We start from the raw sequence: 59,467 nt of genomic DNA, 5'->3' as shown, positions 1-59,467 counted from the left end.
TCTAATGCCACACCAACTTTTGCTAACAATACAATTCATATGTAAATCACCAAAGAATTGCACACATCTTGGAGTGGCGTTAGCAAAAGTAGGTGCAGCAATAGCAGCTCTAAAAAATTGATATGGGATCTCAAATATTGACCAAAACACCTACATGCCTTGGTGACATTGGTCGTCTTTAATATATTAAGACAAAATAACCACAATGCCGTGTTGTAGGGGCATTTTAAAAAGAGTCGTGCTAGAGTGACCTCAGTGGGGAAATATAAGACACCCTGATGTGATGTGGTGGTGCGTATTACTCGTATCTTGGAGAAAAATGAGTTTATAGGCATACATGCCACAACGTCAAAATGAGGTCACTCTAGCATTAATCTTTTAAAGCATTCATCCATGTGGGGGTTCCAAATACAAAAATATTGGAGGTGAGGTCTGTCATCAGGCACGTTATTGATTTGAAAGTCAAAGGGTGTTTCAAATATTCATCAAAAAATAGAGGGGGTTAATAAGTAATAAGGTCAAAATGGGTGATTGGAAAACACAGGTGTTATAATATTAACCAAATATAGAGGGGGTTCGAATAAATCCAAAAGAATTTGATTGGAGTGGGGGGTGGGGGTATGGTCCATGCATGTTGGTTGCCTTAATAAAAATGATAATTATTATCATACGAGTTGATTCACTTGAGTAAACTCGTGTTTGATTAGATGACATGAATTGTCTAACTCAATTTATAATTATTTTTTAATACATATTTATAGGGTTGGATTCTATTAACTTAAGAAATAAGATCTTGACTGTGTAAATATAAAATCTAACATTGTAAATTATCCTTGAGATAAGTATCATCGGGATATGTATTATTGAGATATCCATAAAATCTCAAATATTAGATTTTTTTGCTTACATGATCAAAAAGATTTGTCATTTCTTGAGTCATCGGAACCTGATTTATATTTATATTCAAATAATTATAATATTTTTTATAAAATTAGTTGGATTAAAAAATGATTAATCATAAGGTCATATTTTTATTTAGATGATAAATATTTAAATTATTAAAAATTTACTATTATTATAATAAAAAAATACAAAACCCAATCAATATTTTCAAAATATTGAATGCTCAAATGAGTCAATGCGAAGGATGATTCACATTGAAAATCCCACTTGTTCACGAATAATGCTGAGATGACTCGGGTGAGTCCTCTTGGTATAATACAATTTTCCTTTTTATTTACATATCTATAAAATTGGACTTCCATTATATTTTTTTTTGAATAGTGAAAATATAATCATTACTATAATAATGAAGCTGACAGTTAAGTATTGTTTGATACCATGCTAAGGGTATCAATGGGTAGCCCAATTACCTGATGTACCTAAAACCGATTAGTTGGTTTGAGGTCTACCATCATGGATCTGTTAAGTATCAGGTGTTCTTTGGGTATCGGATTAGTAAATTTATTTTATTTATAATATTTATTATAAAATAAATATTCTAATGAAATACTAACAAAGAAATATCATAAAGTAAATGTACTTAAACTAAATTAAAATATAAATAGAACGTGAATTCTTTAATTTATTTTTACTTTTTCTCTAGGTGAACGTCTATTCATTTAACATTTTTGGCAACAAATAAATAGTCCTTATCATAATTTTCTGCAATTTATTCTTAAAAGTTTGATTTGCTTGACGAATTCATTATTGATCTTTACTTTCATTAATGGGTGTTTGATGGGTATCGGGTATTTATAGGATCTGGTTTGGTTTGGTTGCAAGGATCTCACCCATAATAGAAATCGAGACTTAATTTAGGGTTCGTTTTGGGTATATGTAGAACCGACCATTGGCATCCCTAACCATACACATCACTTAATTTTTAAAATTACAAAAACGTCTTTGAACTATATTAATGACACTATATTAAAAACTAAACAATCTCTTTGAAAATTTTAAAATAAGATTTTAAACTGATTATAAAGATATTCAAACTGTATGTAACTCGTGCAGACGCACATGCCACCCACTAACATATATGCATATTGTGTGTAATTCTATGTGGTTGGGTAAAGCTGCTTGGGGGCATTAAATTTGTGCAAAATTGTGCCAAAAATATCATAAAAGGTGATGTGGGCATCATTTGGAGTCAATTGTACTGTCATGAAACCTTGTCCATCATAGTAGAACTTAACTTCATCTCTGTAAAATCCTTTAACATCACCCTTCCACGCCTTTGAACCTCCTCCACTTGTTAGAAATTGAATCGGACTGCATAGAAAACCCAAACCAAATCCATTAGAGAAGCTCATCAACCCATTTTAGAAGCAAAATAATTTTGTAATTTTGATGTGTTATGTACCTTGTAGTGCTACTGATGTGTTCCAAACAATGGTCATGCCCATTTATGTAAAAATCAACATTATTAGCCTGAAAAAAATCATAATGGGATGGGTTAAATCAGATTTTTTTTTTTTGTTTTTTTTGTAACAAGACTTCAATGATGATTATGAAGCTAAATAATAGCTTCTCCAGTAGTTTCTTCCTTTTTGTATTCATAAAGAGATGATATGTGAGAAATTAAATTTGCATTTGGTGAAGCTTCTGCGAGGTGGATTCTCAGCTTCTCCCCGTCAGAAGCGCTTTTGACGCAAAAGCCAATAGCTAAAATGGATCAAAATCCAAAACTGTCTGGAGTCCATAATCTCTTTTGGCTTCTTACTTTTCCTAAAGCGTCGTGATAAATTGACGTGCTGAAACATATGCGGTCTGTACGCGATTGACGTAGCAATTGCACATAACCATAGATCTTTTTCTTCGAGATACACAAGGAAAAAGACCTAAGAAAAACATCTACGCTTCCAAAAATATAGATAGAAACAGAAATGATAATGTCCCATTTTTTTTTTGTGTGAGAACAATGGAAACTCCCAATTGATTGTAATTATTTACTAAAATACTCCTCTCTCTCTTCACACATCTCTCCCAGGACATTATGGTCAATCAAACATAAACTAGGATGCATTTTCCACATGACACACAGAACTTCTAGAAAGGCTTCTAAGCTCAAAAATAAAAATAAAAAAAATCATTTTTTCGAAATACTATCTCCAAACATTTGATATCAAAATCGCAATTCTTGTAAAAGTGATTTAATTACCTCAAGAATTGGGAGAAGTTGATTTACGAGCTCATAGGTGTCACCATGATGACCAACGCTTCTTATTGTATGGTGACCAATTACAATCTTCCACTTGGCAGTTGACCCTCTCAACCCCAAGTCAAGATCCTATTTCCAAATCATTAAGTTGATGTACATATTATCATTGATATAAGGATTTAAAATCTTAACCCCCAAAAATAAAATGATAATAAAATTAAGTAGTTAGTTACCTTTAGAAGGTTCCAAATGTAATTATTTCGAGGAATCACACCACTCCAATCATAACTATGGTCCTTTGGGGATGTAAAATACTTGTGTACAAAAGGAGTAGTGTCCACGAAGAAAATCTCCACAATTTCTAGAAAACAAATAAAGAAGAACAACAACGATATTATAAACAACATAAGTTCTTTTACCAAATAAATGAAAGAGAAGTATAACTTGTGATAATTTTGAGGTACGTATATGGGCTTCGGAGAAAATTAGAGATACCCTTGACGAGGGCCTTTCACGATGGATTAACGAAAAAAGAACGAAATGCTCTAGAGGTTTATTTAGAAAATCCCAAATTCCCTCAACTCCTATACAATTGTTATGATTACTCATGAAAATTTTCAAGAAAATGATTTTTCTTAGAAAATGCAAATTTCAAATGTGTGATTGCACATTTTTCATGAAAAACCATTCCCTACCCACAACCAAAGTGATTTTGTCCTTGGGAGGAAAATTTATGCTCCACCTACTAGGAAAATGATTTTCCATCTTCTTAATGTTATTTTCTTACGATTGACTGTACCTTCAAAACCAAAAATCAATATTTTCGTAGGTGCGCTCAAGGACCGGAGTTCATTTTCTCACGATTGTTTTGAAAAAAGTATTCATTTCTTCTTGAAAATAAATTCCTTGCAATCATATAGACCCATAATTTATTTATTATTATTATTTTTTTTCCGTTTGTCACCATTTTTATTTAAAAACTTAGGAGCAGAATTAAATCACCAGCGTTAACAACGAAGGATCTCATGCAAAGCCATCTGTTATCGATTTTCCTGAGGATAGGACTCAGTTGTGCTTCGACATCACCCCTATAGTCATGGTTCCCCAATACTGCAACAAATTCAATATTTTAAATAAATTAATTTCTAATTCAAAGTATTTATAGAAATATATTCTATTAGGCCTTTGGAAATTATAGTAATTTACCATTGTACCATTGCTTTTGCAGTCCTTTAGCTGTGTATATTTTGGTGAATGATTCCTCAAATGCTGGATCGTCAACACCCGTCAATCCGTCGTCGTAGAAATTATCTCCAGTTGAGACAATAAAATTTATGTCTAGCTTCTCTCCAATATTTCCCATCTACAACAATTTAGATGTTTTAAAAAAAAAATACATCCATCATCCAAAAGGATATAAAGATTGAGGAAGATGGGGCCTAGTTAGAAATCTTGGTAGTTAAAAGTGGATATGTGCTTCTAAAGTGCTATGTGACATACAGATATCAATCAAATTAAAAGAAAAATTCAATAAAATAAGATCAAGGGAAAATTATTTATAAAAGACTTGGGGGAGGGATTTCTTTCTAATTAGTCCCTAAGATTTAGACTTCTCTTAATAGTTCATTTAGTAAATTTTTTTTCCCTAATCAGTTCATGAGCCTTCCCCACATTTCTCATGATTGAAATGTCAAATGTGTCTTGACCTTTTAAAAAATTGAATTTTCGACATCCTGATCGAGTTTTGTAGACTCCATTCGAATATAAAGGATTTGAGAAGGAAGAAAAAAATCATTTTCATGCATTTTGAAGACATATGTGAAAAAATGAATATTTTTTCCATTTTGGTGCTTCATTTTTTGATGAAAATCGATCAAGGATGATTTTTTTGGTTGAAATCATCTAGACAAGTCGTTATGTCAAGTTTTTAGTCAATCTTTCCATTAATTTTAGTAAAACAAATCGAAAAACAAAAATAGGTAGGTTTTACCAATGTCGAACTCATCAATTTTTATTGTCGAGTTTATAATAAAAAAATGTCAAGCTCGACAATAAATAAAAAGCTAAGAGCTCGACAATAATGAGGGACCATTAAGACATAAAAAGTTTACTAAATGGACCATCACACTATAGTCCAAAATTCAAGGACTATTTAGAAAAAAAATTCCTCCATTAAGGTCCTTTAAGTAATTTTCCCTAAGATCAACCATGCTTTCTAGAGTTGAATGTTAGGCGGTCAAGATTCATCATCTTAATAAATTAAGTATAAGAAAGATGAATTAAATATTTTAATTGGACTCGCCTAAATTTTTGAGTTGACTTGATGAGTTGATTATTTTGATTTTTAAGATCGATTCACCTTGAAATCCATTCAAGCCGACTTGATGAGTTTTAAAGATATGGTTTAAATTGCAAAAATGTTATTTTTATCTTCGTTATTATACTAATATTTTTTATTTATTTTTTTATTGGTAGGCCTGATTTTATTGAGTTCATTAACTCGGTTTTGGTAGGATTTGATCCAAGGTCTCTGGTATCATCACCCAAAAGACTTTATCAACTAAGTTAGCTAACACCAACGTTCTAATGAAAAGTTAATTTAATGAGATTACAATAAATATTATAATGAGATAAGGATATGATTTAAATTTGAAATCACCTAATTAATTTCTCAGATTACAAACACACACACACACACAACTGAATTAACATCCCTCTGAATCATGGTTTCAAAATCAAAACTTAAAAGAATAATTAGAAAAGATAATAAAAATTAAACAATAATAATTTAAAACATTATGTACAAGAAAAAAAATGGAGAAAGAGAGAGACAGAGAGAGATCAACCTGGAGAGCAACTTGGGATTGATTGTAAGTTCCTCTTCTTCCCCAATCTCCCATAACCAAAAAGCTAAGAGACCCATCACCTTTTATGGGGTGTTCCAACCTCTGAAGCTCGGCACAAGTATTACTAAACACATAAATAACTGTGAAGAGAAGACACATAACCATAGATTTTTCATGGAAACCAGCCATGGTTCTCAACAGTCTCAAACTTAAAAGAGTCATGGAAGAAAGAAGAATTCTCTTTATTATTTCCCCCACATTAGGCTTTTGATTGATGAAGATCTTTTGTAGGCTATATTAGTTGTTGTAAAGCAACTGCCAACATAATGGATATTCTCGAGATGCACTTTGTAATTCCCGAGGATCATCTAACAGACTAAACATAAGGAGGAACGTAATAATATCAACAATAGGTCTTAAGAAAGCTCATAATTGGGGTTGCATTTTTGGATACACGTGGCAGATAACTAATGGATGACAGGTTCCATCATCACCTAATTGATTGTTTGCATGTTTATAATGCGAATACTTTCCAACTGATTAGATTCCACATCCAAAGTACAATTCTACAAATAGTTTTAGAACTCCAATGTCTAACGAGTCAACTCAATTTGATTACTTGGGAGTACATTTAAACGAGTCCCATAAAAATTTATACATATATTTTACTATTTAAAGTAAATAATACGACTTTTTTTTTTTTCATCAAAATATTAAATATTATATCGGGAGTAACCTTCACCCTTTCTTTATGAAATCTCCAATTTATGTTCCCACCTAGGAATTGTGAATATAACACGATACTCTACAAGTCAGTAAATAATTCTTTTGTTGAGCTTTTACTTAAAGACTTCCTCCAAATATCATGTTCAATCTTGACTTTCCAATCTGAATTGATCTTTGTTTAGAAATTTTCTATCAATAATCATCTTCCTTACTGTTTGAGATTTGGAGTCACCATCAAGCCATGTGGATAAATAGCTAATTAAAAATGTTTCAAGGCATTCAAAAGATATCATCCTTGATTTTTGTAAGTTCAATGTGTTCGCCTAAATAAGGGTTAGGCTCAGGAGTTTGCACTCGGGAGCATATTGCATTAAAATAGGAATTGAAGGTCAAACCAATACAAGATACCCAACAACCATCTCTACGGGATTATTTAGTGACAGGTTATTGTAACACAACATGTTAATATGTGGAGCATAGTAATTTTTTTACTAAACCCTTACAAAATCTCATGATTTGGTAGTGTTTCTAATAATATTACTCCGTCCCTACATTTTCAATTCAACTCAGTTAATTCATGAGTTGATTTGGCAAATTAGTTCCATTGACTTGAGATCAAGTCATGTTGAAATACTAACAACCACATGATTTGATTGAGTCTCGAGTCGACTCAATGCTACTTTTCCTCTCTAAAAGAAAGGCATATAACAGAGTCAATGGGTTGGTTCCTAAGGTACTTAGAAAAAGGAATCACTGTATTTTTTTCGATTTCGACTCTTGTAATTTCTAGTTCCATTTCTACTTCTAAAATAATTGGAATAATCGAAACCACCAAGATCATGTATGCCCATTAGTTTTGACTATTAAGGATTGGACGAGACAAAAAAAATGTCAAATACACATGCAAGTTTTTTTTTTTATATCACAAATATAAGAAATTTGAAACTTTTCCCTATAAAGTTGGAAAATAATACAATATTTACAAAAGAAACATAATTACAATTTCTTCTATCAACCATATAATTTAATTATTTTTTCAAAATTAAAATTCATTTTCTTTATGAGTATTAAACTTTTAGAAGAGATGGCCCATTTTAAGTTTGAATGTATGGTTTATATAAAAATCAAAGAAGTATCTACCAATTTTATGTGATAGAAAAATTTATATTCTTTTACGATAAAAAAAATGTTGAAATTAATAGATTTCATATACGCGTGGATACTCGCTAGATAGAATTGAATCGATTTTGATGCCTATATGTCCGGTTGTGGATAACCCATGGACCAATGCATTTTGACTTGGTCCATCACTTACCCAAGGATCAAACAATTAGGCTTTGATAATTGAAATTTGTACACCTGAGTGCTTCAAATTTGCTTAAAGGGATTTTAGTTTTAAACTCCTCCTAATCTTCTATTTTTCAAGAGAGCTCGAGATGTTTTTCCATCTCTACCCTCACATTCATGTATGCTTAGCATTTCTTATTTGATTTTCATGTAATTATGCAATTCTTACACTTTTGACCCTTAACCATCGATCCTCTCAAATGATAATTAACTTCTTATCATTTCAAGAGAGCTAGAGATGATTTTTCATCCCTACCCTCACATTAATGTATACTTAGCATTTTCTATTGGAAAATTATGCAACTCTTACACTTTTGACTCTTAACCCTCAACCCTCTCAAATGATAATTATCTTCTTATCCTTAGTTTGTTGAAATTTAATCTAAGGTAATTGACCATTAAGACCACCCTCTTATATTTAATTCAATGTCATTCTTCAAGAGTTCTTTACAATTTGACCAAATTCAATTGACAAAAACCATTTTGCTCATCAAAGAGAACTCTTTAGAATTAAAAAAGTAATTACCCTTCTATCATCAAGTTTGTTGGGATTCTATTCAAAACAATTTACTACAAAGACCCCTGCATTTTTAGATTAATTTCATATCATAGCTCTAATTCATTAAAGTTTGACCATCTTCAAAGGATATGGACATTTTTGCCACTAAAAAGAATTCTTTAGAATCTTATAAGTATTTATAATTCTATCATTTGATCATCATGATTAGTAAGATCTATTGAGAGAAAAAAAGTCATCAAAGTCACTTTGATTGAGAATAAATAAGATCTTTTATTGAGGTTTATTTGAAATTAATTGAACTCGTTGAGTTTGAACATTTATATCCCTAAATGCCTATAAATAGAGGACCCATTTAAGAAAAAAAAATATAAACAATTTACTTTCCCTAAATTCTATCAAATTCATTTTTTGATATCTCCCTAAACCTCAATACTTTGTCCAAATATACTCTTCTACACCCTTAAGGTCTAGTTTTGAAGATTTAAGAAGAAGAAAAGAAGGAAGATGACCAATAAGAGATTACATTTGTTTTTTCTATTTTAGCTTACTTGCATACCCCTAATCTCTCTATGTGAGGTATAAGTTCCTTAAGGAACCTTTACATGCATCCACCTTTGCACATACTCACTCATGCATCATGTAAGGTGAAGGTTCTAAAAATGCTTTCCAATTAATGGAAATATTCTTACAACCTCACCAACAAAGAATAAGCACTTTTATGGATTAACATCATGCAAGAATTAAAAGAGTTTTATCATTATGGATTAGCACTCACAGCTCAAAGCAAACAAAAACAAACCCATTAATGGGCACATTTGATATAACACACACACACACACACACACACACACACATTATTCATCATGCATTCATGCATACATTTATCATTAGTATTCTAACTCAAAAATCATAAAAACAGTTATAATTTTCACACTTGGCCAATACCATTGTTACCATCAACTTGGTGAGTAACAACGGGTGCCTAACACCTTCCTCTTCTTGCAACCAAATCTCCTTATTTGAACCTCTAAGTTAAGATCAGATTTAAGTCACCACCTCTTTGGAAATTGAATTTCAAAATTATTTTTATAGTGTCTATTCACACCTTAAACTCTTTGAATGGTGATGACTTCCAAACCCACGTAGATAAGATTTAGACCACTAAACTCTCATTATATATCTACGATACTTAAAAATAGAATCGCCAATTTTTTTTTAATCTTTTTTTTTATTTCAACTCTTCTAATTTTTGGTTCCATTTTTTGTTCTAAAATAATTGGAATCGGAACCACTAAGATCACATGTGTCCATTAGTTTCAACTATTAAGGATTGTATGATAAATAAAAAATGTCAAATACAAGCATGTATAATCCCATCCTACTTACATGCATATCTTTTTCTAACACAAAATATAAGAGATTGAAAAAAAAGAAAAAAATATTAAGAGCATCTCCAATAGACTCTTTAAAGACTGTTGTTTCTTTATTTCAAAGAGGGAAAGGAGAAAAAATTGGCTTCAAGAGATTCTTTAGAAGTAAATATTAAAATAAAGAGCGGGATTCCACTCCACTCTCTACATGAAGAGAGCCTCCAAGACTAGTTATTTTAATATTATAAAAAAAAAAACACACTTTTCTTACTAGATTACATGGAAAATATTTATTTCTTTCTAGATTTCATGGGAAAAATTCATATCTAAAATTTTGTTAAAAAAATATATATATATTTTGAACTTGATCCAAGGTGTTGGAAATGGATGGCATGTGAAATATTTTCCAATGAAGTTAGAAACTAATAATATTTACAACGACATAATTACAATTTCTCTAATAAAGGTATAATTTAATTATTTTCTCAAAATTCAAATTCATTTTCTTTGCATGTACTGAGTTTGAATATTTATATAAAAACTTGAAGAAATATTTACTAATTTTATATGATTTAAAAAATTACAGTCAAATACAATATAATAAAAAAAAATTGCAAAATAAATGGATTTCAGATATTTGTGGATACTCGCTAGATAGAACCAATTCAATAGGGATTCCTATCGATTCAATTCCTTTTAGAATCGACTATTATTAGGTATTAAAAGAAAGTTACTATTGGCACCCCAATTATTTTTGTTTATTACATCCTAATTTCTTAAATTATTTATCACACCCAAAAATAAAAATCTAAACAAAAATAGAGTAAGCTTCCATTGGCACCCCAACTTTTACATATTGTCTACTATTCATTTATTTTCTTTGTTTTTAATTGGGGTGTAATAAGTAAAAAGTTGGAGTCTCAATAGCAATTCTTAAAAAAAAATGGAAGTTAAGGATTTTGATGGCGATTCAATTCGGATCAAGTGGATACGGCCCATTGAAACACTAGTATTTGAGAGTCAAGGAAAACGTACAATGAATGAAGATGATTTGGATGATACGTGGAGAATATCAGGTGGAGGACATCAATAATGACAGGTTTAGACGTTTTGTTTGTCAGTTTTATGCTGAAAAAGAAAAGAAAAACAAATAAAGTAGGAATGAGATCGTATTCAGATCATGGAAGAAAACTTATAATAATAAATCAAGTATTGAGATGAGCCCACATTGAAAGTGAAGTAATGACGTTCCCTTCTGTTGCAAACCACCTTTTCAAGTGACCTTCTCATGAACTTCTTTACAACACCACTGGCTCACCTATCTGCAAAACACAACGATTTCATCTCTCTCTCTCTCTCTCCAATTATGCTTCTAAAATTAGGTCTTGGAGAAAGACAACGAATAAGACTAAAGTTAGGTGTGGGAGAAAGTCACTTTGGATAGGATTTTACAGAGCCCTAATCCAATTCTAAAGAGGCAAATTGTTTATTAGACCATCCTAGGCCCTATTGGATATAAGTTAGGCTCAATCTCGAATGTAGAGGTCTCATGTTCATTTTTAAATTTGATAAAAAATATTAAATTCATGTTCATTTCGAGATTGTTTGATATATCATTTTTTCATTGAAATTGGAATTCAACCTCCATATATCACTTGGAGGATTTATCGATTTTACTATGCAAATAAACTTATAATATTATTAAAACCATACAATTAACTATATCTTTATTATCATACTAAGAGAAGGCCAAGTAAGTGTGGTTCGGCACTAAAATTTGAAAGATCATAATGCCCCCCACCTTTTCCTTTAAACTTGATATAATCAAGAAAATATTACTTAAAGGATCCCGATGAAGGGATTTTTTTTCTAAATAGTCCCAAGTTTTGGGCAAACTCTTAATAATTCATTTAGTAAAATTTTCTTTTCTTAATAGTTCTTGGACTTCATCTCATGTTTATAATGTCTTTGAAATACCCAAACTACCCTTGTCTCGTGAATGGATCATGATCAATGAATGGAAAACAATATTCTTTTAATTTTGATCTTCTTCAAGTACATACCTTATTTCAAGCATTGTTACCCTTCCTGCATGGTTGAAGGAGGGGAAGAGTTATCTTGGTTCCAAATTTATAATTCGCACCCTGGGTTGTGCTGCTGTCTTTGGTGCTCTTGGTATCAGTCGTACCACCCTTTGTTCTTATGACTAAACCTCTGTTTGTGACTCCAAGTGTGCCGTAAAGAAGGCATTGTCTTGTTGAAGTCCAAACATTTAGTCTCCTTGCTTAGTGAGGTTATGTTCCAACTTCGCAAGCTGAGTGCAAAGGTTATGGAGTGTAAATGCTTCGATGGAAGCTGATTGCTCGGCTAAATTCACTAAAATGTATTGAGGGACTCTTGAGGTGTGAGGTGTGTAATCCATAGGGTTGTTGAAGGGATTGGGTGGTGTGAAGATGAAGTGGGATAGGTTGCATTTGAGTTTGGCTCGAGGAAAAAAACAGGGAAAGTTTCTCACAAACAATGTCAAAAGTGTGAAAGCTTTTTATAACTTCCACTCCTCGAGATTAGATTGGTACCTTGATGATAATGATGTTGGCAATAATCTTGATCGATAAATGTATTCTTCAAATGCTTTAGTGGATCAGAATGGTTGAAGGAGCGAAGAAGAAAGAAATGGCCTAGGTGGTGTGTCTACCAAACATTCTTCGAATATTTAGTTAGTAAATTGATGATTGATAAAAAAAAAAAAAAAAAAAAGGTAAATGTTTAGATGAAGAAGAAGATAAACAGTTGAAACACAATAAGATATATTTAAGAGAATGAATAAAAGTGATTTTTTCAACCCATTTTCATTTTTTGAAAGGGGATTTTATAGTCCAAATCTTGGGATATGCGTTACCATATAATTGGTCCAAGTGTAGTGTCAAATGGGGCATGAGTTAGATGAGAACTGCTGACTTTGCCCTTTGCATTTGTGTCAATCCTTTATTAATATTGATACTAGAGTTTGATTAGTATTATCTCTAAGAAATTAATGTTGAGTGGGTATGATTTACTCTTTGGAGGTTGGCAAGTAAGAAAATGTCACACCCACCCAGATTTGATAAGTATTTTTTGAAATATAGTATTAAATAGGGAGATTTTGTGCATAGGAGGGTTCAGATCACATTTAATTCTTTGTCTTATTCAAATGTTCATATTCAACCCAATCTGTTATTTTATCGACTTGATAGACTATTTTAGTCTATTTATGCACGAAACCGAGTTTTAGCTTGCGCCTTCATTCTAGCCATCTCAATTTTTAGCCTTAGAATTTTTTTTCATCAAGTGTTTCCTTTGGATAATATTGAGGTAATTTGGTAATGGTGATATCATTGTACTTATTGTTTTTCACTCGATTTAAGATGTTGAGTCGCACTTCACTGAATGCCATTTCAGAAAGTGTCAATTTTGCATCCCCATTGATTCCAAGTTGATTTTTTTCGACTAATATTGATTTTTGAGACCAGGTCAGTGTTTAAACTTAGGGATCTCCTGATACTTAAGGACATGTGTCATCTCAATAATGTGACAAAATGGTCTCCACAAGTATGGTCCTCAAGGGCTATGAAAGACTTGTTTACAAAAGGAGTTGTGTCAACAAAGAAAAACTTCACAATTTTTATATAACAAATAATGAAGAAGAACAAGGATATTAAAAATAACATAAGATCCTTTAGCAAATAAATAAAAAGAGAAAAAAAACACTTGGCGTAAGTTTGAGGTACCCATCTGGGTTTTTGTTAAAAATTAGGGATACCCCTTCACTAGGGTTTTCTGTAAGGGATTGGCAAAAAATGATCGAAATGCATTGGATGTCAATCTCTTGTAAAAAGCCTTTAAATTACTTTTTTTTTTCCTTTTAAAAGAAAATCCCAATTTCCCTCAACCTATAGTTGATTGCTCATGAAAAAATGTTGGGAAATACTAAATTTAGGTGTGTGATTGCACATTTTCCATGGAAAACCATTCCCCCACCCCAAAACAATTTTTTTTTCCTTGGGAAGAATTTTTTAATTCCACCTCAATTCTTAGAGAAAATGATTTCCCACCCACTTAATGTTATTGTCTTATGGTCTACTCTACCCATGGTTTTAAATCTTGTCCGAGTCATCATAGTGTCATCCATGAACGGGATGATGGATAGACATGACATCTCAAATGTGCAAAATCTCGAGAGACAAACAAGATGACTCTGACAATATTTTGAAAATCTCGAACCAGTTAGGAAAACTCATCCTAGTCAACCAGGATTTTGTATATTTTAATCAAAGTAATTATTATTTTTTAAATTCAAATACTTATAATCTAAATAAAATATATTAAATAATTATAAAATGAGTTAAATGATTATCTCGTTCGATACGAGTTGACTCATCCTAGACAACTCGGTCTTGTCTGTGAAAGAGACGAAATGTCAAACCAAGTTTTAAAACCATGACTCTACCTCCAAAACTAAAAATCAATTATCTTTTTAATATCATCCTAGGTGCACAAGCACTAAAATTCTTTTTCTCATATTATCTTCAAGAAATTCATTTTTCTTGTAAACTAATTCTTTACTACCACACAAACCCATGGTTTAAAATTTTTTACCCTCTTCCCCATTTTTGAGAAGGGTTTTTAAGAAGACTAATCAAAGGTTTTTGACAAGAGATTAAAGATTAGTCTACAACAATATAATAAGGTACGAAAAAAATTACCCTTGAAATTGACTACAATGGTCAATTTTATTTGGTAGAGGGATGAACTGGGGAAGGGATTGATAATAAGGGCATTTGGGTCATTTTGTATTAGGCTCACATGGAAGACTATGGTCAAAAGGGAAAGCCATCATTATTAACCAAAAGTAGGAGAGGCACTTAAAAGTAAGAGAAATTTATCAAAACGGTATAGTTTTCATAATTAATTACCAAAACATAAATCTCAAGCAAAGCCATCTTTTACCTAAAAGTAAATCTCAAGCAAAACCATCTTTTGTCTATCTGCGTCAGTTGTGCTTTTATGGTCATGGTTCCCAAAAGTGCAACAAATTACTTCAAATTATTTAAGACCTAATCACACAAAATCCAACTGAGCCGAGTTGATTGGGCCAAGTTTTAGGTAGACTTGATGAGCTTTAAAACTATGATTAAAATTAAAAAAATACTAATTATTTTATCCTTTTTTTTTTTTTTTTGTTAGCGTAGGGAGTATCCCCACCATAGGTGAGACTAATCTACCTAGGGCCGCACACACCATCCCACCCTGTCACGTGTTATGACATTTAAGTAGCCACATTTCTATGAAGAGACATATAGATATTCGAAGTCAATACTTAGGAAGCAAACCCAATCACTTCTTTTGTTTTATCTTCAATATTATAACAATAAAAAGATATAATGCAAAGTTAATCTAATTAAATTATATTAAAGCCTTTTTAAATCTTTAATATTATAATGATATGTTTTACATTCAAAATCACCCTAACTAATATCTTAAATTACAAAAATATCTCCTAATATGTTAAATTATGATATATATTAAATTATTTATTTAAATTACTCAAATAATTATAAAAAATTTTACTTTTACATTATCCCTAATTTTTGTATAAATGTGTATGTATGCACATGCGACCGACTACTTGAGATGATTTTAAGGAATGATTGTAAGCCTTCCTAGAATAAGTTGAGATGATATATATGTATAATGGGTCAGGTTCAAGTCAGATAGGAGGATATCTATATCCGAATCCAAATTCGACTAGGATATTGTTAGTTAAAACTATATCTGAACAACATTTCTTTCACTAAATTCGGATCTGGATCCAACCTCGATCGAATTACTTGATTCAGGTCACTCGGGCCAGACAATTTCATATTGTTCAACATTTTTTTGCTATATTTATTTTCTAATTGTTACATTATTCTATTTGTTATTATAATTAATTTATATTATAAGAATTCATGCTATATTAAAGTAGAAGAAAAAATATATCTTTAAAAAACTTAATAGTACAAACCCTAAGGGGTTGGCTCAAAGGCAATGTTGAATCGATAAGTGGTGAAAGTTCGTTGATCGTAAGTTCGATACCCAGTATGAGTATTAATTTTAAGGCCACCCGTTAGGGTGCACTATCACTTACCTGATGCATGTGATGAGCGAGCATCGCACGTTCCCCAGGACTAGTCCTTGGCCAAAACCATGGTCTATGGATTAGGCAAAACCCAGATACAAGCCTGGTCCTACTATAAGGATACTTGATTATTTATATAAAAAAAAAAGACATAAAAGTACAAATTTTAAAATAATATATCATTTGGATCTAGACGAATGTAGGAATGGATTCGTATTCGATCCAAATCCAACTTAGGTCAAGGGACATCAACCCATATTTTTTATTCAAATCTAATCAAATGATCCAAATTCGCTAAATTCGGATCTGGATTTCGAATAAAATCTGACCCATTTCATGCCCCAAGTAGAAATGTTATCTCTTGGAAGTGAGTCACATCAAGGTGAGATCATGTCCCATTTTTATTGGGGCCGCTGGTCTAGATTATTTTAACTTTAAGGAAAAGCCAACATGATTTTCACATTAGTTTATTATTACATTTCATAATTTTTCTAAGAGTTGTTATTATTTAACGGTCTTTTTTTAGATGTTCTTTGTACGTTTCCTTTATAGAACTGTAGATCATTCGCTTTGATATACACACGGACAAAAATTTATAATTCTATGAAGTGTCAGGTCAGAGAGTGTAAAAAAGAGCATCAGATTATCACAATTCTTTTTCTAAAAATACTATTTTTCAAAACAGTTATTTAGAAATAGAAAACTTGATTAACCCACGAATCCCTCTCTAAGTGTGATAAAATTAAGAAAAAATAATTAAAAGAAATGAAGTTAGAAATATAAAATAAATTAAAACTGTCAACAAAGATTATAACTTCACAAAATTTTGTATTTTCAAGTTAAGTCTAGTTCGCAAAGTTAGTGGTCCACTCAAATGAGTTTTGACTTTTGGGACAAGCTATCCTTTAAATCCATCATGTTTATGTTATTTATTTATTCATTTTTTTTTTTTTTTTCATTATCGGGTTGTACACTTTGATCAAATTTCTAAATTGACAAAAAAAAAAAAAATCAATAATTAATAAATAAATAACTGAATTGAGTCCCATTAAGTCATGGTTTTAAATTTTGGTTTCCATTTAGGCTCTATCGAGATGACTCATATGAATCAAAAATCAACTAAGAATTGCCATTGATTAGACTTATGCAACAATCATTTGATTCTCTAAGAAAAGGTGTTGGACCGTACAAAAACGGAAGAAATTTCTTGAGATCTCTCTTCCTCGTATCTCTGGTAAGTCTCCTAAGTAATCTCTGAGTTTGTATTTCATCCCCTGTGGCTAAGGTGAGGAAACTTTTTAATGGCTCTAGAAATCTGGATAGATGATTTGATCTCCTGGACTATAAAAATTAAATTATAATATGTTAAATTATAGATTATGATATAAAATTAAATTATTTAATTAAATTAATTACATTTTTTTAAAATATTATTCTTAATTTTGGTCAAATAGATTACCACATCAGAAATCCAACACCACCACCTTCTAAGTTTCATCGAAAAACTCAAAATGGACGGTTATCGTACTTCCACATAACTCTTGAACTTAAAAATGAAATTCAACGATGAAAAATAAATTTTTTGATTTTTCAAAATTCTTAGAATTCCATCCTTTATAACCCTGAAGCATCGGATCATGCTCTTAGATGACAAGAGGTGAGCCCAAGGACAATTAATAAGGGTGAAATCCTTACTTAGTAAGGTCAGGCGAACTCTAGTCGAGATGCTCTCTATTGGACGTGAGAGTCACATGAGTAACATTGTGTCCCATTTTTATTGGGTAGCTGGTCCTCATTATTTTGACTTTAAGAAAGAGCCTAAATGTGTTTTCTCGATATGTTACTTTAATAATCTTTCTAACAATGCTATTTTCCAAGAAAGTTATTTAGAGTTGGAAACTTGATTAGACCACAAATTCTTCTGAAACTGTTGGCATAATTAAGAAAATTAATTGATATTAGGAAATAATAAATAACTTAAAACTGTCAATAAAGATTAACTTGGCAAAGAAAAATCAATTTTTTGTATTTTCAAGTTGAGTCAACTTGGATGAGTTTGAGATGTCCTTTATATTATTAATACTTTTATTTGGATATTTTAGTAAGACCGTGTGGAATGCAAGATTAGGTTTGCCTCTTGGACTTTCATTGACCCATTCTATCTATACCAAAGTTTATTTTGATGACATCATATTTTTTAAATATTGAAAATACCTTCATAATTGTGATTTTACGAAAATACCATTTATTACACTTTTCCTTTAAAAAAGGGAACTATCTTTGTCGTTAGATAGAATTAACAACGTTTATTTTGATGACATCATATTTTTAAGTACTAAAAATAGCCTTATAATTGTGATTTAAAAAAAAATGTCATTCATTACACTTTCCTTTTAAAAAAAAATGGAATTATCTGTGTTGTTAGATTGAATTTTTATAAATCATAGGATTAAACTCAAAATCCTAAATTCATCTTCTTTAAGAGGATGAAGATGAACTAGGATTTCCTATCATCTGACCGTACTTAATCTAATGTTTCGATGAATTTAATATTGAGAAAATGATTTTTCATCTTTGTTTGGAAGCTCTACCATTTAAGAAGAGGGTTTACCATTAACGAATCATGTTTTCATTTGATATTCTTTAAGATATGACTTTTGATGCAATGGGTCAAGGTGAGAAGGCTCAAATGAGTTATTTCAACCTTTTCAAGTCCACTAACTTTATTTTATTTAAAAAAATGATGAAAATAACTTACTATTTTGCATAGGGGAGTAACACTAACAAATATATTTATAGAAGGGGGATTTTACTAAGTTCTAATTTTCTTAATTTAACCAATGGCTTGAGTGTTTTGCATGTGGAGATCTGAAGCATTGAGTTACTATCCAGTTGAAAACGATAAAAAAAAAACAAAAGAGCTACTATTGGCACCCCAATTTTTTTATTTATTACATTCTAATTTCTTAAATTATTTATCACTCTCCAAATAAAGATTAAAACACACAATTCAAACATTATTGTCACAATATTACAAAACATTATAATACTCTTTCAAATAATTTTCATAGTTGTTTGTAATTAAGATTAGGCTTATATAAAATCCTAAGCTTCAAAAAAAGAAGTTTAAAAAAAAACTAAAAAAAAGTGCTATCATTGGCACACCAACTTTTACTTATTGTCTAATATTCACTATTTTCCTTTATTTTTAATGGATCTTGTTAAAGTGTGCTCTAAGGGTACACGTTAAAATACAATAAATACACTTTGAAAATTGGATTTTGTCCCGAAAATGCCTTTAAAAAATTATTTTTTATCAAAATACCTTTAGATTCTTTTTTATTTTACAGATTCCTAAGAGTAGATTCATCATTTTAACTTAATTTTAACTATGTTATCTGATCCGGTCATTTGATTCGCACTTCAACCAACACACAAGATGAGATTTTACCACTGTAGAGTGGTTATTGTGCTAAGTTAGATGCCTTTTTATTTAGTCTATTGCGCTAATCTCTGCTGGCTGACATGATCTAAACCCTGGAGCTTCTGTATTTATTGTTAACAAAATCCATTTTTAATTAGGATGTAATTAATAAAAGCTGGGGTGCCAATAGTAACTCTCTGAAAGGGGGCAAAAAAAAAAAAAAGGATCCAAAACATTCAATAAGTGGATGCGAACCATTGAACCAAGGAAAACGTTCCCGAGCCCTCCCAAAAATTTCCCGTGTCTTTTGCCCACTGTTAACCTAAGGAAAGTTCTGGTATCTAAACGTACAGCTAAGATGATTGATACGTGGCGAATGTCAAGTGGAGGACATCAATTAATGATTGTTTGTCAGTTTCATTAAAAAAAAAAAAAACCAAATAGAGTACGAAATAGATCGAATTCGTATCATGGTTATAATAATAATAATAATAATAATAATAAAGAGATGGGCCCACCATGAAATTGAAGTAACGTTCCTTTGTATCACACACGGACTTTCCAAGTACCAACCCATGTACTTATTACAATGTCTTGGGTATATTTTCAAATTATTACTAAAGTTTATATATATATTTTCAATGATAATTTAATAATATTTTATCAACATTAGGTGATCATTATGTCAACATTAATAAAATTTTAAAAATACAAAAAAATTTTATAATTAATTAAAAATTTACCATTATATCTTTTACTAATACAAAGAGTAGAGGCAGAGTAAGTATTTCTAAATGGGTCCCATTCCCCACCCTAAGCTTTACCCTACACTTTAACAAATATGTTTTGTCCTACATGTGTTAGAAGTTTTGGAATGGGCTGATTTTTAGTGAGGATGATCTCTATGGTGAGGAGATCATCCTCACCAAAAATCAGTTCATTCCAAAACTTCTAACCCCATAAAAAATGGTTTGCAAAAAATGGACGGTCCACGATTTTTCAACATGTAAACATGGGACTAAAAATTTCGGAATGGGCTGGTTTTTGGTGAGGATGATCTTCTAATCATAGAGATCATCCTCACCAAAAATCAGTCTATTCCAAAACTTTTAACCCATGTAGGACAAAACACATTTGTTAAAGTGTAGGGTAAAGCTTAGGGTGCCGAACATTTCCCTTTCTAAATACCCTCATTTTCCTTCAAACTTGATATAATTAAAATTATTTTTCAAAAATTAAATAAATTACAATTCCACATCCTTATAATCAGGTTAGATAGTTTTCTACATAACAAAAAATATCCCTGTTTTATGCTATTTTTAAAATCCTTTTAGTTAATATTTTAAATTTAAAAAAAAAAAAAAAAAAATTCCTTATAATACATGTGCATTTACCTCCTAATATGATATAAGTTATATATAAGAACTGGTCGGATCAAGGGTTATTAAACCCTAGTCTGTCTGTATTTAAAGAGATGAAAATTTTTAGCTTAATTTACATTTGTAGAGTCAAGATCAAGGCTCGAACCCACAATTTTCTAGCCAAGCCAAGCAAGGATAGAGGGTCAATAAGGTCCAATTGATAGCCCTAGCAGTGAATTACCACCCCCTTCAATTACATATCGTCTTTCCTCTTCTATCCTCTTTTCAATAATTCTCTTCTAATTTTATTATTTTTTCTCTTTTATAGTCTAATCCAAAACGGGGATGCCTACTATGGGCAAACTCTTGCACTTTATAAAAGTGAAGTATCTAAAACTTATAAAATAGGCTTTTATATTAATTATAAAGATCCATCTAACCTTACATAACTTCCGATTTTGTAACTAATGTGCAACCCCACACCACATGCTACCCACTAACATATATAGATATTGTGTGTACTTCTCTACATGGTTAAGTACATCTGTTTGATGGCATTAAATTTGTGTAAAATTGTGCCAAAAATATCGTAGTAGGTGATGTGGGCATCATTTGGAGTCAATTGTACTGTCATGAAACCTTGACCATCATAATAGAACTTAACTTCATCTCTGTCAAATCCTTTAATTTCACCCTTCCAAGCCTTTGAACCTCCTCCACTTGTTAGAAATTGGATCGGACTTCATAAGAAAACCAAAAACCATTAGAAAGGCCTACCAACCCATTTTTAGAAGAAAAAAAGAATTTATTGAATTTGATGTATTATGTACCTTGTAGTGCTACTGATGTGTTCTAGGCAATGGTCATGCCCATTTATGTAAAAATCAACATTATTAGCCTGGAAAAAAAAAATCATAATGACAAGGGTGTCAAAAAAGAATTTTGAAATGTTAAAGTAACATTAAAATGTACATCGATTTTCACATCGCTGACAAGGATGTATATGCGAAACCATAGATGTTTTTCATAGAGATACGAGTGAAAAAAACGTCGATGAAAAGCATCTATAATTATCTGTGTACCTCCAAATCAGTAATGTGAGAATCGATGTACATTTCAATGTTACTCCAACATGACTCAAGATTTTTTTTTAACGGTTTTGGATAAGTTGTTTAAATAATATTTGACCTTAATAAGGCGTGGATGATAATTATGAGATTTATTAAATAGAGTCGTGCTGGAGTGACAACATCTATGGTTATGCACGAACGTCCACATCAGAAATGTAAAAACAGCTGTCCTACTAATCATATTCTCTTTTTGGCTTCTAGCTTTTGTGAAAGTAGGGACAGAAAAAGAAATGGAAATGACCCAATTCATCATAATACTTAGTTACTAAAATGCCCCTTATTCTCTTTCTTCGAAGTTCAAACATCTCTCCTAAGGACATTATGGTCAATTAAGCATAAACTAAGGACACACGACTTTTGGAAGTGCTTCTAAGCTTGAAAAAACACTTTTGAAAAACTGTCATCAAAATCAAAAACACAATTCTTATAGAAATGATTTAATTACCTCCAGAATTGGAAGAAGTTGGTTTACGAGCTCTTGAGTGTCTCCATGAGTACCCACGCTTCTCATTGTATGGTGACCAAGTACAATCTTCCACTTGGCAGTTGACTCTCTCAACCCCGAATCAAGATCCTATTTCCACATCATTAAGTTAATCCATTCTCATTGATATAAGGGTTTGGTTCTTAAAATTAATTTTAATCCCATAAATAATATGATAATATTAAATAGTTAATTACCTGTAGAAGGTTACGAATGTATTTATTTCGAGGAAGCACACCACTCCAGTCATATGTATCGTCCTTCGGGTTTGTAAAATACTTGTCTACAAAAGGAGTTGTGTCCACGAAGAAAAACTCCACAATTTCTAAAAAAAACAAATATAGAACAAGTATATTAAAAGAGTTGTGTTGGAGTGACCTCAAGATTGGACCTCATATCACACATCTTGATCTGAAAGTATATAGAAGTCATAGATGCTTTTCCACATGTATCTCGAGGAAAAGCATCTATGGTTCCCATACACTTTCATGTCAGAATGTACGATGTGACGTCCAATCTAGAAGTCACTTCAGCAGTATAATATTAAAAACGCATAAGAAAAGAAATGAAAAAGAGAAACGGTTGTGGCACAAAAATGATCCAAATGCATTTGTAGGTCCTCTTGCCATTTTGTTTTTACACAAAATCCCAAATTTTCCTCAACCTATAGGTCTTTATGATTGCATGTGAAAAATAGTCAGGAAAATGGATTTTCTTAGAAAATGCAAATTTCGTGTGTGATTGCACATTTTCAATGGAAAACCATTCCTACCAACCCCCAAGGAAAATGATTTTCCTCCCTCTTAATGTTATTCTCCCACTATAAACTTGACCTCCAAAACTAAAAATCAACTCTCTTTTAGACATTTTCCTAGTTACAATCAAGCGCTTAAATTCTTTTTCTCGTGACTATTTTTACAAGAAATTCTTTGTTTTCTTTTCCTTGAAAACAAATTCCTTGTACCCGAAAAAAAGCCTCTAGTTTAAAAAATTTAGTTGCCATTCTTGAGAAGAATTTTTTAGAAAACTAATCAAAGGTTTTTGACAAGAGATTGATGCTAGGCTGAAGAGAATAACTCGAAAAAATATTTACCCTTCAAGTTTTAAGACAAATAGGCATTTTGGGCATTTTATGTTAAGCTCTCATGGAAGACTCTGGTCAAAAGAGGGGAACCTAAAAATTATCTAAAAACTTAAGAGGAGAATTAAATCACCAGCGTTAACAACGAAAGATCTCATGCAAAGCCATCTGTTATCGATTTTCCTAAGGATAGGACTCAGTTGTGCTTCGACATCACCCCTATAGTCATGGTTCCCCAATACTGCAACAAATTCATATATTTCAAATAAATTATTTTCTAATTCAAAGTATTTAGATAAATATATTCTATTAGGCCTTTGGAAATTATAGTAATTTACCATTGTACCATTGCTTTTGCAAGCCTTTAGCTGTGTATATTTTGGTGAATGATTCCTCAAATGCTGGATCATCAACACCCGTCAATCCATCGTCGTAGAAATTATCTCCAGTTGAGACAATAAAATTTATGTCTAACTTCTCTCCAATATTTCCCATCTACAACAATTTAGATGTTTAAAAAAAATACATCCATCATCCAAAAGGATATAAAGATTGAGGAAGATATATGTTGACCATATCATCAAATCTTGATGGTTAAAGTGGATGTATACTTCTGAAGTGCCTTGTAACAGATATATATCATTTAAATTAAAAGAAAAAGTTTAGTAAAACAAGAACAAAAATCAACATCTAAATAAATTGGGTGTAAAAAAGATGAGACGTTGAGATGGATGAGTGAGAAGATTAGAAAATGTAAGATTAAAAAGAATGAAACAATGTAGGAATAGCTAAAATAGGTGTTTAAGAAAAATTAGAGTATGATGGTTTGGGGCATGTTCAATGAAAGGATGATTACAATCCTCATTAGAAGAAATATTCAAGTTGAAGATTCTAAAAATACAAGTTCTAATCTCAAAAGAACGTAAATTGAGATAATGAAAACAAATATAAACACTCTTTCAATAACAATAGATGTGGTTATTACGGACTAAGTAGAATTATGGAACATGATTCGTTTAGAAAACCCTAATTCCTTAGATAAGGATGACAATGATCCGGATCTGGATCCGGTCACCTGTGAAAGATGAATCATGGAAAAACACATGACCCAGACAATTCAAACAGGAAATTCAATGGTTGGAAGGTTTTTCTTTTAGAGTGAATTACCATTTTGTGAGCTGAAATAAGTTATTTACGATTCCGACTAATTGTTCATTTTAATTACCAAAACTGAATGATTACTTTTTCGTAAATATCCCTTTTTTTTAAATATTTTTGAACATTAATGATTGAAAGTTTTTATATTCTCGCAATAAATATTTTGAGAATACATATGCGAATGCACATGCCACCTAAGGGTAGGGAGATGATTGTAAGCATTCCTAGAAAAAGTTGAGATGATTTTTTTTTTTTTCTGTAAATCAAAAAGCTGAGTAGAAATGCACTCTCTCCGAAGAGAGAGTCACATCAAGAGTTACACATTGTTCCATTTTGATTGGGATGGGTTGTTATAGCTGGTCCACATTGTTTTGATGTCAAGGAAAAGCAAAATGAGTTTTCTATAATAATACTATTTTCAAAAGAATAATGCTGAAGTGACCTCAAGATTATACCTCATATCCCACATCCTGACGTGAAAGTGTGCAGGAACCCTATATGCTTTTCGATGTGAGGTACAATCTTGAGGTCACTCCGGCACGACTCTTCCAAAAATACTATTTTCGAACACAGTATTTTAAAATTGGAAAAGTTGATTAACCCACAAATCCCTCTTTAACTATTGGTAAAATTAACAAAAATAATTAAAAAAAAAAAATGAAATTAATCAATAATAAATAAATTAAAACTATCAACAAAGATTTCCAAGTTGAATCAACTAGGGACAGTTAGGGGGTCAGCTCAGATGGGTTTTGAGACATCCTCTTGTTTAGCTACCCTTTTATATCGATCAAATTTATATAAATATTTTTTTTTTCTTTTTTGGGTTGTGTAGTTTGATCAAACTCCCAAGATCCAAGTGGAGCATATATCAATAAATCAAGCAAATAAGCTGAATTGATAACATTAAAAAAATCAATTACAAAAAAAAAAACTGACCTATGGTCTCAAGACATCATTATTTTTAAATCCTGATTTTACATTTTATCTCGCTTACAAATGATATCGAGATGACTTAAGCAAATGATCATCAAATAAGAGTTGTTGTTGAACTAGGACTATGCAACGATCAATTCATCTTCTACAAAAGAGGTTGAGTCCCATTAAACAGATACAAAAAATCGCTTGAATTCTCTGAGTTTGCTAGGCATTCTTTGGGTCTCCATCTAATTTCCTATGTTGAAAGTGTTGAAATTTTGTGATCGTTCTAGAAACATTGGCATGATAGATTATTTGATCTTTTTCTAGGCTAGTGACGATGTGACATGATGATTCCACTATGTCTAAGAGGCATGCACTGATGCACCAAAGTCTAACACTAACACCATGACTTCAAATGACAAGTAGAAAAGACATTAAAAAATGTAAAAAAAAAAAAAAACAATAATTTAAAGTCATATATATTAAAAGGAAGGCAATTGAAGAAGAGTTTTTATGTGAGAAATCTAAACCTGAAGAGCTACTTGGGATTGGTTATAAGTTCCTCTTCTTCCCCAATCTCCAACCACCATAAAGCTAAGAGACCCATCACCTTTGATAGGGTGTTCCAACCTCTGAAGCTTGGCACAAGTACTAGACACCAAACAAAGACACAAAATAGCTATCAAGACAAGGCACATAACCATGGATTTCTTATAAAAACCAGCCATGGTTCTCTGATCACTCTCAAGCCTCCAGAGTTCTCCCCAGTTTGGGCTTTTAATGTTAGAGCATTTTATAGGCTATATTTAGTTGTTGCAAACCACTGGAGAGAACGTCTTCTCTAGGGATAAACACTACAAGATCTTCTCGAGATTCGTATTCCTAATTCCCGAGGATAATCTAACAGACTAAACTTAAGGAAGAGGGTAAGGACAACAATAATTCTTAAAAGTAAGCTCATAAGGCCTTTCCTCACCAGATACCACCTATTTCGGTCTAGTTTAACCTGAAAGCTTTGTCCTTGTCAGTTGATTAATTAATATTTTAGATACACGTGGCACATATTTAGTGGATGATAAGTTCCATCACTCAATCGATAGGTTTGATTGTTTGTTCATAATAATGGGAATATTTTACAAGCGTATTAGATTCCATATAGAAGGTACAAGCATCAGAATATTCTCTATCGATAAATCTCAACTGAGTCGACTCAATTTGTTGATTTGAGAGTCGATTTAAGCGACTCAAATAAAATATACACATATTTAAAAATACATTTTATTATTTAACATAAATAACGATGTTTTTCTTAAATCTTTACCAAAATATTAAACATAGCTACATGACTCGGTGGTATTTCTACTAGCTCAGTTCAACACGTAAAAGTGATTATATTTAACTACTGAACACGTGTTAGGGTAGTTGGTACTTGCGGCACGCACAAGCAAAAGAATAAAAAATAGAAAATTCGATACATGAATTAATTGGGCATGTTGGTTCCACTGAGTCTCAAGAGGAAGTCGTCTTAAAATGCAATCAAACAATGTCAATTTGACTGAGTTTTGGATCAATTCGACAAATTTCAAGACTACTGTATCGATTACTTTTCTATTTTTTTAATCTCTAAAACGGCTTATTTAATGTAGGGGTGGCAATTGGTCGATGTGCTGGGTTCTTAGAAACAAAATCACCATATTCTTCTAATTCTGATTCTTTGTCGATTTTGATTTTGAACCAACCAACAAAAATCACAGGTATACCCATTGATTTCGTGTCATGGGGAGTCGTTTTTTCCGTGTTAAATTAAAACAAATCTCATTAAGTACAAAAGCATAAGTTGTTTGTTTGCGAGTTTCATGCAAAACGTAAAACAAATAAAGTTTATATATGTGACATGAGATGGCCCACCCTTAAAGGGGTCATATTCCTAGTGCAAACGAATTTTCCAAGCACCTTCCTATATTTACTTTTACGATACCACCGGCCCATCTAAACTCCAAAACACGTCAATTTTATTTTTCTCTCCACCCACCACTCCTCTTCATTCCTCTCTCTCTCTCTCTCTCTCACAGAAAGTTACTGTGACCGACAGTGCCCGGATTAGAGTAAAATTTTATTGAGTCCTAACCCAATTCTATAGACTGATTGTATGTTAGATCAGTCTTAAACCTCCTTCGGTCAGCCAACCCAAACTCCACCCTAATGGACTTAAATTCAATTTTTTTTTTTTAACTTTATAAAAATTAAGTTAGTGTAGTTTTTATATTTGTTTGATATTATTTTTATTTTATTAAAATAGAAGTCCAATCTCCATCATAGTAGAAAGGAAGATTTTATTAAAATTATACACCTAAATATATATATATATATATATATATATATATATATATATATATAATGTTGGGCACCCTACTATTTACCCTACATTTTGCCTTATATGTTATGTGCTACATGGGTTAGAAGGTTTTGAAATGGACTGATTTTTTGTGAGGATAATCTCTATGATGAGAAGATCATCCTCTCAAAAAATCAGTCAATTCCGTAACTTCTTGCCCCATGTTTACAAGTTGAAGAATCGTGGACCGTCTATTTTTTGTAAACCACTTTTGATGGGGTTAGAAGTTTTGGAATGAGCTGATTTTTGGTGAGGATGGTCTTCTCACTATAGAGATCATCCTCATCAAAAATCAGCCCATTCCAAAACTTCTAACCCATGTAGAACAAAACACATAGGGCAAAACATAGGGTAAATAGTAGGGTGCCAAACATGCCGAAGATCTCATGGAGACATTAGCATTCTGCAACACTTTTTTTTTTCAATAATACACCTATTCATTTTATCATTTAATGAAAAAGACAAAGGTATTTTAGTTTTTTTTACATAATAAATGATTATTTATGTAATTAATACTTATCTCTTTTATAATAATTGTTAAGGGCATTTAATCTTTAAAATTAAATGTCTTGTTATAATAAATGATTTGATAATCAATGCAAACAAACATTTATTGTGTAAAAGATCAATATAATTCTATTTGTTTTCACTAATAAACAAAATGAATAGGGGTATTGTTGAAAAGGGAAAGAGTTGGAGAATGCAACGTCCCCACAAGGTCTTAAACGTTAACATTCCCCTATATATATATTCGAAGGCCCTAAAGAGAGCCTAACATTGTGCCAAACATTTTTTTAATGTATAGGTTAGAACTTTCAGAATGGGCTGATTTTTTGTGAGGATGATCTCTATGACGAGGAGATCATCCTCATAAAAAATCAGCCCATTCCAAAACTTCTAACCTCATCAAAAGTGGTTTATAAAAATTGGACGGTCCACAATTCTTGAACTTGTAACCTAAGGTTAGAAGTTTTGGAATGAGTTGAATTTTGGTAAGGATGATCTCTTCACCATAGAGACCATCCTCACAAAAAATCAGCCTATATTGAAACCTTTAACCCCTATTTTCAAAAATGTTTGGCACAATGTTTGATTCTCTTTAGGGCCTCCGAACACTTCCCACACACACACACACACACACACACACACACACACACATATATATGTGTGTGTGTAATATAGTAACAGAGTACAATTAAACACTATTAGGCCCTAGTCTAGATCTGATTTTATGGGCTAAATTTAACCCTTCTTTTGCGGACTCAAGATCAAGGCCCTAGCCCATTTGACAACCTTGTAGTGAATCACCTTATCACATCGACTAATTTAAGATCTAACATGACGTTAGACAAATATTTTAAAAATCTCGAGTTTGAAACCTTTTGAAATAAAATAATTAATTTTGAATTTTAGATATATTCTTGTTTTTTGATCGACAAGCCTAGTTTTAATGAGTTAAGTAATTGGGTATTGGAGGATTTGTTTCGCGTATTGTCACCCAAAGTTCTTACCAACTAAGTTAGCTGACACCTACAAATTTAGATATTTGTAATCTATTTAAACTGTGATTTTATTATTGAGCATCTACTAAGCCACTTTATAACAAAAAATTATAATTGTGAAATTGATCTTTTGCCATTGCTTTCTACCTCGAAATAATTAATGTGTAGGCTTTGATTTGTTAAAGATGGGTGTTTTCCTTATTTGTTGCTCTCGAGACATCAATGTGATACTTGTTAAAGAATCTTTAAAAAAAGATTATTTACCCTTATCCATCTTCGACCATTTATAGCGTCTATTTCCTTAAATCTTAGTTTAGTAGTTTCCTCAAAATACAATTCCGCCCTAATCATTAAAGGATTTAAAACTTTCTTGATCCATGTAATCTCAGTTGACAGTTTCTCTACCCCTACTTGTCACAAATCTCGAGGTGGCGATTTTATTTGTGAATATGGTATTTTTTTCCAATAAATACCTCTCCTTGTTTTGTCTTTTAGTAAAAAAAATAAGGGTGTATTGATCTTTTACACAATACATGCTTGTTTACATAATAAATACTATCAACATTTAAGAATTTTGAATTAAATATATTTTGTAGTAAATGTTTTGGCAATCAATACCAACATAATAAATGCATTTATTAATGGCATAATAAATATATTTATTATGTAAAAGACTAACATGACATTGTCTTTTTTCACCAAAAGAGAAAACGAGGAGGGGTATTATTAAAAAAAAAAAAATTGTTGGACAACGCTAACGTCCCCATAAGGTCTTAGACGTTAGCATTTCCCATATATATAAAAAGAAGGTGATGAAGGTGGTTAGGTTTAATATCCATTACTTTAGGTAACTTTCATTTTAACTTGAGCATTGGAAGGTATTTGGCAAGTGTCACATTGGTGCCCCAACTTAGTAAAAGAATACAGTTTTACCATTAAATCTAGTGTTGAGGTGTAGATACATGATGTTCAAATGGTTTTGACCTCATTTACGTGAGTTTAAAAGTGGTCACCATTCAAAGAGTTAATGTGTGAATGGATAACATAAAAGATATTTTGAAATTTATTTTTTCAAGCAAATAGTGATTCAAAACTGATCTTCACGTAGAGGTAAAGGGTAAAGAGGTTTGGTTGTAGGATGAGTAAGGTATTAGGCACCTTGTCTCATCGATCCAAGAGTTAGCCAAAGTGAAATAGAAAATTATTTGTTGGGGATTTTTGGAAGTTAAAGGAGATAATAGAAGTTAAGAATTAAACGTACTATAGTTCGACCTATAAAATTGGCAAAAATGGTCAATAAGTAAGCCATATACGAAAGTACATACTTGTTGAAAAATTTGTAGATTTGAGACTTTAGTGCAAATCCACTTGGATTTTTCGGCCTCCAAGCACTCACCTAACACTTATAGATTCACTAAGGAGTATATTTTTGTTAGTTTGGTCCTTGGAACATGTCCATAGGTTGAATATATCCTTGATAGGACTAGTAATGATCCAAAATATACCCAATTTCCAAACCAATCTGATCTAGAAAACCATGAAAAAGTGGATTTTCGGATCAGATTCGAATTGAAATATGAAATCTGATATGATTTCGGATCGGATTTGGATGTACCCTAATCCACCCCAAAAAAGATCCAATCCAAAACTTATTTTAGTATTTTTTATTTATTATTAATATAAATACATATAGAAAAAGAAAACACATTTTGCTTTTTAATTTTCCCTCTCATGCTACCTATTATCATATGGGCTACATCTGTCTAACTTCTCTTCCAAAGTTCTCCATCATTCTTCACTAATTGACTCTTTCCTCTTATGCATGCCACCACCAATACGTCGGAAAAGAAATCGACAAAAGACGATCAATCAGGCCAATTTCTCTCTTTCTCTCTCTCTGAACTTATGTGATAAAGAGAAATAAAAGAATAGATGAAAATCTTACATATAGATTTCTTGTTGGTGAATAATGAAACTAAGGACAAAAAGAAAGAAGACTAATAAGAAATTTTGTCTGATCACAAAAAATGCATATTCCCTTCCACACAACACCTACTAATCAAACCTCTTCTCCAAAACCCGTCTCTTATTTTTCTCTCATTCATCACCTCTCCAACCATCTCTTACATAAGTAAATCAATTAAATTAGTATGTCTTCTAATAATATTCTAAGTAAAAAAGGAGATTAATCCAACATACCTAACTATTGCATTTTTGTTACAAAGACTCCCTTGGAATTCTATGACTCTAAGGGAACTATGAAGGTTGTTTACCACCAAACCTTACTCTATCAAGAATGTTACCCAGTAAACCTTGGAGTGAGGATCCACTTCATAAAAATTCAAATGATGTAGTTAACTTTTTATTTAACATGCCTTAGAGTGGATCCTAACTGAATCAAGTTGTGGCATCCAAAATATGATCTGATACCACAAGGTTGTAATTGAAAAAATTCTAAGAATTAAAAAAAAAAAGGTTAATTTACACCAATGAATTTTAGTTTTAAATTTGGGAGTTTGGTAGCCATCCATTTTCAATACAATCGATCAAACTCAAAAAGAATTTTTTTTTTTATAGAATTTTTTCTTTTGAATTTGATGTTTTCCATGAAAATCTAGAAGGCTATGGAGTTAGATTGCCAATTTAATAGTCCATGTAAGCCTAACAACCCTTAGTAAGATTTGAAATCATTCTAAGTTAGTCATGATAGCACGATTCCTAAAGTAAGTTTTGTCCAATAACAACTTTGATAAAGTAAGGGAGTTTTTGTAATAAAATTGCAACATATAGGTCTTTCTGGTAAATCTCTCTTGTAGAAATAATTGATCATTAGGATTTTAGTACTCTTCATATTATCTAAGAGTGAGTTATGTCAATTAGAATATCTCTCTGTATAAAGTCATTTTTGGGATTGTAATTACACGAAGATTATCGACACTTAATTGTTCTTTGTCATTTTATAAACATAAATTATATTAATTTGTCAAATTATTGAAACTAATAGATTTACTTACTTTTTGTAGGTAAAAATGACAAAATTCGGAGGCAAATATTTTTTTAACAATTTTTGTTACAATGTTCAAGTCAAGAGGGAACAACCAGTCAAATTTCGGAATCAAAATCCACCATGTCTGTGTGCGATGGTAGATCCCTAGTGGTCCATGGTAATCTCAAGGAATTATGCCTCGAGATTCAAGCTCAACATTCCAAAAGCTTTAGTCGTTGCAACTAAAGACCCTTCTAAAATCAACTCAAGCAAAAATCTGACCTAATAACCCAAATAGAAATCTATAATTTGAGGGATTGTCCAAAAGGAAGGGGTCTCTCTTTTTCTTCATAATTTCTCTGTAATTTTTTAGTTTTTATGAGAAAGATGATTATTTTAAAGTAAGAACTAAAAGAATCATCTCTTCTCTTTACTTATTTAATTCCCCTTAGTAACTCCATTGTTAGATCATAAAGCTTGGAATCAAAGTGCAACATAAATCATCTCATCCTCTTCTCCATCATGTTTTCTCTATTTTATTATTATTGCAAATTGTTCCTTGCGATGATTGGTTAAACTCTCCTTAGATAGGTCAATGACGCTGGAGCGAATTCATCTTAATATTGCTAAATTAATTCTATTGTCCATGTTTTAATTGTGTTTTTGTGAAAATCTCTTAAGGTAAGATCATCCAATTTGTACGTATTATTCTAACTTTGATGAGTTATACTTAGATGAGTTCAAGCTTAATATGTTTTGTGATGAATTTGATATACAAATCTGATAATCTCCTCTAAGTTCAGGATTTACATTTATATTTTCAAGTTTCCTATAAGAGTTAACCGATTTATCTTCTAATCCACGAACAATGGTTTGTTGCGTGGATTGAGTTAGAATTAGGATTATCTAGCAATTTCTTTTAAGATGACTTGCAAAGGTTGATTTGATCCTTCTAAGTTCTTTTACATTGTTTTATTCACTTCTTATTTCAATTTCTTTTTTTCCTTCTTAATTGTAAATCTTCTAATTTGTTTTCAAAATCTATTTTGATTTTAAATCGAAAGAAAATCTGAATCGTTATTGTCCCTATGGAATGAACCTCACTTACCAAAGTTTCTTTAATCATTTGCTCAATTCATATCTACAATCAACAACTACAAGTCCAAACAAATTGGCGCCACTGCCAGGGACAACGATTCGATTCATTTTCATTTCGAAAAGAATCTGATAGAGATTCGAAACAAAATCGAATCTTATTTGCTTGAAATAGAAGCTAAACGAACAGAAAAAAAAATCAAAATATTTTCATTACAATCTACGATACATCAAAAAATTGTTCCAAAAATAAATTTCGATTTTCGTCCAAATTTTACCGCGTCATGGTGACGCGACAGCCATTGTTGAGCAAGTTTCTGACATCATACACATTGTAATGAAATTTTTTTTTTCCTTAGCATTCTGACTTGGATAATCTTATTATTTTCAGGTGAAGGACTCGACGAAAGTTGACGAAAGGCAACACGTGAAATTTTTATCCACCAAATCGGTTCCCTTACCAAGAAGACAACAACCTTCCAACTTACTTTTTATTTTATTTTTTAGTAGAAAATAATTTGTATTAGGAACTTGAATTTGTAATAATTTTTAATTTGATTCAAGAAGGCTCGGATTGTAATAGTTCTAAGGACGGACAACAGTGGGATGAAACTATATCGCCCCTTCGGGTTAGTACATCGAAATTGGTGTCAGTGGCCTGAGTCGAATCGGCTTGTTCATCCCCTGTCTAGTACGGGAGGTAATTTTCGCACCATTCATGCACCTCTTATTAGTGGGTTTCTGTGTTGATTTTGAATGATTAAAATGTACACTTCGATTTGCACATAGTAATAAAGTACACCCTTACATTGTGTCGATTATCAAGCGTCGAAGAAGATCACCATCAAGAACTGGTATCCTATCCAACCAGTCGTCAACTTGTTTGATAAACTTGGGACAGTCAAGTACTCTACAAAGTTGGGTTTGAAATCAAGTTACTATCAAGTTCCAGTTGCAGATGAAACCCCTTAATTACTTCGTCAAAGTGTCAACAAGAATTGGGATGTGCCCAAAAGCATTGTCAGCGACAGAGATTCAAGAGTCACAAGGAAGTTATGGGACAAACTATGCAGCTTACTTGGGTTTCAACTAGACTTTTCAACCAGTGGACATCTTCAATCAGATTGGCCAACGGAGAGATTCAATTCCATGTTGGAGTATTTTAGACATCTTGCCAATGCCAAACTTATGAATTTGACGAATTTGTTCAATTTCAAACTTCAGAAAAGCTCTTCCTCCAACAAGAGTCCTTTTGAAATTATCATAAGCCAACATTGTTTAACTTCGCACACTATTGTTTTAGGCTACAGGAGACATAATCCAAGGACGTACATATTTGCTAAACTCTGATTATCGCATAGGTTACGCAGCATTCACCCTGTCTTCAATGCAATATGTCTCAAGTCGTACCATGCAGATCTAGCAGATACCGCGCACAGCATTCCAACACGTACATCTTCTCATTCAGTTATTCAGCCAGAGCGTGTTGTCAACAAAGTTCTAGAAAGTGTCAAGTCAGTAGCAATTCCAGCCAGCAACAGCACGTGAAGTACTTCATCACACAGAAGAACATGCCAGAATGTGAAGCTACTAAGGAGAGTATAGAGAACCTACTATCTTTCAAGCAGAAGATTGAAGATTTTGTCAGAAGAATACAACGAGGACGTCTGCAGAACAGGTGGGGGAGTCTGTGTCGGCCATAAATTCTATCACCTAGAGTTAGGTGTAAGCTCATCCCGGAGTCACCCGGGAGCACCCATGTAACACTATCTAAGGCTCAATATGAAACCATGTCAACCCTGTGCTAGGGCATATCTGTTAGCTTAGTGGCATTTTTGTAATAAAGGGAGTATAACTGGCCTGAAAACCTAGGAAAGAAATATTATACACCTTGTAGGAAGAGTGTCTAGTGCTTCCCAATCCTCGACCTGCACCCACGTTGACTGAAGCCCTCGACCCAAGCTACGTGAAGTCCCGCTTGTCATAGGATCATCTATTGCTTTATAACGCATCTTTATGTTTTTGTAATGTTTTACGTCGTGTAATTAATATTATATCAGCAAAGTTGTCTCCGGGTTTTGCCTCGTGTTGCCCCGTTTACTTGTTTGTTTGTTACGTTTGTGGTGTACAATCATTTTAACAAGCATGCTTGTAGATTAGCACCCCCTTGCGCCGCACGACCTCGCTTCGAAAGAACACGGTCGTGACATCTAGGCAATGGTCATGCCCATTTATGTAAAAATCAACATTGTTGGCCTGAAAAATGGTAACAATACTAGTAGAGTTAAATAAGAATTTTTTTTTTTATAATTTAAGGTTGTGTTTAGTGAAGTTTCTAGGAGCTGATTTTAACTTTCTGCCCATCCAAAGAAGTTTTGGTAGTCAAAATCGTGTTGGGAAGCACTCAACTTCTGAATTCGAAGCCAAAAGCAGACTAGAAATCGAAGCTACTTGGAATCACTTTTGGCATCAAGCTTCTATGGCTGGGGAAATGAACGGAATAAAAAAGCCATATATTTGAAGTGTAAATGTTCCAATCGAATATGATGCCTTCGGTGTTTGGAAGCATTTCTAAACCGCATAAAGCACTTGTTGAACATTGCCACTAAACACTCAATGTTTCAAGAGAGAATTACCAAAACGGCACAGTAAAATTGAAAATTTATCAAAATGATGTATTATTCATTTTAATTCCATAATTAATAAATTACCGTTTTCAAAATTTATTTTTTTTAAAGAAAAAAAAAACAGTAAATGTTTGAAATGAATAGTAAAAGTTTTGTTTTTCCTATTTTAATTTTAGTAAAACTGTTAAAAACAGATAGGTTTTATAAAATAGTGAATTTTTTACTCCACTTTAACGAAAATATTTTAATTCTCAAAGCAATAATTTATCGATTTCGGAATGAAAATGAACGGTGTGCCATTTTGATAATTTTCAATGCATGTTTTGGTAAATCACCCATGTTTTTATTCAAGATTCTTATATATAAAAAAAATTGAAGGGTCTTGTTAACTTGTGCCCTCACTTGGAAAATTGCGTTTTGTACCAAAAATGTAAAACACCGAATTTTCAATTTGTATCTCGAAGAAATAAATAAATAGTGGAATTTTAAGAAAATCTTGAAAGTGGGACTTAGGGGTAAAACTTTAGGATGTTTCTGATCATTTTTAATGGAATCTGACCTCACCATTGGATTTAAAATGATCGAAAAATATATTTTAGCCTGTAAGCACGCTCAAATGCGAGTCCTAATATAAAAGTTGTAAAATCCTCGATTACCGAGTCGGACCAGGCTAAAATAGTAACTTTTTGGTAGAAGAAGAATTATTAAGATTCGATTATACCATTGGGTTTGTAACGAAAAATTATTGAATATGGACTATTTATTTGTTATTTTTGGAGATCAAAAGTCGAATTATCGTCAAAAATGAAAAACGACGTCAAGTTTAGGAGTCACCTTAGGCGAAAAATGTAAATTTTTGTTAGAGATAGAATTTGCAAAAATTGACCATACCATTAGATCCAAAATGAAAAATTAGAGAAAATAGAGTATTCATTTGTTAGTCTTGGATTCCAGATGGTCAAATTATATAAATAATTTTATATAAATAAAATTTTAATTATTTTTTTTCTTTTCACTTCATCTTCTCCAACCCGTCCAACAGCAACCCATATTTTAAAAAAATAAAATTTGTTTTTTTTCAAATCTTCCACCTCAGATCTCTCACAAACGGCTTGTCGTCGATAACCGACGCAAAAAGGAGAAACGTCCGCAGCCTCAACATCTATAAAATCCACCCAAATTCCTTCCGTTTTCTCATCTTTTTCACCCCGTATCGTCAAAAATCAGCCGTACGTATATATGAGGATTTCGAAACTTCGACCTCGAATTTCATCCGTTTCGGGGTCAAACCATCCTCCGTCGCAGAAGGGAGAAAGGACGACGACATCGAGTCTTCGAAATCACCGGGCTGATTTCGAAAATCAATCGTCTCGAAGTACGAGTTACCTCAATTTCCACACACGTGTTTCGATTCCTTCGCATAAAGATTGTAAGGAACTCTCAATTTCTATTAGTAATCGTAGATTGTGAAAATTGCATTTAAGATTTTATTAAAAATTTGTGATGAGTTTCCAAAAATATAGAATTTAATCGATTATTTCAAATTCACGTCAGAACTTGCATGTTTGATATGTTTAACTGTATTTTTTAACAAATTATACATTGGTAGGATATTTCAACGGGCTATTTCTATCAGTTGCATCCTGTGCACCGCTTGGACCCCATTTTGATCTAAGTGTTGTACATTTTCAATTTTATTGATAAAAATGAATTTCATAATTGAAAAAAATGATTTTAATATTCAATGAACTCAAATTGAGTTGATGAATATCAAAAAATGGATATTTTGTTTGAAAGATTGAAAATGGTAAAAATCGAAAAAAGGGAAAAAGGGTATGAAACAGTAAAATGTCAGAGTCACACCCGAGGGGTGATGTCTACATTTTACATTGTTGTGTTGTGTGTAGGTTGGTGAACGGATATCCAAGGATAATGTTACTGGTTGTATGTTTATTTACTTTCTGTTAGCGCGATGCGCTGTTTACTTTTCCGTTCTGTTATTTATTTTAGTCCGATTGACCACACTTGCATGGTAGGAAACTGGATATACATTCTCAATCTTGTATTGTTAATATCTCTTTTATTTTCAAACGAAAATAATATATATATAATTATTTTGTAAGATGTTAAAGAGTTTGTAAATGCCTGAAGGGATATTACGTCATATCATCCAGAGTGGTGTACTATCCTAGGATGTACGGTAAGAACCATCAAGCTCATACGTGGTATGTGATGCGTATGAGAGTGGAGTCACAACTGGAATCCAGGTTTATTCCTCTCTATTTTTACCAATGAACTTGTACAGTAAAGATAGTCGTATACGAATGGTTTGTATATTTGGGAATCACATGTACGCCTGATAGGCATAGACGAAGATGATTAGTTAGTTATCACTAACAATCTATTGTAGTCGAACGTTCTGACACATCGAAAAGAGACCCATTGTTTATGGTCAAGTCAAATAGCTAGTCTGAGCCGGATAAATGGTCAACCAAACGTGCTAAATGCAGCGACCGGCCACAAAATCAGGAACTAAAAGTCAGTAAAGAATTGTAACATCATGTCCCGATTGGGAACGATCCAGTCGTGAATCCCAACTCTCTAATTCCACTACTCCACCATGTGTATTATGTATATGTTGTCTTATTTTAATATATATAATGAAATGCAAATTTAATGTTCCCATTTGATCAATTAGATTTGTATAAAAAGAAAATGTTATACTAAGTACTGTTGGTTGATGTAATATCAGTTTTAAAATGTTTAGTTGCTCATCTTTGACTATATGTACCAGTTCATCGTAATTTCTTCTGTAAAATTTTGTATATTTTAAAATGATTCAGTATCTTTATTCGTTCAAGTTAGGAGAGGTTATTGACAGAAATTGCTTACTTCCCTATTGGGTAACCATTGTTACTCACCATTTCCTTCTCTATTTTTTAGTTTCAGATTCGAAGCTTGACGAAACAAGTATAGAGCACGAGTGAGAATCATCTGGTGGGTCAGATAGACAGCCAGAGTTCATCACTTGGTGAGTATTAGGGTTATAGCCCCTAGTGGTGTCAATTTGTCCATGACTATTATGAATTGTGTCTTGAGTGTTAGGACTTCTGTTAGAGTGAGGATGTTTCTATAATTCCGTGTTTTGTTATCCTTCCGTACTCTAATCTATCGTTCGTTATTAGATGTATGTAGGATTTCGCTATTGTTATATTTTGTATATATATATGCAGGATTGTATGTCGTTTATTAGGTGTAGGTTGAACGCCTTGGAATACTAACATAAACAAAGGAGACCATGCCGAAATTTCGAGGTGCCACCTAATACCTCGAGTTTTGACATGGGGTTTTGTGTTAATGTTTAGCGGGGTGCCACTGTGAGGCCCCGCCAAACGCTAACACAAATCCCAAGGCCGTCTCGAGGTACTAGGTGGCACCTCGAAATTTCGGCATGGTCTCATCTATTTATGTTAGCGTTCCACGGAACTCAAACCTGATAAAACAATAATCAAACAAATCCTGTATATAATATGTGACAAAAACATACAAGGTATGGAAGAGAATGAGTGACGAATGGCGTAAAGTGAGATCAGTGTGGCGCAAAATGGTAAAATATACAGGATTACAAAAATTTATCCTCACTCTAACATAGCCCTATCACTCGGCCCAAGACACTATGTACAACTCCTAGGAGGAACTAACTCCAAGGAGAAATAATCTCAATACTCACCGGGTAATGGGCACTGATCGTCGATCTGACCAACCAGATGCTCCTCGACGGATGGCTCAACACTCGCCTCCCCAAGCACAGGATCTGCAACTAAAAAAAATGAAAGGAAAGGGTGAGTAACAATAATTACCCAGTAGGTCCACGAACAATTCCTACTAATAACCTCACCTAACGTAATCGAGTAATCATACTACATTATTTTAAAACATGTAAGTTTTACAATTGAAACTACGAATAACTGGTACATATAACCAGGGATGAGCAACTAAACAGTTTAAAAGTTACACATAGCATCAACCATCCATACTCATTATACATTTTCCATTTGATGCAAATACAGTGAGCAACAATGAAATAATAAATATGCTTTTCAGTTTATAATTCGAAATATAGCAACAGATACATAATACAAGTAGTGGAGTAATGGAATTTGAGCGTTGGGATTCACGACTGGATCGCTCTTAGTCGGGACATAATGTTACAACATAAATCTTGCTTTTAGTTCCTGATTTTGTGGCCAGTCGCTGCGCTTACCACACTGGTGACCATTTATCCGGCTCAGGCGGGCCGTTTGACGTAACCGTAAGCAATGAGTCTCTTTTCGATGTGTCAGAACGTTCGACTACTACTAGATTGTTAGTGATCACTAACCAATCATCTTCGTCTATGCCTATCAAGCGTGCATGTGATTCCTAAAATAACACTCCACTCGTAAACGATCACATTTACAATACACGTTCACTGGTAAAGATAAGAAAGGAATGGACCCGAATTCCAGTTTTGACTCCACTCTCATACGCTTCCCATACCACATATGAGCTTGGTGGTCCCTACTGTACATCCCAGGATAGTGCACCCCTCCGGATGATGTGACGCACTATCCCTTCAGGCATTTACAAACCCTTTAACAGCTCACAAAATAGCTACATATATATAATTTTTCATTTAAAACGAAAGAAAAATTAACAGAACAGGGTTGAGAATGGATATCCAGTTCCTACCATGCAACTGTGGCCACCCGGCCTACACATAAATAACAGTACTCAGCGCACGCGCTAACATAATCGTAAATAAACATGCAACCCTTTCATTAATAACATGGATATCCTTTCACCAACCTACACACAACATACAATGTAAAATGTAGACGTCACCCCTCGGGTGTGACTCTGACATTTTACCGATTCATCCCTTTTCCCATTCTCTCGACATTACTTTTTGTCTCTTCAAGTCAAATCATTCATTTCCAATCTTGCAAATTCATTTTCGATATTTCCATCAAAACCATCAAGCTTTAGTCAAAACGAGGTCCCGGCGATGCACGGGACCAAAGCTATTAAAAATAGGGAAAGCTGGTAAAAATTTGGCTAAGTATCGGAAACTCAATTTTTCAAAGTTCTCGAAATTGAAAACGGGTTTTTCGAAATGAAAGTCTCGATCACGAGATTCCACACCATAGTTTTTGTAACATAATTTAAAGTAATGCGAAAGTTATTACATTTTGAAAATTTGCCGAAAACGTCGAAATCTACGTTTTGTTCTTAAAACCAAAATTCGGATTTTGATCCTTTGAGATTTGGATCTTGAAACCATTTCCATTGTTCCGAAATGGGGGGTAAAACCTTAATTTCATTAAAGAACTTAATGTAAATGGAAAGTAAATATAAGAAAGGAATGGACCCGGATTCCAGTTGTGACTCTACTCTCATACGCGTCCCATACCACATATGAGCTTGGTGGTCCCTACCGTACATCCCAGGATAGTACACCCCACCGAACACTAACACAAATCCCCATGTCAGATTTCAAGGTACGAGGTGGCACCTCGAAATTTCGGCATGGTCTCCTCTGTTTATGTTAGCATTCCAAGGCGATTCAACCTGCACCTGATAAACGACATACAATCCTACATATAACAAACAAAATATAATACTAGCGAAAGCCTATATACGTCTAATAATGTTCGATAGATCAGAGTGCGGAAGAAGAAAAATTATATACAGGATTATACAAAATTCCTCACTCTAACAAAATTCCTAACACTCAAGACAAATCCATAAGACTACTTGGAGAAACTGACACCACTAGGGGGTATAGCCCCAATACTCACCAGGTGACGAACTCTGGTTGTCTATCTGACCGACCAGATGATCTTCACTCGTGCTCTATACCTGTCTCGCCAAGCTCTGAATCTGAGACTAAAAAATGGAGAAGGAAAGGGTGAGTAACAATGGTTACCCAGTAAGGAAGCAACAATTTCTGCCAATAACCTCTCCTAACATGAACGAATAAACATACTGAATCATTTTAAAATAAACAAAATTTTACAGAATAAACTACGATTAACTGGTACATATAGCCAGGGATGAGCAACTAAACATTTTAAAACTGACATTACATCAATCAACATTACTCACTATAACATTCTATTTTTATACAAATCTAATTGATCAAATGGAAACATTAAACATGCATTTCATTTTATATATCAAACTAAGCAACAGATACATAATACACAATGGTGGAGTATTGGAATTAGAGAGTTGGGATTCACGACTGGATCGCTCCCAGTCGGGACATGATGTTACAATTCTTCTCTGGCTTTTAGTTCCTGATTTTGTGGCTGGTCGCTGTTTACCACGCTTGGTTGACCATTTATCCGGCTCAGGCTGGCCGTTTGACGTGACCGTAAGCAATGGGTCTCTTTTCGATGTGTCAGAACGTTCGACTACTATAGATTGTTAGTGATCACTGACCAATCATCTTCATTTATGCCTATCAGGCGTACATGTGATTCCCAAATATACAAACCATTCGTATACGACCACCTTTACATTACAAGTTCACTGGTAAAGATAGAGAAGAATATCCCGGATTTCAGTTGTAACTCCATTCTCATACGTGTCCCATACCACGTATGAGCTTGGTGGTCCCTACCGTACATCCCAGGATAGTACACCACTCCGGATGATATGATGTACTATCCCTTCAGGCATTCACAAACTCTTTAACAGTTCACAAAATAGTTACTTATATATATTATTTTCATTTGAAAACAAAAGAGAAATTAACAATACAAGGTTGAGAATAGATATCCAGTTTCCTACCATGCAAGTATGGCCACCCGGCCTAAAATAAATAACATAACGGAAACGTAAACAGCGCCTCGCGCTAACAGAAAGGAAATAAACATGCAACCAATAATATTATCCCTGGATATCTGTTCACCAACCTACACACAGCACAACAACGTAAAATGCAGACATCACCCCTCGGGTGTGACTCTGACATTTTACCGTTTCATATCCTTTTTCCCTTTTTTCGATTTTTACAATTTTCAATCTCTTCAATAAAACATCCATTTTCTGATATTCATCAACTCAACATGAGTTAATTGAATAGTAAATCGTTTTTCTAACTATGAAATTCATTTCTATCAAAAACCTCGAAAAAAGTACAAAACTTATATTAAAACAGGGTCCGAGCGGTGCACAGGACCCAACTGGCAGAAATAACCCGATAAAATATCCTACCCACGTATAATTTGTTAAAAATACAATTAAACATATCAAACATGTAATTTCTGGCGTGAATTTTTAAATAACATAAGAATTCTATATTTTGGAAACTCACCACAAATTTTTAATAAAATCCTAAATGCAATTTTCACAATCTACGATTACTAATAGAAATTGAGAGTTCCTTACAATCACTAGGCGACGGATTTGAAGCACGTGCGCGGAAATCGATGCGAACAACACGGAAATCGAGACGGACCGAACTTCGAAGCGGCTGATTTTCGAAACCGGCCCGGTGGTTTTGAAGATCTCGATGTGCTCGTCGAAGTTACGAAAATCTCCGTATAAAAATACGGCTAATTTTTGACTATACGGGATGAAAAAGATGAGAAAACGGAAGGAATTTGATTGGGTTGTGTAGAGAATGAGGCTGCGGACGTTTCTCCATTCTACGTCGGAAGACGGTTTGACCCCGAAACAGACGAAATTCGAGGTCAAGTTTCGAAATTTCCGTATCCAAATACGACTGATTTTTGACGATATCGGGTGAAATAGAAAGTGAAACAAAGAAAGGTTGGGTGGGTTTTGTAGAGAACGTAGCTGCGGACATTTCTCCCTTCTGCGTCGATCGTCGACGGCGAACCGTTTGTGAGAGATCTGAGGTGGAAGGTCGAAGAGAAAAAAATTTCGTTTCGTATAAGTCTCAGCTGTTTAGACGCGTTGGGGAAGATGAGAGAAAAAAAAATTAAAAAATATTATTTATATAAAATGTGGGACGAATTCGGTATTTCGCCTATTGTTTTGATCGACGATAACTTGATCATCCGAACTCTAAAACTGATAAATGAATACTCTATTTCACCTAATTTTTCGTTCCGGATCTAATGGTGTAGTCAATTTCTACAAATTTTATCTCTATAAAAAGTTTACATTTTTGGCCTGAGATGACCCCTAAACTTGATGTCGTTTTCATTTTTGACAATAAGTCGACTTCCTGATCTCCAAAAATGACAAATAAATAGTCCATGTTGAATAATTTTTCATTATGAACCTAATGGTATGATCGAATTTTAAAAATTATTCCTCTAACAAAAAGTCACTGTTTTAGCCTGGTCCTACCCGGTAATCGAGGATTTTGCAACTTTTATATTCGGACTCACATTTGAGCGTGCTTACAGGCTAAAGTATATTTTTCGATCATTTTGAATCCAATGGTGAGGTCAAATTCCATTAAAAATGATCAGAACAAGGTCCTACAATTTTACCCTAAGTCCCACTTTCAAGATTTTCTTAAAATTCCACTATTTATTTGTTCCTCGAGATAGGAATTAAAAATTCGGGGTTTTACAACCTACCTGGGTCGAATAAACTCACCAAGTTAAAACAGTTGATAGAAGCAGTCTCGGAGTTATCCCAAAGGCAGGCTCATATGAAAATGATACAATCAGAGATGTTTGAGGCTCAAATGATTATGGTGGGTTAACTGACAAAGAGATTAGAGAGGATACAAGAAAAGCTCGACCACCATCTTAAGGATAAATCCCAAAATGATTCGAGGGTAAACATCCCAACACAGGAAGGACTGCGAGAAGAAGTAGGGATATTACAATTATCGCCTCAGAGCCTATTTGAAGAAAGACAGTTAGAATCTAATAAGAGGCAAACAATTACAAAACTAGCAAAGTCACGGGGAAAACAACCATGCATAAGAAGCGAGACTATTGAAATATCTACTCAAGAGATGGAAGAGTTTTACAAGAAACAACAACATATAATATTAAATCAGTCAAAAGAAATAGTAGTGGCATGTTACGAATGTGGTAAGTTAGGACATAGAGGGGAGCAATGTTCCGATCGACGTCAACCGATTAAAGATCCGTGGCTAAGAAAAATGTTAGATGGGCAAACTCAAGGAACAATAAGGCCACTGGATTTTAACAAGATTGATGAAAAACTTATGCCACCTCAATCAGACCGAACTAACAATCGAAAGCGAAAAGGAATGGAATTACAGATATCCCGGGGACATATTAGTCAATCTCAGACGTCTCTTCCTTCCAGATCAGATCCAGCCAAGAGACTGGTGTATTCAAGACTGAGGTGCTGTTTGTTACAACTGAACAAATAAGTGCTGAATGATAATAAGTGCTGAAACTGTATAAGCGCTGAATTTAAGTGCTGAAATTGCTGTTTGTTTATTGATCTGAATTGTGCTGAACTGATTCAAATTAAGCGCTGTGATCACATAAAACTGTTTGTTACTTAATGCTGAAAACTGGTAAATTGACTATATTACCCTTTCAACCGTTGTAATCACAGAATACTGTCTGTTTGACTATTTTAACTGTTACTTTATATCACACATAATAAAAAAACATACATGTAAAAGATAATCTAGTCAGTTATTTTAAATTACAAATACAATTCATTGTACCCAAATGTTGAATTACATATAATTCTATTCATCTTTTTTTAAATCTAATTTTTCTTTCAAATTCTTGCATAGTTGTACAATATTTGTCCAAATTTCCTCAATCTCTCTATTTTTGCATTCAACTTTTGTTTTATCTTCCTTCACGTTTGTTGATGAAATAATATTCGGTTCCTCGTACCACGCGAATAAGCCACAACCATTGTGTACTGCCTATAATAAAAATAACATAAAAATTAAATGTATTAATCCATTATATGACATTAAATTAAATCATTTTTTGTGTTATAACACCATTAACTAATATCTTACCGTTGATTTAGGACAACAATAAAATCTCCGTCCTTTGTTACCATTTTTGTTGGATGTAGTTGTTAATAGTTTGCATGGTCCACATCCACATTTGCACCATCTCAATTCATCCAACTAAATCCAAAATCCACATCCCTTGTTATTTACAATCTAAAATAGACAAACAAATAAATATTATATTTTAGATAATGACATGTGATTTCAAATGAAATGTCATATAAAAAAATTATAAAATTACCGCATTTGGACATTTTATATACAAACGATCTGGATTTCTTGAAGTTCCTGATATACAAACTTGGCAATGGCCTTCACCACACGCACATGAGATTTTTACATCCATCTAAATGAACAATACAATATTATAAATAAAACAAGTAATAAGCATAAAAATAAACATGAAAATAAACATACATCGACATAAATTCAAATGTTTGCAAGAACTTGTATTCTAATAACAAACAAACGAGAAAATAAAGATACATTCACAGCAAACAAAATGTTTAAACATAAATTCAACTAACATAATTCACTTAAAATACAAATTCACATATCACATAAATTCAAGGATTTGCATTGATAAGTTGATTCGCAATTTGGTCGCGTAAATCAATCATGAACGCCCGTTCATTTTGCCCATAGAAATGATTGATCTCGTGAAGCTCATCTCCATCGTTAGCCATATTTAGAGGAACATCATCATTTTCAAATTGTCCAAATAGCTCATCCGTCATTGAAATCCTATGAAGAAAATTGTGAATTGCCATGGATGCAATCACTATATTCCTTTGTGTTGAAAAAGTAAATGGCGCCATCCTTTTTAAAATTGGGAAACGTGCTTTTAGAACTCCGAAAGACCTCTCTATTACATTCCTCAACTTGGCATGTGAATGATTGAATATCTCTTTTTTACCCCTAGCTCTCCCACGATGAAAATCAGGCAACCAATATCGAAAGTTACGATATGGTGCCATAAATCCACGTGTGTGCGTATAAGCAGCATCAATAAGATAATATTTATCTACATAAAAAAAAAATAACATCACAATAAGCTTATAAAATGTAATGACTAATCCCTAATATAAAATAAATAAAGATTATTTTTACCAGGTGGAGGTATTGGAAATCTATTTGTAGGGTAAGAAATTATCTCCATTAAGATCCGTGAATCATGTGCCACTCCTTCCCAGCCGACTTGGACGTACGTGAAAATCATATCAAAATTACAAATAACCATAACATTTTGATAGCATTCGGATTTTCCTCTTCCTCTATAAGGTATTTGTTTATCTGCTGGAATACACGCGTGGATGAGTGTTCCATCTAACGCACCAATTGCCCCCTTCACAATTTAATAACATCAATGTTAGTTATTTAATGGTATATATATATATATATATATATAATTATCTAATCCTTTATGTAAAATATACCTTGAATATTTGTCTAAGACGTCTGTGACTTCTAATTTCCTACATGGATCCGTCAAGAGATGGAATAGTAATCATTTCTTTTGAAAAGTGTAACATTGCAATTAACACTTTATGAAAGTATTTGTGGATGGTTTGCAATGAATGCTGGAATCGATTTTTAACTAATCGATACCTACAATTATGACCTATTACAATAAGAAACATTGCAATCATCTCTGATACTCTAACATGTCTACTATCTTGAAGCCATCCTCGATCTTCAAATAAATGACAAAGGCTAATGAATGCACTCTTCTCCATCCTCAATAATTCATAACAATTTGAAGAAGGTTCATCTAGAAGTTCCTTCATAAATTCTGCACCAGATAATGATGATACATTCACAGGTTCACGTGTGATAGATAATCGTTTCAGACTTTCCAATAATAACATCAGTATTACTAATAATACTTTCCTTCCTTGTGGTGTCATAAGCATTAGATGCATAGCTATTTCCAAATAAGAATACAAACTATAATAAGAACACAATACACTAACAAAATTTTATAATAAAAATATATCCATCCACCAACAAAATATTATATAAGTAAAAAACATCTATCACAATAATGTTCATACAAAGGTCATTCATAAAAGTAATACCTAACTCATACTCATAAAAAACTATTGTACCATATAATAATGTTCATACAAAGGTCATTCATAAAAGTAACACAATTCATTTAAACAAAACTCTTTAACCAAGACAACCGCTCATCTTCATCATCTAGCACCATCCATGTTTCACGATACTCTTTCGATTTGACAAACGTGTTGAGCGCAAGATTATAAAAATGACTCCCATTCTCCAAATTAGTCATTTGTTTCAATATCTTAATACACTCGGCAACAAACGGCCCATTGTCAGGTTCTTTTCCAAATACAGTGATAAGGGATTGTACAGTACTTTGTAGCTCAGCAAAATCATTATTTTTTCGACGCCTACTGGTTGAAGAACTACGAACAAATTCTTGATGATCTTGACTTGCATCTTGGGTATTTGGAGCAGTAGGTATGGTCATTTCCTCTTCTTCGTTAAATGCATCCAAATTTTGTGCACTATCATCTTCCAAATTTGTAGATGCAACAGAATCTACAGGCAATCCTGTTCGATGTGGACCCCATCCACTGTTTCCCTCTACCAAGGTGCACTCAAACAAAATAGCCAACTTCTTTACATCCTTCAATGAATTCGTACGAAATTATTTCGCAATAGGGTATTTCTGTGACATGAAATGTATTTAGCCTAATTAGAATGTTTCATCCACAATTTGAAATAAAAATAGAAAAAAAAAATAGTTTTGAAATTTGCCTTAATGAAGTCGTCCCATTTATCATCCGGCCAATCGAAGGTATTCGTCTCAGCGTTGTATCCATGACCGGTGGTGGTCGTAAGTTTCACCCAAACACCGTAGAGCTTTTTTAGATAATCCCATTCATTCTTTAGTTGTCGTTGAGTCAACTCTTCTTTTGTAATATTTTTTATCTCAGTAATTATCCTTATCCAACAATGGGATTTCAAGCTCCCTCCTGACCTCCCACCTTGATTGACTTCTTCAATGCATAGATTGATAAACAAATTCTTAAGCTCTGTTGTCCAATTTGCTCTTTTTTCTTTAGGAGGCATATCTAGTCAATAACAAACATTTCAAATGTTTGATTAAACAAAATAAAAATCGCACTAAAAGCAATAATGATAAAAACATGAAGTGCTTCCAACAAGTATAAACCTCTCTGTGAATGAAGGTCCTACACATAACAAGAAATAGATGTGAAATGAACCAAAAATTGAGAATCACTTAATTGACTAACAAAAGTAAGACTCAAAATAAGTTGAGGAATATAATAAATATCTGAATAAGTTAGATGTGAGTTAGCAATGAAACCAACACCCTTTTGCTTGCAAAAGCTACACTCATTTATATCAACAACCTTCAATCTATGTCAACTCTAATTCTACGAATGCGAGGATGATATAGAAAGAATTGCCATAACTGCCAAATATTACAAATTCTTGTTGATAAACAATTCCCACTCTTCTTATTACTATTACTACTACATCTTTAGAGTGTCTCAACACCTGACCGATTTAGAAGTCGACCATATTTACAAATGAGGGTCAAGATTTCATCAGATCCTCCACCCAACGTTTAAAATATCGTATCAATTCAATGTTCTGCCAATGAAAAAATAGATATGATATCGGCTGATACATTCGATATTTTAAACCATGCCTCCACCTACTTCCTTGAACATTTCAACATATTTACCAAAAATTGAAATTAAAGTATACACTCCACTACTCTCTATAGTCCATACAGTGGGGGACCTATTACCTTTCGTGTATATAGATTTCAGTTGACTCCAGAGTTCCATTGCTTTACAACACCTTCATGAACTTACCATCTCATCATCCCTTTTTCAACGAATAAGAGATCTTTCTAGATTGCAAAGCTTCCTAATTAAAGGCACTATGTTGAATTTAATAACTACTAATATGACATTTGCCAACCAAGATGTCCATCCTCAACTAGAGCAATTTTACACGACCTCAATTCTTGAAAAACTCAAGATATATTTCAACCCTATTACATTCCCTGCTGATTCCCATCATTAATTAATCTATTTTTTGGTTCACATTTAACATCAGAAGGACCCTTAACCTTCAAAAAACAAAGCCCATTACTCCCCAAATGCATAATCTTAACTCACCAACCAAAATCCAAATTACACATCACTATATATAAATAAGGCAAAAACAAAGACCACCCATGAACCAAATTAAATACAAAATATCTGAAACTCCATCACAAACAAATCAAAAAAACCCCCAAAATGTCAAGCCTCTATAAACTCACCAAAGCATAACAAAGTTTCAAGACCAAAGTGCACCAAAGTCAACTTCAGATAAACAAATATTTCACAATTCATGTTCTAATCTTCCCCCCAAAAAAACTCCCCAAATGCACGAAAATTTAGAAACCCAAATTTAAAATTGGGCAAATAACAACCTTGCATCACCAAATTCTTCAACACACACTCTCAACATACCAAAAAACAGATTAAACAATATGTTGAAAGTCAAAACCAAAAACTCAAACAACTATTGAACTTATACAGATGGCAGGTGAAAGCGCCCTCGATCCGCGGGGTGCGCGGATCCGCTTTTGACTCTTGAGGTTTGGGAGTCGCCACCTAGTTGTTAAGGTCTAGGAACCAAACTGACTCTAAAAAAGGTAAACTAATCTACGAAAGAGAAAAAGATTTCGGGGATCACGTTACGGGGTTGGAAGGTGTTAGGCACCAATCCCGCCCGGCCAAAGCCGGTCTCTACTAACTTTCCAAATAAATCACATTGCTAAAAACCTAGATAAAAATAAAAATAAAAATTTTTATACCTTTCCGATAGCAAGGATTTTGTTCCCTCAGATCTGACAAAAACAGCTCCTTGTACCATACTCTCTTGCTTCTTTTGTCTCCGGATTTGATTTCGGATCTCCGATGCAAGGTATCTCCTTATTTTTATATTTGAACTCTTCAAGTTTTTTGTGAATTTTGGGATGTTTTTGGAAGGTTTTTAGGTGTTTTCTAGGCTAAAATTGAAGGAGGGATGTTAGGTAAGGAGTTAGGACTCCAAAACTAGGGTTTATGGGATGCTATGGGGGCTTCTAGACCTACTTCTCTTAGGGTTTATGATTTGATACGAAAATAGGGTGTGAGCACCTCTATTTATAGATGTTTTTAGGGGTTGATTTGGATAGAGTTAGTGTTTAATTAGAGATCTTTTAATTAGAGTTGTGTTTTAGTTAGACTTATTTTAGGTAGAATTGTGTTTTAGTTAGAATTGTTTTAGGTAGAATTTTTTTTAAGTTAGAACTCTATTAGATTGAGTTATTATTTAATTAGAACTCTATTATGACTTTTGGCCTTATTTGATTGACTTTTAATGTTTTGACTTTAGTCTTAATTGATTGACTTTTAATATCTTGACTTTAGTCTTGCTTAATTGACTTTAATTTTGACTTCAGTTTCACTTGATTGACTTTAATACCTTGACTTCAGTCTTGCTTGATTTACTTTTAATTTTTGGAGAACCCCCCTTCATTATTTCTTTAATTCTTTGGACCCCAAAATGGAGGGGTCCTTAAAGAAATATCCCACGAACCCTCAACAATTTTGCCTGAGAGTCCGATTAATCGATTTTTTAGGTTGAAATTTTTAAATTAATTTCATTAATGTTTCACTTTAATTATTTAATATTTTATTTATTAATTTCGAATTTTTTAATTATGAAAATTGTGAAATTATCGTTTTACCCCCGGAGATGACTTTTCACGTTTCAAGTCGGTTTTTAATGTTCTAGGATGTTTTAGAATCGATTTTTCGTAAGGGATTCAATGGAAATATTAGTTTTTGTTATTTATGAAATTTTTTGTATGAAATAGTTGTGAACTTAATGAGGGGCATTTTCGTAATTTTGTCGAATTCTGTTAAAATTGGTGAAATGATTTATTTGGTTTCGATTTGCTGTTTTATGTGTTTAAGAGAGTTTCCTAAGCGTAACGTAGGCTCTAGGGTTGTTTTGAGATTAGGGGTATTTTGGTAATTTGGCCATTTTTTAGTGATTTTTATCGTGAAGCTTCTTTTTGGTCTGCAAGATGATGATTTCTATGTTTCTGGGGTCGTATTTTCTTAACGTAGCGTGGTTTCTAAGGTTTTGTCAGTTTGAGATACCTCATCCGGATTTCTGAAACACATCTGGTAACAAAATAAAGCAATGGAATACACATCCATCATTGGGAATCATTGCGATCGGGTTGACGAGTTGATTAATCAGGCGGATGCAAAAATGGGGTGTCTACAGATGCGCCTCTTTGGCAGAGGGTTGAAGCAAACTAGATAGCAAATCTATTTTGGTAGATAGTACGATATCTGAATGCCAAAGCTAGTGACAGTTCATTTTGCAGGCTGATTTAACAATTCGTCAAGGTGTTCGGATCCTTGAGGGTAAGCTCTCCCCGAATTAAAAAGGTTGTCAGGTCCTTGAGCGCGAGCTCTCACTGGCAGTGTCAGATCCTTGAATTTAAAAAATTCTCCTTGACTGATATAACAACTGTGCAAGTGTGTGATTTAAAATCTGAGATAAATTTGAGTAAAATCTGAGTATAATCTGAGCATAATTTGAATATAAACTGAGCATAAACTGAGCAAAGTTCCGAGAAAACCCTCGGCGGTAACTGAGCATAATTCCGAGAATACACTCGACGGTAACTGAGCATAGTTCCGAGAAAACCCTCGGCGGCATCTGAGCATAATTCCGAGAAAACCCTCGGCGGCAACTGAGCATAGTTCCGAGAAAACCCTCGGCAACATCTGAGCATAATTCCTAGAAAACCCTCGGCGGCATCTGAGCATAGTTCCGAGAAAACCCTCGGCGGCATCTGAGCATAGTTCCGAGAAAACCCTCGGCGGTAACTGAGCATAGTTCCGAGAAAACCCTCGGCGGCATCTGAGCATAATTCCGAGAAAACCCTCGGCGGCATCTGAGCATAGTTCTGAGAAAACCCTCGGCGACATCTGAGCATAGTTCCGAGAAAACCCTCGGCGGTAACTGAGCATAGTTCCGAGAAAACCCTCGATGGCATCTGAGCATAGTTCCAAGAAAACCCTCAGCGGCATCTGAGCATAGTTCCAAGAAAACCCTCGGCGGTAACTGAGCATAATTTCGAGAAAACCCTCGGCGGCATCTGAGCATAATTCCGAGAAAACCTTCGGCAGCATCTGAGCATAATTCCAAGAAAACCCTCGGCAGCATCTGAGCATAGTTCCGAGAAAACCCTCGGCGGCATCTGAGCATAGTTCCGAGAAAACCCTCGGCGGTAACTAAGCATAGTTCCGAGAAAACCCTCGGCGGCATCTGAGCATAGTTCCAAAAAAAACCCTCGGCGGCATCTGAGCATAATCCAAGATAACCCTTGGCGGTAACTGAGCAAAACTGGCAGAGGAATGAATGAATTTTGGGAAAGAATGAACGAATTTGGAGAAAACTGATTAAAACGAATCGGAGAACGAATAAATCTGGAAGATAATGAATCTGGAAGAGAAATGATCGATTCCAAGAATGATTGGATCTGGAAAACGAAAGAATGTCATATCTCCTATGTGAATCAAAAATGCTTTTGTTTGAACCTCAAGGATTTATCAAAAAGTTTTATGAATTTAAAACCTGAGTTTTATTTCTTTTGAACCTCAAAAGTTTTTCAAAAAACTGTTATCAAGAGGGTAACCTTAAGTTTGGGATTCCTATTATTTTTTTAGGATTAACATTGCTCAAAAACAAAATGCCCCTAGTTTGACAATGAACATGGCCTTGAAAATAATTGAACACATCGTGCAACAAATAAAAAAATGCCCCTAGTGTAAGGGAGAAAAGAAGAAAGAAAATGCCCTTTGTATGAAGGTTTGAAATAATTGATTACCACAAGCGCAATAAAGATTCAACTTTTAATTTTGATTAATTTTATTGAAGGTTTTGAGTCAGGCTCAAGAGTACAAAATTATTTCCTTTCGAGACTCATCATAGAATTCACCCTTATCTCCCTTGGTTCACTTGGGAAGTAAACATTTTCAGATCGATCGTAGACAAGATACTTGTGGCTTCTGAGTCTATGCCTGGTTTAAGCTAAATATTGAACTTGATTATTCGGACTTCTGATGTTTCAGCTCGGACCGCTCTCAGCTTGGGATTTTCTTCTCTTTTTTTTGGTTGCTCTAACTTTTGCCTAGATCGCCTTTTCAAGTTTTCAATCTAGCGAGCTTTTTTTTCTTTTTTTTTTCTTGACTCTGATTGTTGTCAAAGTTGTCCTTTCAGATTTTCAACCTTGCGAGCTTGCCTTAATTTTTGCCTAAGTCGCCCTTTTCGGGTTTTCAACTTAGCAGGCTTCATCATTTTTTATCTTCTTTTTCTCCTCTGAACTTCTAGAGTTACTGTCTGATCATGCTTTGCTATCTTCCTTGACTTTTCATGCGGTACTTAGGAGGACTTTTATAGGTAAGCTTAGGACTGGGTATAAAAAGAAAGGGATTTTGAGGCTCAAAAACCCAAATGCCCCTTGTGTGGCATTTCCTTTTAAATTATTTTCTTTTTCTTGAATTTTCTTTCCCACTTTGACAATTTTTTTCTTTTGAATTTTTTCTTGATTTTTTTTTATTGTGTGGGGAAATATTTTTTTTTATTTTGATGTGGTCGGGCCTGAAATAACTTCTCAGGTTGCCTACGTACCCCAGAATTTTGGGATCAGACCAAAACGTAGTTCGAATCTTCCCTCCCCTAGGTTAGGTGATCAGGCTAAGAAATAAAAGGCACAATATATTTTTTTTTTTGAAAAGGCTGCAAAGGGCTGAGAAAGGAGATAATGAACTGGGTAGCAAGGAAATTGATTCGGCCAAAGATGGCCTCCTTAAATGTAGTACCGTTTGATTTGGTCAAGGTTGGTTGGTTCTGGTAATTCGATTCCATCATGATCTTGAAGTCTGACAGCTTTTCCTGGTAATATTTCTTTGACGATGAACGGACCTCCCCAATTTGGTTTGAACTTTCCCCTGGGATCAAAAATAGGTGCCCTGTTCTCTTTGAGTACTAAATCCCCGACTTGTAAGTGACGGGCCTTGATTTTCTTGTCAAACGCACGGGCGACTCTTCTTTGATAAGCTTGCACGTGGTACAATGCTCTTAGTCGTTTTTCTTCGATCAAATTCAATTCTTCATACCGTTGGCGAACCCAATCTGCTTCTGACAACTGACTTTCTAACAGAACCCTGAGAGACGGAATCTCCATTTCAACTGGCAAGACTGCTTCCATGCCATACACTAAGGAGTAGGGAGTAGCTCCAGTGGAGGATCGAATTGAGGTTCGATATGCCCATAATGCAAATGGCAGTTTTTCTGACCAATCTCGATGTGATTGACACATTTTCCTGAGGATAGTCTTAATATTCTTATTAGCTGCTTCGACTGCTCCGTTAGTCTGAGGTCGGTAAGGAGATGATTTATGGTGTGAGATTTTGAACTTTGAACACAATTTGATAACCTCAGCTTTGAAGTGCGACCCGTTATCGGAGATCAACTCTGAAGGTACCCCGTATCGACTGATGATGTTCGTTTGAATAAACTTTGCAACTCGAGACGCAGTGAGGACAGCATAAGAGGCAGCTTCAACCCATTTGGTAAAATAATCGATGGCAACCAGAATGTATTCGTGCCCGTTTGATGCCTTAGGCGATATTTTACCAATAATGTCAATTCCCCAGACTGAGAATGGCCATGGTGAAGTCAGACCCACTAATTGAGATGGCGGCACATGTATCAAGTTCGCATGTATTTGGCACTTATGACAGGTTTTGACCATGTGATGACAATCTGTTTCCATCGTGGGCCAATAGTATCCTTGTCTCATAATCTTCTTAGCTAACATTTTCCCACTCATGTGAGGGCCACATTCTCCTGAATGTAGTTCAATCATTATCTGCTCAGCTTGATCTTCATCAACACACGACAAGTGAATCCCATCATAAGACCTTTTGTATAAGCTTCCTGCGCACAGGATAAATTGAGATGCTAATCTTAGTAGGGTCTGTCGTTCTTCCTCGATGCTTCTTCCGGGAATTCTTGTTTTTCCAACACTTTCTTTATGTCTGTGTACCATGGCTTTCCATCGGGTAGTCGAGTAGCAATGTTGATCTGATGGCAGTACGCGGGTTTGTCTTTGACTTCAACAGTGATCGGTCTCAATTCCATGCCAGGGGGCAAATGGATCATTGAAGATAAAGTTGCTAAGGAGTCAGCAAATCTGTTATCCTCCCTTGACAAGTGCTGGAACAGGATAGCTTTAAACTTACTGACTAAGTTTAGCAAATACTCATGATAGGGTTTCAACTTTTCATCCCTAGTCTTCCATTCTTCCAATGACTGATGTATGACCAAGGCTGAATCCCCGAAAACCTCAATTTCTGTAATGCCTAGGTTCAAAGCAGCTTCGAGCCCCGCGATGCACGCCTCATATTCAGCCGTGTTATTAGTGTTCGAAAAGGCTAACTTAATAGCGATAGGAATATGGCACCCTTCTGGAGATAACAAGACTGCCCCTATTCCATACCCATTTTGATTGGCCGCTCCATCAAAGTATAACTGCCATGTTTGGTTCTGCGGTTCTTCTTTAACGTGCAAGATGTTCTCATCTGGGAATTGATCGACAGGCCTTATTCCTTCTACTACAGGGTGATCTGCCAAGTATTCTGCTACAGCTCTCCCCTTGATGGCTTTCTGCGTAACATGCGTGATGTCAAACTCTGATAGCAACAGTAACCATCGCGCGGTTCTCCCTGTTAACGCCGGTTTCTCAAAAAGATACTTGAGAGGATCCATCCGAGATAATAGGATAATTGAATGAGACAGCATATAATGCCGGAGTCTCTGAGTAGCCCATACCAGTGCTAAGCAAGTTTTCTCAAGGATGAATATTTTCGTTCATACTCTAACATCTTCTTGCTGATGTAGTAGATGGCCCTTTCTTTGCGAGTATCTTTGTCATACTGTGCAAGCATGCATCCCATAGCTTCTTCTGTGACTGACAGATAAAGAAGAAGTGGTTCACCCGGTGTAGGTGGGACCAAAATAGGTGGGTTTGAAAGATACTCCTTGACTTGGTCGAAAGCCTTTTGACATTGCTCATTCCAAACTGTTGGTTCATTCTTCTTGAGAAGCTTGAAAATAGGTTCGCAGACATTGGTGAGTTGAGCGATGAACCTGCTAACATACTGGATTCTGCCCAGAAAACCTCGAATCTGCTTTTCAGTCTCGGGCGGTGGCATCTCTTGGATAGCTTTAATCTTTACAGGGTCTACTTCGATCCCTCTCTGACTGACTACAAACCCCAATACTTTCCAGAAGTTACTCCAAATACACATTTCTGTGGGTTGAGGCGGAGTTGGTACTTTTGAATCCTTGTGAGAAATTTTTCTAACGCAGTAACATGCCCTAGTCGTTCTTTGGATTTGACTATCATATCATCTACATAGACTTCGACCTCTTTGTGTATCATGTCATGTAGTAAAGTCGTGGCTGCTCTTTGATAGGTAGCTCCAGCGTTCTTCAAACCAAAAGGCATGACCTTGTAGCAGAAGGTCCCCCACTGTGTGATGAACGACGTCTTTTGCATATCTCGAGGATCCATCTTTATCTGATTGTACCCTGAAAATCCATCCATGAAGGACAACAACGCGTGTCCTGCTGTACTGTCTACTAGAACATCTATGTGTGGTAAAGGGAAACTATCCTTTGGGCTTGCTTTGTTTAAGTCTCTAAAATCCACACACATTCTAACTTTTCCATCCTTTTTCGGTACTGGGACGACATTAGCAATCCACTCAGGGTATTCTACTACTTCCAAAAATCCAGCGTTAATCTGCTTCGTAACTTCTTCTTTGATTTTCAAAGTCCATTCCGGCTTCATACGTCGAAGTTTCTGTTTGATTGGTCGAGCATCAGGATATAACGGAATCCGATGTTGGACAATATCTGTGCTTACCCCCGGCATATCCTCGTAAGACCACGCGAATACGTCTTTGAACTTTCTGAGTAAATCTACTATCCCTTTGCGTTCATCAGGAGATAAAGTGACCCCTATACGAATTTCTTGAGGACTTTCTTTTGTTCCGAGGTTGATAACCTCTACTTCCTCTATTAGAGGTTGAGCCTGACGTTCCTCTTCTTGTTTAAGTAATTTGATTATTTCAGGGGGAGGTTCTTCGTCAGAAGACTCTCCCTCCGAAGCCAGATTATTAGTTGAATTATTATTGCGCTCGGGGTAATCAAAAATTTCTTTCATTTCATTAAAAAGAGATGGGGTAACAGGACTCATTGCAGACTTGACAGACTCACTCGACTCAGTAGGAAAAACAGACTCCCTAGAAGCAACAGACTCAGCAGAAATAATGACTCAACTGGAAATAAATGACTCAACTGGCATGTCAGACTGAACAGGACTAATGGGACCGACAGACCCAGCCTTGACATGCAACACAGGACTGATTACATGATAATTTGATAGAACCCCAACAGCGGGTTTGATTACAGACTGAGGATTTGGGATCCCTTTCTCAACTGACAACACTAAAACACTATGGTCTTCAATGAATAGCTGATCGATGTTGAGGGAGTCCAGATCAAGCTGCCAGTCTTCAACTTTCTTCTCCTTAACTTCTATGCTTGCTTCTTTTTCGGGCCATTCCATGCCAAAGAAGATTTCAAACCCCGGCAGACGAGTACCTGTGATGTGATCAATGAACGGCTTTGGGAATCCGCAGTAGTGGAAGTCTTCTCCTTCTTTCACGAAATAACTATTGAGGGTCTTTCGATAGGGCTTCATTTTAATGAGATCTGTGGTACGCCTTTGCCTTTTAGCAATGGCCTTATCCCGTTTTGTCTTCCAGTATTGGGCCCAATCTTCCTTAGTAGGCTTATATCCTAGTCCGAATGTGCCGATGGCCTCTTTAATCATTGGTGCCTCTTTAATACCTTGCTGCTTGCGACCTAAGCCCATACCAGGGAAGAATCTCATTTTCTTGAATATATTGGCCATGCAGCAATTAGAGGTATTTTCCATTGGAAAATACTCTTTCATGGCTTGATCCCATTGGACTGAGCAAATCTT

General features: G+C 33.9%; 3 protein-coding genes across 5 annotated transcripts; all 3 read right to left on the bottom strand.

Moving 5' to 3' along the window:
• Nucleotides 1-1,956: 1,956 nt before the first annotated feature.
• LOC147406339 (purple acid phosphatase 3-like) lies at nt 1,957-6,290 on the bottom strand. 2 transcript variants are annotated; one of them, XM_086434292.1, is made up of 7 exons: nt 6,010-6,287; nt 4,370-4,526; nt 4,166-4,273; nt 3,397-3,524; nt 3,164-3,292; nt 2,366-2,433; nt 1,957-2,274 (listed from the first exon to the last, which is right to left on the bottom strand). In XM_086434292.1, exons 1-7 carry the CDS (start codon nt 6,229-6,231, stop codon nt 2,061-2,063), a joined length of 1,026 nt encoding a protein of 341 aa, XP_086290418.1. In that variant the 5' UTR covers nt 6,232-6,287; the 3' UTR covers nt 1,957-2,060. The 2 variants fall into 2 exon arrangements, with proteins under 2 accessions (XP_086290418.1, XP_086290419.1); XM_086434293.1 differs by lacking the exon at nt 4,166-4,273 and having other exon boundaries at nt 6,010-6,290.
• A 15,015-nt stretch (nt 6,291-21,305) lies between these two features.
• Nucleotides 21,306-26,475, bottom strand: LOC147406338 (purple acid phosphatase 3-like). Of its 2 annotated transcripts, XM_086434294.1 has the most exons (7): nt 26,219-26,473; nt 23,948-24,104; nt 23,743-23,850; nt 22,726-22,853; nt 22,490-22,618; nt 21,745-21,812; nt 21,306-21,654 (listed from the first exon to the last, which is right to left on the bottom strand). In XM_086434294.1, the coding sequence occupies exons 1-7, from the start codon at nt 26,414-26,416 to the stop codon at nt 21,441-21,443; spliced, it is 1,002 nt and encodes a 333-aa protein (XP_086290420.1). In that variant the 5' UTR covers nt 26,417-26,473; the 3' UTR covers nt 21,306-21,440. The 2 variants fall into 2 exon arrangements, with proteins under 2 accessions (XP_086290420.1, XP_086290421.1); XM_086434295.1 differs by lacking the exon at nt 23,743-23,850 and having other exon boundaries at nt 26,219-26,475.
• Nucleotides 26,476-46,847: 20,372 nt separating this feature from the next.
• On the bottom strand, nt 46,848-49,383 carry LOC147406337 (uncharacterized). The gene is made up of 6 exons (XM_086432535.1): nt 49,069-49,383; nt 48,459-48,937; nt 48,168-48,205; nt 47,910-48,073; nt 47,392-47,626; nt 46,848-47,305 (listed from the first exon to the last, which is right to left on the bottom strand). Exons 1-6 carry the CDS (start codon nt 49,381-49,383, stop codon nt 46,848-46,850), a joined length of 1,689 nt encoding a protein of 562 aa, XP_086288661.1.
• Nucleotides 49,384-59,467: the final 10,084 nt, after the last annotated feature.

This window comes from Akebia trifoliata, chromosome 3 (genome assembly GCF_017979445.1).
Source record: "Akebia trifoliata isolate Shusen 1 chromosome 3, ASM1797944v1, whole genome shotgun sequence".
Lineage (NCBI taxonomy): Eukaryota > Viridiplantae > Streptophyta > Magnoliopsida > Ranunculales > Lardizabalaceae > Akebia > Akebia trifoliata.
This window is presented reverse-complemented; position numbering and strand designations above follow the sequence as displayed.

Coding starts and splice junctions, on each gene's coding strand:
- LOC147406339 (XM_086434292.1), bottom strand. CDS start 6,231: ATGACTCTTTTAAGTTTGAGACTGTTGAGAACCATGGCTGGTTTCCAT. Junction 4,527..6,009: donor AATCCCAAGTTGCTCTCCAG/GTTGATCTCTCT, acceptor AAATTGTTGTAG/ATGGGAAATATTGGAGAGAA. Junction 2,275..2,365: donor CACATCAGTAGCACTACAAG/GTACATAACACA, acceptor TTTTCTATGCAG/TCCGATTCAATTTCTAACAA.
- LOC147406338 (XM_086434294.1), bottom strand. CDS start 26,416: ATGGCTGGTTTTTATAAGAAATCCATGGTTATGTGCCTTGTCTTGATA. Junction 23,851..23,947: donor GCAAAAGCAATGGTACAATG/GTAAATTACTAT, acceptor AATTTGTTGCAG/TATTGGGGAACCATGACTAT. Junction 22,619..22,725: donor ACATTCGTAACCTTCTACAG/GTAATTAACTAT, acceptor ATGTGGAAATAG/GATCTTGATTCGGGGTTGAG.
- LOC147406337 (XM_086432535.1), bottom strand. CDS start 49,383: ATGCCTCCTAAAGAAAAAAGAGCAAATTGGACAACAGAGCTTAAGAAT. Junction 48,938..49,068: donor AATGGGACGACTTCATTAAG/GCAAATTTCAAA, acceptor AATTCATTGAAG/GATGTAAAGAAGTTGGCTAT. Junction 48,206..48,458: donor GAAGATGAGCGGTTGTCTTG/GTTAAAGAGTTT, acceptor ATTTGGAAATAG/CTATGCATCTAATGCTTATG.